Here is a 72089-nt window from a genome sequence, read left to right on the forward strand (position 1 = left end):
CATCGTTCAAATTCTTTTCGTAAACACAGACTCCGATGAACATGGGGGCAATCTACCCGTTCCTTTACCGCAGGAAGGAAGTTCGTCAAGGTCATACCCGGCTGTTTATTCGGTCCCACCTCCGAGCAACCTAGTCGTTTCCTTCGATTGGAATCTACTAGGCAGACCCCATTTACTGGAGAGTGTACCATTCCGAATCATTGTTCAAACCTACAGAATTGTCATGGTCGGTACCATCATAGATGAGGGTGCTTCTATGAGTATCCTTTCCTCAACTACTTGGAAAGAGCTTGGTTCGCCATCGCTTCTGCCTAAGATGCAGAATCTAACAGGCTTTGATAAAGGAACCAGTAAACCATTAGGGATCCTTCCAAGTTTGCCTATAACCTTGAGAAGGAAAACCGTGTATCTAAACGTAATGGTAGTCCAAGGACCTTTAGATTATAATCTGCTCCTTGGGCGCGACTATATTTATAGCATGGGAGCCATTGTCTCCTCACTCTATTGAGTAATGTGTTTTCTGCATGAAGGTCGAGTGGTCCAGCTCGTAGACCAGCTTTCGTTCCCCGTCTCACACATAGCTAATAGTCAAATTCCATCCCTAAATGGTAATTTTACGCAAGGAATGTCTCATCAATCTCCAGTCCGTCCACCTGAAGAATGCGAGTAATTCGGGGATCAGGACTGAAACCCATGGGGCATGCACCCTGGTCTCGTACTAATTCCCTATTCATTGATGGATGAGGAACATAAAAACCTACGTCCACGCCATTTATCTATTGACCAAGAGACTAGAACAGAAAAGAACAGTTACAAACTAGTTGATGGTCAAAGAGAGGTTGATTCCGCCTCAGGAATCCCTCAAAAAGGAGATATATATAGTAAATAAATTATAAATTTCCATACCATAACAACATAATGAGTCCATATTGGCACTGAGAAAAAAATATCCAAGTGGAGGATCTATCATGTCAACCTTGCTTGTTGGTTCAAAAACACATCTGAAATTTTCTTTTCAGTCATTACCACCCCTTCCAAAATCATTTTCAATAGTTGTGTATCTCCACTTGAACCTTAGGAGGGTGTATCTTACAAGATATTTCTTTAGAAACAAATTATGCTCTTAACAAGTTATCAACAACATCTAGGAGGCTCTTAGTAAAGCTCTGTATTTCATACTCTTTTGTTCTTTCTACCTTATGTCATACCCTATCCATGGAATTATCTACATCTGCATAACTCAAAGAAACTTCTCTTGCATCACCTTAATATCATTGTGCTTTTTCTTTAATAAATCCTCTTTCTCCTAAACAAGTTGAATTAAATCCTTTGTTGAATTTTTTTTCTCTTCATCTAACAATATTTCCAATTCTTAGTTTGACTCTTTTATTTTTGTCGTCTTCTTAAGCTTCTCTTGATTTTGACTAATGGGCTTAACAATTTCCTCACCTTTACTATCAATTGTAACCTCCATATATCAAAATGGATTTGATTCCTTCTATGTTTGTGTAGTCTTCTTAGGCTCCTCCCAATTTTGAATGATAGGCTCAACAATTTCCTTGCCTTTACTAGCCATTGTGGCATCTTCGCAAGACCAAAAGAGCAGTGGGGACTATAGAACCCCTATATTGAACAAAACATTTTTGTAAAAACCTCGTTATAGCTATGGAAATTTTCGTGCCACCAAAGTTATATTCTTAAAGAAAGTAAAAGGATTAGTTTCCTCGGTATGAAGCCTTTTGTCGCAACTATAGAACCCTAAATTGCTCCAAGTTTTCCTATTGTTAATTGTACAACTATTATGGAAATTTAGAATTAATGCATCTAGCCTAAGAGTCGAACCACAAAATTATACTATAGGCTTTCAAGTTATTTTATACATACAATGAATTGAAAATATTGGAACACACAACGAAATCCCAGTGTTGATGAAAATCACAGTTCCGCCTAGTGTTTCGAGAGTGCAATCCAAGGGCTCACTAAATTCCGCCATATATATGTAGGGCCTCCCCCTCCTCTCATTGATGTCACAGGGGGGAGACCCCACTAAAATCCCAACTATTAACACGAAACCACCCATCTCATGTTCCTGATCATGGCGGGACCTCCCTAGCATAATCTAACGAGGCAGAGGAGTTGCCCAAAAAATTATGGAAATTCTGGTCATATTTAGAGAAAATCCGGCAAGGATTTTTCTAAATCCAAGTTATAGTTGTTAAACTTCAAAATTTTAGGTGTCTTAGATGTCATAGAAATTTTTGGTCACTGCAACCCCAATCATATATGTCCATAAACCAAGGGCTTTTGAGTCCCTAAAAGTTTTGTTTCATGCCCTAAAGGAACAAGGTCAGCTGATTACATCATCTCCCAAAAGTTCTCCAAAGAAAACTGCTCAGAACTAGTCAAAACTAGACCATATAGGTTGCTCAGTGCTAAGGGTGCGATGCATCTCACCTGCCCAGTGTAAAAGGTGTGATGCATACTGGAAATCCCTTCTGTAGTGTGCGATGGGCGGGAATGGACAAATGGCAGAGACAGTTTGCAAGGTGCATGATCATGGAATCTTCCAGAAACTTCTCCTGTGACACTTACCTCTCTGAATTCACCCAGGGATGAGTGAGAGATCATTAATCTCCAAGTAGAATCAAGAAATATCATAGAGAAGACACTAATCAAAATCCCAGAAGCTGACTCACCTCCCTGCAATCATCTATATATGGATCCCTCATCCCAGAGATCTAGAGGCTGGAATTTTGTATCTTGTAAGGAAGTGTTGTTGGTTCCCTGGTGGAATATCATAGTGTTGGGTGATCTAAGCTTTTCATGAGGTGAAGAAGGGCTTTCATGCTGAGAGGATGATGCTGGGTCAGATCAATGGGTTGTAATCCTCTCTTCTAATCTTCAAATCAATAAATCTATTCAAGTTTTCCTCCACATTCTTGTATGTCTGATAGTATATGCATTTGTGTGGTCAATATATATCTGGTCCTATATTGCTTATGATTGTAGATCTCTGCACTTTGAAGGTATTATGCTGCTTTGACTTTACAGGTACTCTTTGAAGCGGAGTGGTCAAGGGAGAAGCGGCAAAGACCTGTCGGTGAGGAGAAGGAACAAGCAAAGAACCGAGCGAAAGATTGAGGTTGGTATTCTTTGATCCTCTCCTATCTACTTCTCATAAAGGAAAACGAAAATAACTTTAATCTGTTTGTTTCTAAGATAGCTACCCATCTTAGTGGGACTAGCAGCTCTGCATAGACACTAGATTTCCCGATAACAAAATGGAAACTCCGTTGGGGAGCGAATAGATTGTTTGCTTGTCTATACTTATTTTTTTTATAAACTTACAGATGGAGCCTGAAGTTAAGCCAGCTAGCATTCGAACTACATTTGCTATGCAAGTGCAAAGTAGATCAACATTGCTTCAGTCTATCTCCGGGTTTTGTTTATTAACTGAACAATCGATTTGCAAACATCCTAGTTGCCCTAGTGGTGGCTCTAGTAACCTCATTAGATCGGCCCCTATGATTTCTATTTACTGACTATCATTAGCTCGGCCTAAATCCCTGAACTAAGTTGCAAACTGTGACCAAGAACCAAGTTGAAGTCTCGTCCCTAGACCATCACACTTTTTCCTCTTGGGAATCTAGATGCATCGCACCTTCCGTTTGCAGTAGGTGCGCTGCATCGCACTTTCCCTGTGTTGCAGGTGCGCTGATCAGATAAGACCTCTTCAGCTTCCAGATTTTGGTTTATTTGTTCACTCTCTTCGGCTTTATTCAGGAGTTTTGCTATCTGTGATCAGTATACCACTGTGGAAACTCCCTTCCTTTGCATGATTCTGCCTCCATCGTACAAAGAATTGTGAATGTTTTTATGTATTGTGCGCCATTTACAGTTCTCTTTTACAAAAAAGTAGCGTAATCAAACTGTCGTCTTTTGATTTGGAAGTGTTGCAAGTGTCGTTTTCAGTCAAAGAAAAGAATCCTATCATTATTGATGTTCGATTATATAGTTACTCTTGTATTTGATTTGAATTAGTATTTTTTCAAGTGTCGAAAGCAGTTTTCAATTCAAAGTCGCAAAGTGTCGTCATTATCTCCCTTTCATTTTTGAAGAGAAATTTGTTAGTACTGTCGCTTTGAAAAGATAATTCAGATTTGTACTTAGCATTCTTTATGTCATTCACACATTAAGAAAGTGGAAAACAAATACATGCATGTGCATTTGCATTTAGACTGCTTGTTGGTTTGATTTAGGACAGTGCATCTAGTGTGTGCTATCTGCTCTATGTTGAAAGAATATCATATCTCTTTCTTTAGTAGCTAGGATTTTCATTGCAAAAAGAAGATTAAACGATTGTTTATCATCTTAGATTGAATTTTAGGAATTATATATCTACATCACACGGTGAACCTGAAAGGCAAATTTCTTAAGAAAGATCAACTGTGAAATAAATTCAATGAACATAAAAACGCTTTGGAACCTAACGCACAACATTTAGAAGTCTAGGCTAGAGAAGTATTCCGATGTCGTAAAGCCTGGTAACTATCGCTTTCGTCGTAGGTTGGGTGATTCCTCCTCTTTGAGATGACAAGTGCCAATACGGACTTGTGCTCACATGTACCATCGAATATATATTGGGAGACCACAATAGGCTATATCCTTTATCCATAGGAAGTCGTGTCTGCCGCCCTATCGATCGCAATGCACTAAACACAGCATTCGGGAAGATTGACTACCATACCGTAAAAAGTATTCTGCAGTTTTGCAATTGGTTTGGTAATCCCTCTATCTAGATTTCCAGAGTAGTCTCTTTCGTTCCTTTTCAAACTCCTTAAAGGAAAAGGTCCATCTAAGCACTTGTCACTTCAGGCTCATTAAAAATCGAAGACGACTAGAGTCATCTTTTTTTTTTCTCGACTCTTAAAAATTGAAAAAGCAGGTTGTGTCAAAGTGTCTAAAATTTATTTTAATTGAAATAACGTCATTTTTCCCTCGTTGGTATTAGGTTGAGAAAATGGATTCCACCAACCAAGGATTTCCCCTTGGAGGAAATCCTGGTCCTTTCTCCTCTTGGGGAGATGTTGGTGCACCTCATATGGCCACATTGTCACTTCCAGGATTGCGATTGGCTTGCCAATATGGCTCTTCTCGACCTCCGTCTTTCATAATACCGTGATTCCTGAACAATCAAGTCAGCAACTAGATGAAACTAGAGTTACCCCCAACCTTCTTCTTCGTCTGTTTCTCCCTCTCCTCCTTCCTCTTCGCTTGATGAAGCTAGTAAAGCAAAAAATCAAGTAACTAAGAAGGGGAAGGAGAAGAAGGAAAAGAAGAAGAAGGAGCCAAAGGAAAAAAGGGGTAACCATGCATCATCTAGCGAAAATCCACACACGGCACCATCCAGACCTAAATCTCCATGTGTCATTTGCAAAGGGGACCACTATCATCGAGATTGTCCTTGTATCCCCCGGATCTTAAGGGACTGGTCTCCTCATTTGCACAATCCGGTGTCATCAACCTCTGACGATCATGTTGAAAGCACACCATCAACTAGTGAAAATGAAGTCTCTGGACAGAAAGGAAGATGTAAATTTCCTTGCAAACTATGTGAAGGAAATCATGTCGTCCACCGTTGTCCCTTCCTGGATGAAGCTAAAAGAGTCTTGGATAACCATCCCGCTTCACCGCTGCGGCTTCCTCCTGGATACAAGAAACTCTTGTCGAGTCCATCGCTAGTTGAAAATCCGACCGACACAACTTTGTGGTCAATCGAAGCATCTATCATTGAAGATAAACCCGCTAAATCCATACCAGATGAAAGTCAAAAGGTTGAGGTGGCAGTCGACCCGGTCTTGTCCTCGAAAGGTCCATCTTCAGATGATACAATCACTGAAGAGAATGAGAACGACACCCTTCAAATTCTTTTCGTAAACACAGACTCCAATGAACATGGGGGCAATCTACCCGTTCCTTTACCGCAGGAAGGAAGTTTGTCAAAGTCATACCCGGCTGTTTATTCGGTCCCACCTCCGAGCAACCTAGTCATTTCCTTCGATTGGAATCTACTAGGCAGACCCCATTTACTGGAGAGTGTACCATTCTGAATCATTGTTCAAACCTACAGAATGGTCATGGTTGGTACCATCATAGATGAGGGTGCTTCTATGAGTATCCTTTCCTCAACTACTTGGAAAGATCTTGGTTCGCCATCGCTTCTGCCTAAGATGCAGAATCTAACAGGCTTTGATAAAGGAACCAGTAAACCGTTAGGGATCCTTCCAAGTTTTCCTATAACCTTGAGAAGGAAAACCGTGTATCTGAACGTAATGGTAGTCCAAGGACCTTTAGATTATAATCTACTCCTTGGGCGCGACTATCTGTATAGCATGGGATCCATTTTCTCCTCACTCTATTTAGTAATGTGTTTTCTGCATGAAGGTCGAGTGGTCCGGCTCGTAGACCAGCTTTCGTTCCCCAGCTCACACATAGATAATAGTCAAATTCCATCCCTAAATGGTATTTTTACGCAAGGAATGTCTCATCAATCTCCAGTCCGTCCACCTAAAGAATGCGAGTAATTCGGAGGTCAGGACTGAAACCCATGGGGCATGCACCCTAGTCTCGTACTAATTCCCTATTCATTGATGGATGAGGAACATAAAAACCTACGTCCACGCCATTTATCTATTGACCAAGAGACTAGAACAGAAAATAACAGTTACAAACTAGTGGATGGTCAAAGAGAGGTTGATTCCACCTCAGGAATCCCTCAAAAAGGAGATATATATAGTAAATAAATTATAAATTTCCATACCATAACAACATAATGAGTCCATATTGGCACTGAGAAAAAAATATCCAAGTGGAGGATCTATCATGTGAACCTTGCTTGTTGGTTCAAAAACACATCTGAAATTTTCTTTTTAGTCATTACCACCCCTTCCAAAAGCATTTTCAATAGTTGTGTATCTCCACTTGAACCTTAGGAGGGTGTATCTTACAAGATATTTCTTTAGCAACAAATTATGCTCTTAACAAGTTATCAACAAAATCTAGGAGGCTCTTAGTAAAGCTCTGTATTTCATACTCTTTTGTTCTTTCTACCTTATGTCATACCCTATCCATGGAATTCTCTACATCTGCATAACTCAAAGAACCTTCTTTTGCATCACCTTAATATCATTGTGCTTTTTCTTTAATAAATCCTCTTTCTCCTAAACAAGTTGAATTAAATCCTTTGTTGAATTTTTTTTCTCTTCATCTAACAATATTTCCAATTCTTAGTTTGACTCTTTTATTTTTGTCGTCTTCTTAAGCTTCTCTTGATTTTGACTAATGGGCTTAACAATTTTCTCACCTTTACTATCAATTGTAACCTCCATATATCAAAATGGATTTGATTCCTTCTATGTTTGTGTAGTCTTCTTAGGCTCCTCCCAATTTTGAATGATAGGCTCAACAATTTCCTTGCCTTTACTAGCCATTGTACCCTCCACAAGTGAAGCCAAATTTTAATCCTTCTATGATACTTCAAATGATGCAACAGAGGAGAAAAGAGATGACTTGGGAGTTTAAAATATAGAACCAGGTTGAGAAAATAATTGCATTTTTTTTACTCACACTCCACTTCTGTGGTGACAAAATGATATCATGTACTCTTTGGCATATTCGCAAGACCAAAAGAGCAGTGGGGACTATAGAACCCCTATATTGAACAAAACATTTTTGTAAAAACCTCGTTATAGCTATGGAAATTTTCCTGCCACCAAAGTTATATTCTTAAAGAAAGTAAAAGGATTAGTTTCCTCGGTATGAAGCCTTTTGTCGCAACTATAGAACCCTAAATTGCTCCTTTTCCTATTGTTAATTGTACAGCTATTATGGAAATTTAGAATTAATGCATCTAGCCTAAGAGTCGAACCACAAACTTATACTATAGGCTTTCAAGTTATTTTATACATACAATGAATCGAAACTATTGGAACACACAACGAAATCCCAGTGTTGATGAAAATCACAGTTCCACCTAGTGTTTTGAGAGTGCAATCCAAGGGCTCACTAAATTCCGCCATATATATGTAGGGCCTCCCCCTCCTCCCATTGATGTCACACGGGGGAGACCCCAGTAAAATCCCAACTATTAACACGACACCACCCATCTGATGGTCTTGATCATGGCGGGACCTCCCTAGCATAATCTAACGAGGCAGAGGAGTTTCCCATAAAATTATGGAAATTCTGGTCATATTTAGAGAAAATCCGGCAAGGATTTTTCGAAATCCAAGTTATAGTTGTTAAACTTCAAAATTTTAGGTGTCTTAGATGTCATAGACATTTTTGGGCATTGCAACCCCAATCATATATGTCCATAAACCAAGGGATTCTGAGTCCCTAAAAGTTTTGTTTCATGCCCTAAAGGAACAAGGTCAGCTGATTACATCATCTCCCAAAAGTTCTCCACAGAAAACTGCTCAGAACTAGTCAAAACTAGACCATATAGGTTGCTCAGTTCTAAGAGTGTGATGCATCTCACCTGCCCAGTGTAAAAGGTTTGATGCATACTGGAAAGCCCTTCTGTAGTGTGCAATGGGTGGGAATGGACAAATGGCAGAGACAGTTTGCGAGGTGGATGATCATGGAATCTTCCAAAAACCTCTCCTGTGACACTTACCTCTCTGAATTCACCCAGGGATGAGTGAGAGATCATTAATCTCCAAGTAGAATCAAGAAATATCAGAGATAAGACACTAATCAAAATCCCAGAAGCTGACTCACCTCCCTGCAATCATCTATATATGGATCCCTCATCCCAGAGATCTAGAGGCTGGAATTTTGTATCTTGCAAGGAAGTGTTGTTGGTTTCCTGGTGGAATATCATAGTGTTGGGTGATCTAAGCTTTTCATGAGGTGAAGAAGGGCTTTCATGCTGAGAGGATGACGCTGGGTCAGATCAATGGGTTGTAATCCTCTCTTCTAATCTTCACATCAATAAATCTATTCAAGTTTTCCTCCACATTCTTGTATGTCTGATAGTATATGCATTTGTGTGGTCAATATATATCTGGTCCTATATTGCTTATGATTGTATATCTCTGCACTTTGAAGGTATTATGTTGCTTTGACTTTACAAGTACTCTTTGAAGCGAAGTGGTCAAGGGAGAAGCGACAAAGACCTGTCGGTGAAGAGAAGGAACAAGCAAATAACCGAGCGAAAGATCGAGGTTGGTATTCTTTGATCCTCTCCTATCTACTTCTCATAAAGGAAAACGAAAGTAACTTTAATCTGTTTGTTTCTAAGATAGCTACCCATCTTAGTGGGACTAGCAGCTCTGCATAGACACTAGATTTCCCGATAACAAAATGGAAACTCCGTTGGGGAGCGAATAGATTGTTTTCTTGTCTATACTTATTTTCTTTATAAACTTACAGATGGAGCCTGAAGTTAAGCCAGCTAGCCTTCGTACTACATTTGCTATGCAAGTGCAAAGTAGATCAACGTTGCTTCAGTCTATCTCCGGGTTTTTTTTATTAACTGAAAAATCAATTTGCAAACATCCTAATTGCCCTAGTGGTGGCTCTAGTAACCTCATTAGATCGGCCCCTGTGATTTCTATTTACTGACTATCATTAGCTCGGCTTAAATCCCTGAACTAGTTGCAAACTATGACCAAGAACCAAGTTGAAGTCTCGTCCCTAGACCATCGCACTTTTTCCTCTTGGGAATCTAGATGCATTGCACCTCCCGTGTGCAGTAGGTGCGCTGCATCGCACTTTCCCTGTGTTGTAGGTGTGTTGATCAGATAAGACCTCTTCAGCTTCCAGATTTTGGTTTATTTGTATACTCTCTTCGGCTTTATTTAGGAGTTTTGTTGTCTGTGATCAGTATACCACTGTGGAAACTCCCTTCCTTTGCATGATTCCTCCTCCATCGTACAAAGAATTGTGAATGTTTTTATGTATTGTGCGCCATTTACAGTTCTCTTTTACAAAAAAGTAGCGTAATCAAACTGTCGTCTTTTGATTTGGAAGTGTTGCAAGTGTCGTTTTCAGTCAAAGAAAAGAATCCTATCATTATTGATGGTCGATTATATAGTTACTCTTGTATTTGATTTGAATTAGTATTTTTTCAAGTTTCGAATGCAGTTTTCAATTCAAAGTCGCAAAGTGTCGTCATTATCTCCCTTTCATTTTTGAAGAGAAATTTGTTAGTACTGTCACTTTGAAAAGATAATTCAGATTTGTACTTAGCATTCTTTATGTCATTCACACATTAAGAAAGCGGAAACAAATACATTCATGTGCATTTGCATTTAGACTGCTTGTTGGTTTGATTTAGGACAGTGCATCTAGTGTGTGCTCTCTGCTCTATGTTGAAAGAATATCATATCTCTTTCTTTAGTAGCTAGGATTTTCATTGCAAAAAGAAGATTAAACGATTGTTTATCATCTTAGATTGCATTTTAGGAATTATATATCTACATCACATGGTGAACCTGAAAGGAGAATTTCTTAAGAAAGATCAACTGTAAAATAAATTCAATGAACATAAAAACGCTTTGGAACCTAACGCACAACATTTAGAAGTCTAGGCTAGAGACGTATTTCGGTGTCGTAAAGCCTGGTAACTATCGCTTTCATCGTAGGTTGGGTGATTCCTCCTCTTTGAGATGACAAGTGCCAATACGGACTTGTGCTCCCATGTACCGTCGAGTATATATTGGGAGACCACAATAGGCTATATCCTTTATCCATAGGAAGCCGTGTCTGCCGCCCTATCGATCGCAATGCACTAAACACAACATTCGGGAAGATTGACTACCATACCGTAAAAAGTATTCTGCAGTTTTGCAATTGGTTTGGTAATCCCTCTGTCTAGATTTCCAGAGTAGTCTCTTTCGTTCCTTTTCATACTCCTTAAAGGAAAAGGTCCATCTAAGCACTTGTGACTTCAGGCTCATTAAAAATCGAAGACGACTAGAGTCATCTTTTTTTTTTTCTCGACTCTTAAAAATTGAAAAAGCAGGTTGTGTCAAAGTGTCTAAAATTTATTTTAATTGAAATAACGTCATTGTTCCCTCGTTGGTATTAGGTTGAGAAAATGGATTCCACCAACCAAGGATTTCCCCTTGGAGGAAATCCTGGTCCTTTCTCCTCTTGGGGAGATGTTGGTGCACCTCATATGGCCACATTGTCACTTCCAGGATTGACGATTGGCTTGCCAATATGGCTCTTCTTGACCTCCGTCGTTCATAATACCGTGATTCCTGAACAATCAAGTCAGCAACTAGATGATACTAGAGTTACCCCCCAACCTTCTACTTCGTCTGTTTCTCCCTCTCCTCCTTCCTCTTTGCTTGATGAAGCTAGTAAAGCAAAAAATCAAGTAACTAAGAAGGGGAAGGAGAAGAAGGAAAAGAAGAAGAAGGAGCCAAAGGCAAAAAAGGGTAACCATGCATCATCTAGCGAAAATCCACACATGGCACCGTCCAAACCTAAATCTCCATGTGTCATTTGCAAAGGGGACCACTATCATCGAGATTGTCCTTGTATCCCCTGGATCTTAAGGGACTGGTCTCTTCATTTGCACAATCCGGTGTCATCAACCTCTGACGATCATGTTGAAATCACACCATCAACTAGTGAAAATGAAGTCTCTGGACAGAAAGGAAGATGTAAATTTCCTTGCAAACTATGTGAAGGCAATCATTTCGTCCACCGTTGTCCCTTCCTGGACGAAGCTAAAAGGGTCTTGGATAACCATCCCGCTTCACCGCTGCGGCTTCCTCCTGGATACAAGAATCTCTTGTCGAGTCCATCGCTAGTTGAAAATCCGACTGACACAACTTTGTGGTCAATCGAAGCATCTATCATTGAAGATAAACCCGCTAAATCCATACCAGACGAAAGTCAAAAGGTTGAGGCGGCAATCGACCCGGTCTTGTCTTCGGAAGGTCCATCTTCAGATGATACAATCACTGAAGAGAATGATAACGACACCGTTCAAATTCTTTTCGTAAACACAGACTCCGATGAACATGGGGGCAATCTACCCGTTCCTTTACCGTAGGAAGGAAGTTCGTCAAAGTCATACATGGCCGTTTATTCGGTCCCACCTCCGAGCAACCTAGTCGTTTCCTTCGATTGGAATCTACTAGGCGGACCCCATTTACCGGAGAGTGTACCATTCCGAATCATTGTTCAAACCTACAGAATGGTCATGGTCGGTACCATCATAGATGAGGGTTCTTCTATGAGTATCCTTTCCTCAACTGCTTGGAAAGAGCTTGGTTCGCCATCGCTTCTGCCTAAGATGCAGAATCTAATAGGCTTTGATAAAGGAACCAGTCAACCGTTAGGGATCCTTCCAAGTTTACCTATAACCTTGAGAAGGAAAACCATGTATCTGAACGTAATGGTAGTCCAAGGACCTTTAGATTATAATCTGCTCCTTGGGCACGACTATATTTATAGCATGGGAGCCATTGTCTCCTCACTCTATCGAGTAATGTGTTTTCTGCAAGAAGGCCGAGTGGTCCAGCTCATAGACCAGCTTTCGTTCCCCGACTCACACATAGCTAATAGTCAAATGCCATCCCTAAATGGTATTTTTACGCAAGGAATGTCTCATCAATCTCCAGTCCGTCCACCTGAAGAACGCGAGTAATTCAGAGGTCAGGACTGAAACCCATGGGGCATGCACCCTGGTCTGCTTCGGCAGGAAAACTCTGGGTATAGAGTAGGTTTCTGCGAAGGATATGTGACTGGTCCGATGCCCATCCATATAGGAAGAGGGTATTATACTAGAATAAGATACCTCCGTCAGAAGGTAGGCCTTTCCTGATAGAACAAATTTTTTGTCTGCACATTGAAGGGTAATCTAGAAACTCTACTTCACTATACCTGGGGGCATGCAAACCTTTTTGCGTGCAAGTGAAGAATGACCATTTATTTTCTTAGTTTTTAGATTCTCAAACCCTTTAAACTTGTAGGATTGGTCGTTCCTAACTTGCATAATGAAAGGATACGGAGCAAAGCTTCGAAAGGTGCAAGCTCCATAAAAATGGAATCTACCGATGAGATGTCCTTATCATATGACTAGCACGAGTAGTTTTTATGTGAAGTTCAAGCTCGTTAAAAATTAAACCTAATCAATGAGCAAATGTCCCCCCCCAGAGTTTAAGCTCATTAAAAAATGAACCAACCTCTGGTAAATAACCATTGCGAATGCATTATCATCAGCTTTTTGAGCCTTGGTCAAGTTCTTACCATCACCTCCACTCTGTTTTAGACGATGATTTGCCTCCATTTGATTGTTTACCCATTTTGAGGAACAACTGCGAAGAGTGATTCTGTTAGCCATCCTTTTGACACTGCCATGATTAGAAAATTCCAAACCTTACCTAGAATCAGCTGCTACCTGAAAATATCACTTGTTCCTCAAGAAGTGAGTCTATTGGGTGTGGAGCCTGATTATCTTCTATATTCAAAGGTATTGCCAGCCCCCCCCCCTGGCGGGGGGTTTCGGGGGCAGCGCCCCTGAAGCTAAAAACAGTTGTAAAATTGCCTTGTAAAAGTATAGTAATTTCTAGTCAATCTGGGTCGTTCATTAGGCAGATGATTTGACGGAAGAACTTATGTTTAGTTTAGGGTTTTTTGCCCTAGAAGGCAACCCCTCTCTTTGTATGAGGGCATTGTATTTGAGGCTGTGTAATATATGTGTATTCCATGAGCGAGAAACAGAGAGGTGAGACTATGAGAGAAAACAAAGGATATTACAGCAGATTTGTTGTAGGTTGTGTCTCTTCATTTTGCTAGATAATAGAAAGGAAGGGCTGGCTATTCAGGGTGGACGTAGTCCAAACTGGGCGAACCACGTATATCTATGTCTCTCTTGTTTTGTGCATTTTCTATGTTTATATTTCTGCAATATTTTATGTGTTCCATTGCTCCATAATATATAATTCTCTAACAGAGTCTCCTTTAATCTCTTTTCGTCTGACTCGTAAAATTTGAAAATATTGCTGAGCAGTTGGCCTCTCCAACTCGTTAAAGATATCAGGAGTGCTATCCCTCTCTAGACTTTAATCTTTTTGGACCTGAGGGATTATTACACAAAAAGATCGAGCGCTTGTCTTGTTCGGCTCGTTAAAACTATTGAAAATTCATCCCTTTCGTATTATTTTATACTTTTTCGGACTTAAGGGATTACATGACAAAAAAGGATCACTGGAGTTTCCTTTCCATCCCTTTTCAGACTCTCTAAAATCGAAAAAGGACCAAGTTGTCTTTGTCATCAAACGCGTTAAAACCAATAGCGACAAACTTGTCCATGCAGACAAGAACGAGTTTCACTGTCGCTAGGCTCGTTAAAACACAGCGACGGGTTTGCCCAAAGGGAAAATTATAGAACAAGCATATGTTATTATCCTCAAGCTTGATAAAAATAAAGAGGTACTGGTCATCAATGACTGGTGAATAATTAGGAAGAAAACTTGAAGAAACTTTATTAGTAGCGAGTCGCTCTTGAACATGACACTTTCGCTCCATCACCATGATTGAGTCGGGTTGGGTTATTCCGTTCACCGGTCATATTACCATTGGTCCATTGTACCATCCATCTTTGGGGTTAACGCTACCAATCCATTTCAGTGTTGCCGATATGTTCAAGAGAAGTCGATCAGAGAATTCACCAAGCCATCTTGTGTCTCATCCACTGCAATACCTTTACGCTTCATTCTTTCATGACTACCACCCTGAACCCTGTATCATCAGATCATTTTCACCTCCAAAAGTCATTTGCTCTGTTCCGTGTCATAGATGTGGGATTCTTTAAGGCCCTCCTATGATGAGTCACTTCTTGTCGACATCAGCTCATTATCCAAGAAGTTTATCTAGGAACAACCCTTTCAGTACTTTGAAGCTTGCATGCCTCAATGGCAAGTTTCTCACTTTCGACGATAGGTTTACATCAATGGCCTTCGACCAACACCAAGTCCCATTTTCACACCACACGAATTGTATTGTCGTACCTTGAGGGTCATCATCATTATCGTTGGTTCCTCTCGCACCTGTTAATAGCTTACATCATTGGCTGGTAATCAGGCGATGTCTTTCCATGTTCGACTCCAGAACATTTTTCACATGGATCGACTTGTACTTCGGGCAAAGATTGGACGAGTCTGAAGACCCCAGATCTAGTTTCATCCATCTGGGCTGCGATATATTCGGGAAAATAAAGACATCAAATGTACATCATTGTTGCACAGATGATCATCCGAAGCAAAGGATGATGGCTCTATCAGAATCATCAGTCTGCCACACAGACAGTTGTCTGTCCTATGTACATGAAAATGAATTTATAAAGTTGAGCATGGGAATGCCCAACTCAACTAGATCATGAAAATTTTATGAAGATAATGTATTTTATTGTATCTTATTATAGGTCGCCTTCCAGTTCGAAAAACCTCGGATCCTCATGATAAAGCATTTCCCCCGACATCAAAAGATTAACGACCTCATGCTTTAGGGGGCAACTGTTATAGACATTTTTGGACACTGCAACCCCAATCATATATGTTCATAAACCAAGGGCTTCTGAGTCTCTAAAAGTGTTGTTTCATGCCCTAAAGGAACAAGGTCAGCTGATTACATCATCTCCCAGAAGTTCTCCACAAAAGACTGCTCGGAACTGGTCAAAACTGGACCATACAGGTTGCTCAGTGCTAAGGGTGCGATGCATCTCACCTGCCCAATGTAAAATGTGCAATGCATACTGGAAATCCCTTCCATAGGGTGCAATGGGCGAGAATGGACAAATGGCAGAGACAGTTTGCGAGGTGGATGATCATGGAATCTTCCAGAAACTTCTCCTGTGACACTTGCCTCTCTAAATTCGCCCAGGGATGAGTAAGAGATCATCAATATCCAAGTGGAATCAAGAACTATTAGAGAGAAGACACTAATCAAATTCCCAAAAGCTGACTCACCTCCCTGCAATCATCTATATATGGATCCCTCATCCCAGAGATCTAGAGGCTGGAATTTTGTATCTTGTAAGGAAGTGCTATTGGTTTCCTAGTGGAATATCATAGTGTTGGGTGATCTAAGCTTTTCATGAGGTGAATAAGGGCTTTCATGCTGAGAGGATGACACTGGGTCAAATCAATGGGTTGTAATCCTCTCTTCTAATCTTCACATCAATAAAGTTATTCAAGTTTTCCTCCACATTCTTGTATGTCTGATAGTATATGAATTTGTTTGGTCAATATATATCTGGTCCTCTATTGCTTATGATTGTAGATCTCTACACTTTGAAGGTATTATGATGCTTTGACTTTACAGGTACTCTTTGAAGCGGAGTGGTCAAGGGAGAAGTGGCAAAGACCTGTCGGTGAGGAGAAGGAACAAACAAAGAACCGAGCAAAAGATCAAGGATGGTATTCTTTGATCCTCTCCTATCTACTTCTCATAAAGGAAAATGAAAGTAACTTTAATCTATTTGTTTCTAAGATAGCTACCCATCTTAGTGGGACTAGAAGCTCTGCATAGACACTAGATTTCCTGATAACATTAGACGTTTTTGATGGTGCTCAATCCATTTCCATCATCAAAAACATGATTTAAGCACTCCCTCTACAAGATTTTTTGAATTTTTTTTTCCCGAATTCCGGCCATTTTTAGCCATCCGGGCAATTCCTCTGCCTCGTTAGACGAGTTGGACCTCCCTCTGCTGACGTCACAAGGGGGAAGGCCCCACGATGCCTTCAGTCGTTGATTTCACCAAAGCATATCCACCGTCCATTATCCTAAGTTGCAACCCTCAATTACATGCATGGTTATGTGGGAATTAATTGGATTCCATGCCTTGCTACAACATGGCCATAACAGATGACGTTGTGATGGAAATGGCCTTAGATGTTCATGAAGGTCTTGGTATTTTCAGAAAAAAAAAATATAATATTTTAACTTCTACTATGTTTCAAAACATGGATAGAAGGCATATTCAGAGACCAATTCAATGGTTATATGCAAAAAGAAAATTGCATAGGAGGTCATTTCATAATTATAAGAAAAAATGAAATGGGTTTTTAATATTTAGTAATAAATATTAAATGTTAGTTTTGCTTCCCATTGGCTTGACACTACTTTTATATCAAATGTTGCAACTTCTTCCCTTTGGATTTGGGATTTTTCCTTCCATTTTGACTTCCCTTTAGCTCAACGCTGCTTTTATGGAAAACTCTGCAACTTCTTCCCTTCGACTTTAGGATTTTTCTTTCAAGTTTGGCTTCTCGCTGGCTTGATATCGCTTTATGGAAAACTCCGCAATTTCTCAAATAAAAAGAAGCAGAATCAACATATGTTTTTCTTTGAAAGCAACATTCTTGAAGAAGTAAATGAATACACGTATCTCGGGATTGATTTCAACAACAAGCTTAATTAGGAGGACTACAGAAAGAAGAGAATTTTAGGATGCTAGAAAGCATTATATGCTCTTCAAAGAAGATGTAGAGATGCAGAGTTATGGGATTGGGAAATGAGTAAAGTGCTTTTTGGGCTCCTAGTTTGTCCAATGATATTATATGAGTGTGCATTGTGGGCTAGCAACATCTTTGTTTCAAATTGGAAGCAAATTGAGAAAATCCAAAAACGTTTGACATTAGCAAGTTTAAAATGAAAAGTTGATTCCTTATGAGATAATATTGAGTGAAATGGGAGCAACTCTCATTGAAGCAATTGCTATGATGCATCTCATAAGGTACCTACAAAGAATTGAGAAAATGGGAGAAGGTAGATAGCTTAAAGTTATCTTCAATGAAGGAATGACTGAAATAAATAAATCATGGATAAGACAAAACAACAAATGGATGAAAAAATTGAATATTTACCTCAATGCATGTCGCACAAATAGCAAGGCTTTAAAGAGTTTTGTTATGGAGAAGTTTTGTAAGCTTATATGGGGAAAAGAGTTGGGTAGAAAGAAGTACTATGTTTAGGAATTCAACCCCACTTGTGATCTCCAATAAAAAGAGTACATTGGATCTAGCATTCCATGGAGAGCATGATAGCAAAAATATGATTCTTTAATACTGAATTAAAACTTAAAGAAATCTTAAAGAATGTAAAAAAAAACTTGATGCCCAAGAAAAATACCTCCCGTGATTGATGTACTTTTGCTACAAACCAAACTTTCCTCCTTCTCAGCTTCAACAATTGTAATATGTTCTTCCTGCTTAAGTAATAGCCTAATTCAAAGATTGGAGCATGCAAAACTGAAAACGAAGCTTAACATTACTATTAAGAATGGCCTGAAACGCTTTCTCATAGCAAGGAATTGAGATTCAATGGAAGATTGTTGGATTAGATTCAGACACATTGTAGTTACAGTAAGAGCTTAAAGAAACTGATTGCGGATTGAAAGCTCGGCAACAACATCTCAGAAAATAAAACAAAGCAATATGAAAAACTTTGAATGTCGATCGATGATCTTGCTCTGTTCAACCACAGACCAACATCAAAAACCATATACAGGCTCACTCCTTAGATCTGAGAAAATAATTGAACGAAGCTCACTTGAGAAGAGGCAAATTGTCACGGGGGCTTACATTATTATATAGTGCCAGGAAGATTGTTCCCAAAACCTGTTTGGCACTTCCAAGCTCTGCTCACTCAACTTGATGGTGTAAGACTGAAGGAGATTGAGTTAGTGATCTTGGGGACTAAACAGAAGTATATATAGCCAAGCTTCCATCAAGCTTCTGTTGGCTATGTGCCAAGTGTTCCACATATCATGGTAGAGAATCACAGAGGGAGTAATGGACCACTCTAGAAGCTCCCAACAAGAAATTAATTAACTGCAGTTGATTTCCATAAGTTAAGGAAATTACTGCAGTTGGTTTCCATAAATTAAGGAAATGATTGCAGTTTACTTCTGTAATTGTAGGAAGCAATTGGGAAAATGTAAAGGAGCTTAACATTCTCCCACTTGGTCCATACTTCCAATCTTAATGTCTCATCTTAAAACCCATTGATAATATGTATTAAGTAATAGCACTACAACAAAACCAGCGATTAGCGTCCCTTTTTACTTCTTTTTTTGCATCTAGATCCCATTTTTGGTGCTATTTGCATCCATTTATCAAATATGGTGCAAAACTTGACACAAAATTTGCATCAAGTTTTGCACCAAATCTTACACCAAGTTTAGCACCAGGTATTGCAATAGGTTTTGCACCACATTTTGCACCAAATTTTATGCCAAGTTTTGTGTCATCCTTTACACCAGGTTTTGTTCCAGGTTTTGCATCAAGTTTGGCACCTAATTTCGTTTGACATACTTTTGCATCCTCATTTGCATCCACTTTTTGCACCTACACTTGCATCAACTTTTGCATCGACTTTTGCATCCTTTTTTGCATCCTTTTTTAAATCATTTTTTGCATCCATTTTTTCATCCATTTGTGCATCCCTTTTGCGCCAAGTTTTACATTGAGTTTTGTGTCTAGTTTTGCATAAAATTTTGCATCTACTTTTGTTGCATCCACTTTTCCCTCTTGTTTGGCATCCATATTTACATCCTCTTTTGCATCTATTATTGTACCCACTATTGCATCTAATATTTTTGTGCCACAATTAGCGCCTAGTTTGGCACCTCCTTTTGCACCCACTTTTGATTATAATTTTGCATCCACGTTTGCATCCTCATTTGCGTCTAGGTTTTCATCAACTACTACATCTATTTTTGCATCCCTTTTTGTATCCAATTTTGGACTGGGATTTGCATCGGGTTTTGTGTCTCGTTTTGCATCTACTTTTGCATCGACTTCTATTGCATCCACTTTTGCACACAATTTTGCATCCACTGTTGCACTCATTTTAAATTTCACTTTTTGCATCCCTTTTTACATCTTCATTTGCATCATACTTTGATTCTTTTTTTGCATCTATCATTACATCCACTTTTGTTATGCCACAATTTGCACCATGTTTTGCACTCACTGTTGTATCCACGTTTGCTTCCAATGTTGCAACCATGTTCACATCCTCTTTTGCATCAAATATTGCATCTATTTTTGCATCCACTTTTATGTCAGGTTTATGCATTGGGTTTTTCATCTCGTTTTGTATCTACTTTTGCATCTACTTACATTATATCCATTTTTTGCATCCAATTTTGTTTTTCCTGTTGCATCAATGTTTGCTTCCACTTTTACATCCATTTTTGCATCTTATTTTGCATATTTTTTGTCTATTGTTACATCCACTTTTGTTGCACCATATCTTGCGCCTACCATTTCAACCACATTTGCTTCCTCGTTTGCATCCCCTATTGCATCCACTTTTGTTTCATCCATTTTTGCATATACTTTTGTTTCCGTTGTTGCATCCGCATTTGTTTCACCACAATTTGTGCCAAGTTTTACACCTACCATTGGACCCATGTTTGCTTCCACTTTTGCCTTCATGTTTGCATCCAAGTTTGCATTGACAACTGCATCTACTTTTGCATCCACTTTTGTGTCAGGTTTTTCAAGTTGTTGTGCATCTACTTATGTTGTATCCACTTTTCATCCAATTTTACTTCTATTGTTGCCCCCATTTCTATGTTTGCTTTTGCATCCCTTTTCCAACACTCATCATATTTTCTGCATTGATGATATTCCTTATGGGATTGACAATTATGAACAATTGATGACAATGTCAATAATATTGACAATGATGAAAATGAAGATGATGGCGATGACATGAATTGTGATTATGATGATAAAGACGATAGTGGTTACAATGACAATGATGATGATGGCAATGATTATGATGATGACGATGCTAATGACGTTGGCGAATCTTCCCAATTTTAGATGTTGTCATTGTCATAATCATAAGCATTATCTTTGGTGTCATGATCATCATTTTCATCTAGGTCATCATCAAAAACAATAATGGCATGAATGATGATGATGCATGATTACAACAATGTCGATAGAAATTACATTAATGATGATGATGGGGATGATAAAAATGACAATGACGATGATAATGGTGGTGATGATGATCATCATCGATCATCTGTCAAAAATAGAGTTGTTATTTCTCTTACGTATATCAATGTGTCCTAAACAACCCTTTTCTAGCACTGATCACATTTTTTGGGTTGATGATATTTCTTACAACATCTACAATTATGAACAATTGCAAACAATGTCCATAATGATGATGATGATGGCATGAATAGTGATTATGATGATAATGTAATGATGGCAATAACAACGACAAGGATGATGGTGATGATGATGACAATGATTATGATAATGAGAATGACCTTACAATCTTATGGATTCGTGAACAATTACTAGTTTCAATACCATCTTCTAGATACGTATTGCTATCATACTTTTAAAATTTTCTGTCTCTCTTGAGGTATCTTACTATAATGGTGTTGTCAACACTAGAAAGATATCTTGTTGTAATGGTGGTTCTAATGTTAGCACTAGCAAAGTTTTTGTTAAATTTTTGTTAAAAAAAACCGATTTATGCAATTATTTTGACAATCTATGTAAAAAAGTAAATAACATCCAATTATTTTGACTGTAGTCCCATTGATTATCATGAATTCACCAGTCTGAAGACCATCTTCTACATACATATTATTATTAAATTTTTTGCATTATATCCCTCTTATATCTTGTGGTAATGGCAATATTAGCACTAGAAAAATATCTTGTTGTAATGGTGATGTTAGTATTAGCACTAAAAAAATCACTAAATTTTGGTAAAAAAAGTTTATCATTTATTTATTTTTAATTTGGGAAATTTTTGTTTTTATATCTTTTGTTTTTAATTCTATTTTTATGAAGTAACATTTTTTTTGGTTGAATTTTGGTAGTAACTAGTTTTTGGTCTAATCATATGTATTAACCATGTTCTTTATGCTACAAGTATAATTGTTGGGACAAAATTGCTCTTTCAAATAAGTTGCAAAAAGCATATAAATGGAAGAATAGCGATGACAACTATTTTCATTGTCCAACTGTTCAGTATATCATGTATGAAAATATTCAACATTTTTATAAACAATGGATTAGAGGTGAGTCTGTAATTGTACATAATGTTTGGATGATACATAAAAACAAAGTTTGTTTCATTGATGTGGTTAGGATCTACTTTGGATACGAAACCCTAGGTTTGGAAGTATGCAAATAATGAATTTGGTTTACCTTTGATAACAAATGAAATTTTATTTCTTTTTCCTCGTAAAACCAAGGAAGATATGGCAATAATTCTCGTTAGAAAACTACTTCTTGTTGAAGGTTTATAATTGGTTGCAAAAGTTCAACAACTGGGTATAGAAGTTTTTAGTTACTATTAAGGAAACAATGTGATTATAGGTTTTAGCAGACATAGATCATTCTTGGTATTTGATTCACTTTGACGATGGCCTCTTCTGACTAATATATGAGATTGTGAATTTGTTGATATTTTTTAGATTACCAAGTAGATATAGTTGTTTATAGGAATAGATATAGTTGTTTATAGGAATTTTGTAAAACCTGAAGTATTGACAAATGGTTTTTCACTGTTAAGCAAATTTAAGTCAAATTGGGTTGCAAAACTTAAGGAGAAAGCAAAAACAATTGTTAGTAGTTGTGAATTGATATAGTCATTAAATAATTCCCAACCATTTTCTTTGTGCTACAAGTCTAATTTTCAAGACAAAATTAATAATTTTGTTCAGTTACAAAGAGCATATAAGTAGAATAATATCAACCGTACTGGAAACTATTTGTAGTGTCCATTAACTATTCAGTATATCATGCGTGAAAATATTTAACATTTTAAAAAACAATGAAAATGACAAGTGAACTTGTAAATATACAGAATGCTTGGATGATACATCCAAGACAAAGTTGCATTCATCAATGTGTTCAAGATCTACCTTGGAATAGAAACCATATGTTTTGGAAGTGTGCAAAAAAATAATTTGATCTACCTTTAAAGATAGTCTAGTATGGTAACCTTTTATGATCAATGATTTTTTTTTTTTCTCATCATCATCATATACATATATATATTAGAAACCAACGAAGATATGATGATAATCGTCATCAAAAATGACCTATGATAGTGGTGGCGATGGTGAATATGATGACGATGACAATGGCAATGAGGATGATGATTAAATGATGATACCGATGACAACAATACAATGATAGGGACCCTATGCCATTAGGGATTCCCTATATGGGGAAAATATTACCTGCATGTGGGAAAGTTATTATTGATCACAAAAATGAATAAACTCAGTAGAAAATTTGAATCACCTTCATTACCCATCCAAATATCCTTAATAATTCGAATTTTTATTGTAGTGTAGTTTAATATATTTGTGTTAATTAATTCCATAAATTCAACTTAACAAGTTATATTTGTGTGTTAAGCTATATTTGTCTATATTCACAATATGTGACAATTTATACACACATAAATTATTTTCATTTTGTCTCAGCCATAACTTCATATTATTTCTAACCATTTTCAACTAATAGATGAAACTAACCATAGTAACTCTTATCTAACTAACTGAGCTTGTTATTTCCAACCAACAAACCATATTAACTAACATACATTTTAATGACATTAATTGCATCAAGTAATGAGTATACCTATAAGAATATTCAAAACACCAATTTAGATTATGAGTTCTAAACATGGTAATTAAATGACTATTACAACCAAATAACAATGAATCATTTCAAAATGGGACATAATAATTGTCCTTATTTAAACATGAATGACATACCCTGTAAATTATCTAGAAGTCTTCATTTATGTTATCATCTGCATCTATGTCTTCCAATGCTTCCTTGTCAATGTTCATATGTTCTTGCAAGAAATTAATATTACTCTTCCTAAACCATTCTGCTAAAGTCATATTGTGATCATCCTCATCTTCACCTTCGTCATATTCTGTATCAATAAACGTTGTTTCGTCATCAAAAATATCAGTGTTACCAGATCTATTAATTTGATCTTCATATTGTATATCATTAATATTGCCTTCTTCTATAAGATCATTTGCCTTTGGAAATTGTTGGTTGTCATGGTGAATTGCCTCATCTAATTTATCATTTTGTGAAAATACACCTCTAGCCTTGCTTGTCCATACTGCTAAAGGAATGTTGTCACCATCATCTAGTTCATAGTCCTCTGGTTGAACATCATCATTGATGCCAATTTGTTCTATGTTCCCCGATTCTTGAACTATATTTGGTTGGTCATCATTACTTTTCTCTGTATTGATTGAGGCATCTTCGAATATATGCCTTAATCTTGGATCATAATGAATGACAAATATCCATTTTGGATCCAAAATATCTTCATAGAAAAAAACCTGCATGTGAAGAAGATAAATATATTAGATCTCCAGTGGTATCAAATTTTATTATCAATGAGAATGTATATATCCACAATAAAAAATGAATTACAAAATTACATACAACCGTTATTTCTTATATTTCTTATATTGTTTTAGTGAAAAAAATACCTGCTCACAATGAATTGGTAGAACATAGGGCTCCTTATCCAGTGGTAGGTATTTTGATGAATCTATAGAAAACAATCCACTATGGATATCATGTCTCCGTGTCCTGTCAAATGCTTCATACCATTTACATTTAAAAATACTACATTTGAAAGAGCGGTAATCTAACTCAATAATTTCTTGTATTTTTCCAACGTATTGAAGATTCCCTTCAATAACATTTTTATCTTTTGAACTTGCTCGACTTAATTGCTTGAAATCAACCATGACCCCACAATCGAAGGATCGTCTTTTTGCATCTACTCTTTCTACACGATAATGATGACCGTATGCCCACATTGCAGGATACTTCCTCACCTGTGACAAGCCATTTACTTGAGTGAAATTAAATATGATTGTGCATAGTTAAATAGTTAACAATGTGATTAATGTATTCAAGCAACATTTTGTAATAATTCAAAATTTACCTTTTTTTCACATCCTCTGCACATGTTGATCTCATCTTCTATTATGTTTGCATCTATTCCTTCCTCATCTATTTGGTTTTGAATTTGTTTAGAAACCCATTCTATTGTGCATTCTTTTCCCCATTGACCGGAAATATTAGTGGGAAGTGGGGTATTCCTTGGGTTTGATATCTGAAATTGTTTCCTTGCTTCTAACACTTCTTTCCTTTTTATATCATACATATCAATCCATTTATTCATGAATTCCATTTGGTAGAGGACAAATTTGTTGAGCACAACACTTTCATCAACACCTATTAAAAATCAACATGTATAATTCAAACTTAAAATATTATTCTTTCAATTCGGGAAGCCCAAAATGATATAGTAAATGATTCTAAAATAACTATAATAATGAATATTTTACATACCAATTACTTCTTGAACACCATTAGTTTGAGGCTTTTCTCCATCTATAATATCAGATGCACGTTCTTGATCCCAAAATTGTGCACCATCTTCAAAATATTTACCAAGGAATTCACATAGGAAGAAAAATGCTTCATTTAGTAGATACCCTTCAGCCATGCAACCCTCTGGATGTGCCTTCTGTCGGACATATCTTTTTAGGGTTTTCATGTATCTCTCAAAGAAAAACATCCATCTTGTTGAAATGATACCTGCCATTTCAATGTCATCAACTAGATGTATAAGTAAATGGACCTGTAGGTCCATGAAACTTGTAGGGAGCTCCTTTTCAAATACACATACAATTTCTGTGATTTCTTTCTTCCATCTTGGCACTTCAGACTCATGGATCTCTTTAGAGGTCACCCACCTAATTAGATATTGTCATTAAGTTAGTATGAATTTTTAGTGACATTTAGAATGAGATATAATATATCATTGTATCATATAGAGGAACATTTCATACCATGTAAAACCTTGTAAATATCAAGCGACCACATACCTCGTAAAGGCTGACAATCGACATATGGCATTCCTTAAGTCAGTTGTAAGGCATGAATCCCCTCTTATTGCTAGTGGCATGATATGCTATCAAACCAAATTATTATAGTTCATTAGTATTGATTTATCATAATATATCAAAATAAGTTTTAGTAAGTAAATGATAAGAATAACAATTAATTGATGTTAATACCTTCATAAAATTGTGATAATCATGTGTTTTGAATCCTGTGATATGTCCCTCTACTGTAAAAGCTTTATTCAATGATGATCCATATCCAGTGGGTGTTCTTATTGAACGAATCACATTTTTTAGTTGATCTAACTCTTTCCTTTTTAGTATCCATGGAGCTTCTGCATATGATTCATTTTCCTTACTTGGCCACAAATGTCTTCTATCAAATTTAGTACGTGAAAGAGCAATATCCCTCCTTGATGACAAAGTGTCTTTATCTTTGATAGATATATGTCGAAAAATAGAATCAGGGACATTTTTGAAAACATGCATAGGATCTATTAAATGAGATATTAATAGATCCTTCCAGTAAGGGAGATCATAAAATATGGATTTCCTTTTCATTCCTTTTGGCATTTCAACCATAACTTGTTCTGGTTCCTCAATTGAATGATCATGATGAAAAAAATGGTTCCAAGCTTTTGATTCAGCATCTCCATACATTTTAAGCCAATCAGCTGGACCCATAACCTTGGGAGGAGGTTTATTTTCAATTTTTCCATCAAATTGATTCTTTAGGCGGCTTCTGAACTTATGGTCAGGTGGTAGAAAAACCCTATTGTTTGCATATATAACTTTGTGTAGATCTTTAGAATATCGCCCCTCAAATTGTTCTGCACATCTTAGACATGCAAAAATCCCTTTTGTTTGTAGCCCTATAATCAATAACTAGCTTACATAAGAAAACAATAATAATGTAATACTTATATACAACTTGAATTGAAAATAAATTATGATGTACTACGAATATGCAAATTATTTGATCTCTTACCAGAACAAACACCAAGTCCTGGGAAATCATGAATTGTCCAACATAGTATGCCATAAAACATGAAGGACCTATTTGATGGAGGACGTGATATGTCATACATTCTTATGCCTTTCCATAACAATTGCATCTCATCAATAAAAGGTGCAATGTAAACATCCATTTTTTTCACTTGATGTTTTCCTGGAACGATGAGAGTTAGCATAAGGTGTTCCTTTCTAACACTCATCCATGGGGGAATATTGTATACTATCAGTCCAACTGGCCAAGCACTATAATTTGAGCTTAGGAAAGAGAAAGGGCACACTCCATCCATTGCAAGTCCTAACCTAATACTGCGAGGTTCATCCTTGAATTTTCTTGGCCATTTTTCCTCTATATGTTTCATTGCTTTGGAGTCCATAGGAATTCGCATGAATCCATCTTTACTCCTATTCTTTGCATGCCAATCCATCAATTGTGCAAGAGATTTACAACGAAACATCCGTTGTAGTCTAGGAATAATTGGCATGTGTCCTAAAACCTTATTTGGAACTGTAGAACCTTGTACATCCGTACGATATCTTTTCTCTTTGCAAACAGGGCATTCTTCATTGTCTTTATATTAATCTCTATATAAGATGCAATCATTTTTACATGCATGAATTTGCTTATATTCAATCCCCAACTTGACTAACAATTGACGCGCTTCTCTACAAGTTGATGGCAACACATTATCTTCAGGGAATATTTTATCCTTTAGAGCCCTGCAAGTTTTTTTTTCAAACCTACACGTTAAAAATGTCATTTATAACGTTGTTTATATACCATAATGTAAAATCCACCTCAAATTAAATTAAATGAAGTTAGTACTTATATTCTAATTGAGGACACAAATTGACAGTGCAAAACTAGAAAAATAATTCAAATAATTACTTTAGTAAGGTAGTGAAGCTCTTGTCTGACCAACCAAATAATGACTTGATTTCCAATAATATTAATGTGCATGAAAGCTTGGATGTTCTACTTGCACCCAATTTTAACACCACTGTCTTTGCTGCTTGCTTAATTGATGCATTGATGTTGATATCATCATAATTATGTTGGTGGTAGTTTCCCTCTATATCAGCATCATCATTATTATGCATAGGATCATCACCCTCATCATTGTTTCCATCCCCAAAGAAACTTGTGAGCATTTCATTCAATCCTTCTTCATGCATTACATTTCCATCGACATCTCTACTCTGAGTAGTGGATGGCATGTCATCAATGTATGCTAATTTCATCAATTCCTCAAATTTTTCACATGGTAGTGCTCTCTTCAATGCTTCTCTTCTTCTCCTAATATGGTTTAAAGGATGAATTGGATCATCTCGTTGAATTCTTAATGGTCTAGTTGGATCTTGATCATTAATAGGTGTATCATCAACATCGTTTACCTATAATTAAATGCAACCATTATTTAATGTTAGATAGCAATTACTATATAGAACATGGATCCATTTCAAAGATATACGCAATAAATTACTCAACAAAACAACATTATACATGTATACAATAAATTAAAAATATTATTTTTGAACACATTATTTTAAAAACAAGCCACATTAATTTCATATTCTTAGATTTTCTCCCTTAGGAACATCCAAAAACAACAATTGTCTCAAATTATTCATCTATGCATGTAGTATCATCATGACCAACCTCTTGTTCATTGTGTTGATTTTCTATTTCATTTACAAACTCCATTGTCATATCCTCTTCCACCCATTTCTTTTTGCGTGATTTAATTGTACGGCGTAGGCCACGTCCATATGCAGGTATTTGTATTGGTCTATCAAAATGATTAAACTCCTCATTTGTTCTGATTCCATTGCCAACCTAAAATAATTGATACATGCATTATTTTTTCCAAGGTTAGAGATTAGACTATATGATGTACTTATATCGTCCATTAATTTATAACTGAACTTATTTATAACACCCACAAAGTATAACAATTGTATCAAAGTATTCATTCCATGTATTATCATCATGACTAACCTCTTGTTCATTGCCACCAATTTCTATTGTATTTGTAGAGTCAATTGTCATATCTTCTTCCACCCAGTTTCTCATGCGATGTGCTTTAACAGTATGGTGTCCACCCTTGTGTACATATTTTGGTTGTTTTACAGTAAAAGGGTTCAACTTTGTATTTGTTGAAAACACATTTTCCACCTAAAAGAATCAACGACATGCATTATTTTTTTTCAAGTTTGAATAATAAACTATATAAATTACTAGGTTTAGGAAAACAAGGATCAGGAACTAAATTTCATTTTATTATATTTCATAAATTAATGTAATATTCAAGTACCTGATGCCCTAAATCATGTTGTGTGTCTTCATTGGAAATAAATTCATTTGTTTCCATGGCCTCTCCTAGCACCTGCAATACACAACAATGATAGCAATTTTTATTAAAGACATCTATGGAATTGTTATAGTCTTATTTCTTATTCCATTGTTTCAACCATTCTATTTTTCATGTTAGCTATTTGCATTTTCAATTATGAAATTCTCCACCATTGTTGTGACACTCTTATGATAATGATTGAACCCGAGTTGAAGTCTTAACTTTTCATGCAGATCTACACTTCTGATTATTAGGGTCATATCTATTGAATTTTGGATATATATACTAGTTTTTAACATGGATATCAAGTTGCCTATCTAGTTTGAATGTACATTAGGAACATAGCGTTGTTTGAATCCTATGGAGATTTCAATATTTAGCGAACATTAGATGTTGAACATATTATACTACCATGTCATACATGTGAAGCATATTTAATATATGTTAGATGATCTAAATTACACCTTTGCATTAATATTAATACACAAATAATATTTTTTTCTTATTGGAAAAAAAACACTATGGCATTTCCAACCTAAGTCAATAATGACTAAAAGAATTATTGCATAAATAAATAAATCCTAAAATGATGCCTAAGTGATCTATTCCTCCCAAAGAGACAGGAGTAAAGTATAAATGGTACAACTATGGGCACTACAATGTAAACAACACATGTTCAAACCTTTACAGGGGTAGAGCCTCTATGCACTGTGCATGAGGGAAGGTGTTTGATATCTTATAGTTGGTTTCCCTTCATCACCAAAGTGGATTAGGTTATGAGTGGATTGGCAAAGCAACCCTTATTTGTTCCTTTTAGTTTTTGAGAAATCTCAAGTTCAACTAGTGCTAGTAAATCTTTTGTTCTCCTAAGATATAGGCTTCCCAGATCAAAGTACTGGTTCCCGGGGGTTGTGGGTTTCTCTATTGAAGGCATTGAACCTTGCCAATAGAGCCAAAAAGAATAGACAGAATAGGATGTCTTATATACGTATTAACAACTGAATCGGAATTGGGAGGATGAAATAAGAAAGAAAAGAGTAGACAAAAACAATATATATATATATATATATATATATATATATATATATATTGTTTATACGTATTATTAACAAATGAACTTTAGAAAGAGTTCTTTCTGAGGCGGCCATAGCAAGAGGCTTGGATGCGTGAGAGAGTTAACCACTCTTACCTGGATGCTCGGATGCTGGTAGTAGTGCATCGATACCATATCTTTATGTGTGTGTGAAATCTCCCTCTTCTTAATTAGTGGGCGGATCATTTGGTTACTCAACTGCAATAGGATAGGGGTTGGATGGTGTAGTTTCACTGGCCTCAACTGCTTCTTCATTAGCTGGTAATCGTGCTCCAGGAAACCCCGATCCGCCCCTCATTTCCATGTTCAATGGCCTGACCAGAGCGTTCACTCCAGAAAACCCCGATCCACCCCTCATTTCCTTGTTCAATGGGCTGACCAGACCGTTCACTCTAGAAAACCCCGATCCGCTCCAGGAAACCCCGATTTCGAATAGGATAGAAAGCGGAAGGAGGGGAATTGGGAGGATAACCCGAAAAAGAGGCGGCGGGAATGAAAAAAAAGCCAGTGCTGGAACCTATGGATCTCACTCCCATGTTTGATGTGCTGATCATAGATCATTCGCACACGAAAACCCCGATTCGCTCCAGAAAACTTCGTAGATCATTCGCGGCAGGAAACTCCGATTCGCTCCAGAAAACCTCAATTTCGAACAGGAAAAAAGGTGGAAGGAGGGGAATTGGGAGGATAACCAGAAAAAACGCGGTGGGAACGAAAAAGGGCCAGCACTGGAACCTATGGATCTCCTCCATCTTCAATATGCTGACCATAGAACATTCGCTCTGGGAAAACCCTGATTTGGAATAGGAAAAAAAGTGGAAGGAGGGGACTTGGGAGGATTACCAAAAATAGAAAAGGATGCGATGGGAACGAAAAAGGGCCAGCAATACCAGATCATCGTTAGATTGAAGTTATTGAAGCTATTGGTGGCAGGAGAGAAGGAAAGTGCACGGGTCAGGGAGGCAATGGGATATGTTCCCTTGTTCAGGTATAACTGATTCTATTCTTGAAACAGAAGCAGACATTTCAATCGATTTTGTAGACTGCAATAATGTGTTCTCTCATCAAGATATGTATGATTTTGTTCCAGATAAAAGATGGATTGTCTCAGTAATGATAGTATTGATGTGTTGTTCCCTCTGATGTAATGACTGGTTACAAAGTTTGTAGGTTTTTTTACATGACTCTCGCCACAGGAAGTCTCTCGCTCTAAATCTTTATTGTTCTTAAGGGACCTTGTTATTGCTCTCAGTTACAGTCTCCCATCTCTTGTATACTACATTGTACACTGTTCATCCATTCATCAATGGTCACATTGACATAGAGACATTGTTCCTTTGCGACATAGTAGGCTTCACTGCACATATGTGTCTCACTATCCTCTGTATATATATAGATGTGTCTTTGGCTCTACACATAGATGTTCCAACATGCAAAAGTGCACCTTGTGATCTTCCTATCAACTTCTTTTCCTTCACTGTACCACATGGCATCCTTTATGCCATTTGACTACTGTTCCTACCTTGCTACTTAGACAATCAGAGGTACTTGTTGAATGGTGGGTCCTCCTTCTAGGGGATGCATTCTCCTTGAGTTGCTTTGTCTGCAATTTCGGCTTGGCTTGTGTTTCTTATATAAGGCATCCTGTTCAGCATGTTGAGTGTATTAGGGTGGAGCTAGACTCCATGACCACTCATGCAAAAAGTGGGCCCTTATGGGAGTGAAAGACTCTTGGCAAAACTTATCACTTTGTGACAATTAAATTCGTGTGTTCTTCCCTTGGCCTGAGAGTCAATTTGGTGGTATGGTGACAAAAGAGGATAATTACTTTGAACAATGGGGATTTAATGACTTGGCTAGCACTTTGAGATGAAGATGTAATCATTTCAATGCTGGAAATCATTGGAAAGTAACCATCAACTGCTGTTGCACTCATAAACTTGTTGGCTGCGCTGATAAACCTACTAGATGCACTCACTACCTTACTGGTTGCATTTTATGTTCTACATCTGGAGAACAACATTTCATGTTTTACATGGCTTTTGTATCTGTGTTATTTTGGTTACCATTGCCTGTTCTACAACTGGAGGACAACTTTTTACGTTCTACATGGCTTTTTTGTCAGTGTTATTTTGGTTGCCATTGTTTAGGTGTTCAGGTTTTCTTCCCTCTTTTGTAAATTAGTGATAGGAGTTGCTTTTTCGTAATAGTAATCAGAGTTGCTTTCTCATATTAGTAATGTAAATGCCTAATAAATTTGAAGTTACAAATTTAGTGGAAGTAATTCATTTTTCTACTCCTAAAAGCTTGTGTTAAGAGTAAGAGGGCTATTAATGGGACATGCCACTGTAGCAATAAGAATTGCAGTGATTGTGGATATGGATATCACAAAGATAATTGAGAATAGAGACTAAGAATGTCTATATGGATAACCCCCAGTCTCCCAATTTGCATTTATCTGTTCATCAACCATTCGTACAACTTAGGATTCATAAGAGGCGATGCATCATCTGCAAGGTACATCGCCCTAAACCAGTCTTATGGCCTGGCGAGAGAATATTGGTTAGGCCCTTGGGGTATTGTCCTTAGCAGAGAACATTTTCCTACTAGCTTAAAATATAAAAAATTTCCATAAACTTTGTCTTCCAGTATTCAGCTGTCAAGTTTGGTCTTTCAGTAAAAAAGCTTCGGCATTTTTGATCATCAGCAAATAAAATTTAAAAAACAGGGTTCAACAGGGTTTTAGTGTTTCCATTCAATTTGTTTTATAATCTTTGACTTAATCCTCATTATTTGAATTAAGTTTGTTTACTATCAATCTTTGTTCCCTCCATTGGTCTTTGCCCGCTAGCAATTGAGAATAAATTAGCCATCCATATTCTCTCTTACGGCTAATGGCTGCATGCATGGAATTCACTATTACTGTGTTTTTAACCAACATACAATGTGATGACTCTATCACATTGTATTTATTTTTCATATCACGTTTGGGCCATTGCTACGTTAGCTGGTAAAGATAATTGTATCCATAGTTACCAGACTCAGCTGAGTTAACTTGGCTAGACTGACTCTGCTGGGATCTAAATATGAGCAGATCAGATGGAGTTGAAGCTTAACTTGGTCAGAACTCAGGGTCTAACTCAGACTCAAACAAAACTTGAGAGTTATCTTAGGATCTGACTTGGGCTTGGCAAGAATCAGGTAAAACTTGACAACTAGAAAATAAAAGTTTTTTCCAAGTTATTTTCTTTTGCCCAACTTTCCTGAATTAAGTCTTAAGTCTTGCCTGATTTTAAGTCAAACCTTGTTTCTTTGTCCATGCTGAGTTGCACATAATGCTTTATAGAAACAGTTTCCTTAATGCTATTTTATAGACATATAATTGAGTTCAGGATCAGCTGATGCTTCCTTCACTTTTTTTAATGAGGTTTGTATTTCCAGAATCTCTTTTGTACCAAATCTCTTTTAGGAAGTAGCTATTCCCTGAATATGAAGTTATGCATTATTTCTCAGTTCTCAGTTTTCTGTTTTGTTATGGATAAAAGATGTAGTTAGCATGCTATGCCAAGTTTAGTCATAGAGATTAGTAATGAAAATCCAAATACAACATATAAAAGATAAGGTTGACAGTGGATGGTTGATTGGCTCCCAAGATACGATAATTATATTTTCCTTTCCAGTGATCACTTTGTTGGTGGATTTTTTGGTATTTTTCACTTGTTCATGCTTCAGTCTTGTGTTTCAAGCTTTGGAATATAATTTCCTTCATTCCATTGTTGCTCAAGTTCATCGGCTTTATTGCATCTAAGCTTCACTCACTTACACACAAACATAGGAAATGCATAGGAATTCATTTCATTCAGAAACGGAACTAGAATAAAGAACAAAGGAAGAAAACATCTTTATTTATCAAAACTGTGCTGATTATTATTGCTAAGGCTTAATACCATCAAGAATAAATGGTGAATAGGACTACAACAAGAGAATGGAAAGCAAAATTTGGGAATTTTACTTCCATGAGGAATGACTTATGCATAAAACAAAATTTGGTCGTTCTCATTATTTACTACTTACAATCACAGTATTCCCTTTCTCCCCATCTCGATGCTATATTTAATGGAATTTGATATTGTTTTTATGTTGATCTTGAACAACACCATAGGTTGACTGATTCGGATTTGGAAAAAAGTATGAAAGGTATAGCCAAAATTATGCTAGCAAATCTAGGTCCAACATCTATAGTGTTCTGGGATATAAAAGCGAACACGAATTCATTCTTTTATTTTTTAAACAAGAACAATATATGTTTATATTACGAAAGATAGTTTACATACTGTGAAGTCTCGTTTAGAGGCAAAACATACTTAGAGTGACACTTAGCTACATAAACAGCTGCATTGAAACCGACTTCCTGAGACAGTCATCCTTATAGTTTGTAATTTCTCAATACTGCTTTGCTGTGTTTGACAAAACTATTCACCACTTGTTAATATGTCGAAGTATATCTTTGTTTGCCTTACAGGAACCCCCAACAGGGTATCCTCCAGAGGAGTGTCATTTGGAGTAGAGTAAGAAGTGCTTGAATCAAAGCCTTCGCTCCACTATGATGGGAGGTACTTCCTTGAAAGCTGACCATAGATTCTATCATATTGGGATAAGAAAACAGAGTTATTCGATGGAACTTTTCTATTGCATAATCTCTGTACAGAGGCCTCTTGAAGCTGGGATTTCGTCTCTTGAAGTTGAGAGCCTTTTGAAGCTAGGATTTGGTCTCTTGAAGTTGAGAGCCTTTTGAATCTGGGATTTGGTCTTGTGAAGTTGCTTTGTAGGGAGTGAGAACTTCAATAGTTGTTGGTCTCACTTGCAAGGAATTAATGCTGGAAGCCAATCCTTCACAGAGAGTTGAGAACAGAGGAAGCACGGAGAGAAGGAAAGCGTTCCCAATATAGCCTGCTAGCTGAGTCATAATGTCATATGTTTAAGCAAGGACACCACACCTCTTCCAGCTCCTTGTTTTTTGTGTTTCATTTTCATGGAAAATTCGGACATGTTTGTATTTTTTTCCAATACAAGGTGCTTTCCCTCCCAAACGTGGAATTTCCTTAGAGTCTCTCTAAATCTGTTTATGTTTCTTTCTATCTCGACATTCAAAGAACTTGAAATTCCCATTTATGAAGCTACTACTACTTGTCAGTCTCTAAGTACTGTTAGATCTTCTGAGGTGTTCTTTTGTAAGTTTTAATATAAGTATTCCTTTTGAGTGATGCCAAGGATTCTACATAGTTGTTGGTTGCTACTCCAATGTCCCAAGTTAAATTTTCAAATAATCTTCCTTTTGTTGTTAAGATTATACATGCCATGAACGAATGGCTTGGATCTCCTTTTGATGTTCATCAAAGAGCATTGTTAAAATCTTCGCATCCAATCATTAATATAATCAAATTTGCAGGAGATTACTTAAATGGGATTACATTCATGTACTTTTTTCGGTGCTAGTTTCCCTCCCTTTCTCTTCCCAATTTGCCAAATCATAACTATTCTTCCAACCTTTTTCTTGTTGGCTTAATTCACTCTGCCTAATTTTTGAATTTTTCTAATCAAGTTGGCATTGATTCTTTAGACGTATTGGGAATATACCTATTTTCATTGAATATCTTGTCATTTTGATCAGCTGTATCTTCGAAAGAGAATAATATTCCAAATTACCTTTATAATTGGCTTGTTTTTGAATCCTTCAAGCAATAAAAGAAACCAGTTACTGAACAGTTCTTCTTTAGAAGATGCTGTAATAGAGGAGGGGAGACTCATTTCTATAACAGAAGAACGTAGGAAAGGGGGTTTCGTTGTTTACAAAACAATAGTCACATCTTGAAGGATCATTGATTCCTTGTTTCACCAGGTTCTCCTCTGTTAAAAGTGTCTCATTTGGCCAGACATTAAAAGTCAAGTTTGGAGATGGAATAGCTCAATTCGATCTTGTTTTATTTGATTTCTAGAGAGAGGAAGGATCCGCTCCTTCCAAGAAGTTTGAGGTATCCTTCTTTAATAATCTATTTTCTTGATTAGGTGCCCTGTTTTACTTATTCCTTTCTTATTGGAGCTTTCCCATCTGGGACTTGGGTCGAAGTTTGAGGTATCCTTCTTTAACAATCTATTTTCTTGATTGGGTGCCCTGTTTTACTTATTCCTTTCTTATTGGAGCTTTCCCATCCAGGACTTGGGTCAGAAAGGTCCAAAGGGTGTTCAGAGTATTAAGAAGGGAAATGGGATAGATCCACTTCGTTTAAAGGGGAAGAATGTGAATCAGCCTAGGAGGATATATGTGCCAAAAATGAAGGATTGTTAACTTTAGACCATCTTCTAAATGGAGAGAATTCCAGATTTGATATTTGAAGGGTTTCCAAGGACACGGTTTTCGAAATCTTTCCACAAGAGGCATCCTTTGGCTGTAAAGTTAGATAGTTGTATATTTATAATTTATTTCAAGCTCATGGCCTAGCTAGACACTAAAATGATGTATGAGACCCACTTGTTTGTGAGACAAAAAACCCTCTCCACATAACATTTGCATTATTTAATTTATAATAGTGTATATCTAGACTAACTCTGGTTGTGCCGTTTTCATTGTTTAATTTACAGTGGTATACATACCGTAGCTTTCTAGAATAACTCCTATTGTACTTTTATTTATGTTTGCTAATGGTGTCCCATGCAAAGCTTTCTAGAATATCTCCTATTGTACTTGTATTTATGTTTGGTAATGGTGTCCCATGCAAATCTCCTGTTACATTTTAGTAAAAACAATGTTCACATATTTGTGTGGAGATGATGCTAGGTACCAATTCTGACTTCTTAATCAAAGGGATACTTTCATACTTCCTAAATGCTTCCAACACATTATATTATCATGCAAAGTTGTTGTTTATTGTTGACAACTATTTGTGCAATGCATTTCCATTTAAAAAAACAACAAAACAGAACTCACAAAACCTTCATTGAATTCACATGCATATGATGGGCGTAGAGCCGCCACATGCATTTCATAACATATAGTTTGAGTGGGATGTACTAATTATAAGTAGCGTCTTTTATCTTGTAATCCAAACAATAAAGTTTCATAATGTAATGACATATCAACCTTCAACTTACTGGCTGCCATTATAACACCAATGGTATATCCAACAATGCAAAAACTGGATATACCAATAATTTATGACTTAGCAAGGGTTGAGATGTCCTTTGTAGTGAGGGTGCCTAACCTTCTAGCCTTATCACAACAGGCGAAACATGCCCCTTGGAATTGAACCTGGGTGGATAGGAGAACAAACTATGCTCCCAACCACTTGAGCTACTAAGACAAGACAATAACCTTTGTGGTTATTGATTGGCACAGATGGACATGACAAAAGGTTGATAGCTAAAAATAGTTAGTTTATAGGTACCCTTGTTGATGGCAAGGTGCACCATGGACATGTCTATTGCCCTTTTTCAAACTCGGCACGTTGCAAATTTGTGTAGCTCCCATTAGTTAGGCCTACTAAGAGAAGCTCGGAAGGGAACTTGGTGATTTGCAAGTATGACGCATGATGAACAAGATTGGCATAAAGAACTTGATTAGATTTTATAGACTTGTGATCCTAGGATACATGTAGATTCCAAGAGTTGGGGATTTGCTATTTTAGGGTTGCAATGGATGGGTAGAAGTGCCCTAAGGCGTAAGCATCCGAGAGTACAATTGTACAATGCACTAGTTGGGTTCACATTCATTTGGCACACATCCACTAGATGAACTTCTTATGTGCACCATTGCTAAGCACACTTGGGTGTGATGGGCACATTTGTTGGGTGTGTGGCATCTCGGGCCCAACGTGATAAAGATGTTTGATAGTTGATGGAACAAGAATGAAGTGGGAAAATGCACCATTGGCCACACATTCGTCAGGCACACATCAACTGGACACACTTGTTGGGTGTACCTTTGTTGGTTGTGCTTGGGCACCTTCAGCACAGCAGCATTGGATGTCAGATAGTGGATGGACAAGAAGGGGCAGAGACTAATAGGCACACATATGTTAGACATGCTTACTGGGTGCACCCTTAGGCACCATTGGCTACACATTCGTCAGGCACACATCAACTAGACACACTTGTTGGGTGTACCTTTGTTGGTTGTGCTTGGGCACCTTCTACACAACACCATTGGATGTCAGATAGTGGATGGACAAGAAGGGGTAGAGACTAATAGGCACACATATGTTAGACATGCTTACTGGGTGCACCCTTGCCATGTGTGCTTGGGTGCCTTGGGCACACTTGTTAGGTGTGTTGTGACTTAAGCACAACACCATTAGATGTTGGACAATTTGAAATCAAGTAATGAAGGGGGTTAAATGCATCATTGATTATAGAAGTTGGTGATGTGGACACTTGAGTCCACTTAAGCATAGAGAGGTTTGTAATATGCCAAAGAAGGATGCAAGTGTGAGACAAGTCTTGTATAAGTAGTGGATACCTCAAAGTTGCTAAGGCATCATCCATTGATCATTCACCAAGAGTGTAAATGAGCTCGATTATCGTGCTAAGTTCAAGGTTGGCATGGTAGGGTGAAACTGCACTAACTGAGTGAGAAGAAAAAGAAGACAAGAATTACAAGAGGCAATCTTTCAATTTTTTAAAGGGTTTGGATTGTGAAAGTCTATTGGGTAGTAGTTAAGGCAATACTTTCTTTGACTCATTGTATATCTAGAATAAAGTTGCAATTATGTTGTTATATATCTGTGACATTTTTTATATGATAACAATAAGGCACTTGCCTTGGATGCTACCTCTACTTTGTGTGTTGTTATAATATGTTTACTTGAATGAATGTTATGTTCCTTGCAATGTATTTTGTTGGTTAAGTGTTAAGTATTGTTGGGATGTTTTAAAGGTTGTGGTGGGACATGTGCCTATTGTTTAATGAATTTGATTAAGTTGGATTCATTTGCATTTGATACATTGTAGCTTATAGTAGAGTTATGAGTAGACCTCAAGTTAAAGTGTGTAGTGTGGTTGTTGTAGGTGTATGTTGGCCAACCGACTGTGGTTGAGTAAAACTAGTGTCACACAACCTCAAGAGTCAAAACAGGCTTGGGGAAACTTAGGTTCTTGTAGAAAAATTCTAGCAAACTATAGGTTCATGACAAATCGTATCAAAGCAGTGCAAATGTTCATTATGTTTGACCAAACTTGAGGCAAATTAGTAGGTTTGGGGACAAAATCAACCACAAGAGTGACTTAAAGGTTGGAACAAAAACTTTGTTCCTTTTTTAATCAAGCAATCAAGACTACATTTTTGCACAAAAGTTGAATACTTCAACCTCTCTTAACCATGACTTAGAAGGGCGCTTCAAGCTTCGGTGGCAAGTTAAGCAGGTTGACAAAAGTAGGCTGAGGTAGTAAAGTAGATTGAGTCTTTGAGACTTCGGGTAGATTCTTTGCCCATACCTATATGCAGATGGATGGTGCAAAAGAAGAGTATGTGATGACAATGAAGCAATTGAAATTGCCCAAATCTAGTGTTAAGAATGTTGTTTGTTTCCTTTATTATCAGAATCATTTTGCTATTGATTTTCCTTTGAAGAAGATGTTGGAAGACTTGGAAGTACTCCAAGTGCAAAAAATTTAGAAGATAAAAACAACAGTGTTGGGAGGAGCCCAAGTGTACCAAACTTCAAAGGCATAGGTTCTTGATAGGCAAATTTAGGGTAGTAGTTTGGTAGGCAAGTGTACCAAACTTTTGCATGTATTTTAATATATTTGTGTTAATTAATTCCATAAATTCAACTTAACAAGTTATATTTGTGTTGATGGGTTGAATTTGTTGTTTGGATGGACTCTATGGTATGTAATCTTAGTTGGATTTCCAATATACTTTTAAACCATATTTTCATTTTATTTTTTAGTATATTAGATATTATATCTTACCTCATTTTATGGTTAACATTGTATAACAAAAACATGCGTTGTGTTATGTAATTAATACTAACATGTAATATTGATTTTTTTTGTCAGAATGCTATAGGTAATGATTGCCAAGACGATGATCCAAATTATGTTCAACATATATCAAGAGATGATGAGGATGAGGATGAGGATGATGGTGGTGAAGGAGGAGATGATGATGATAGTTGCGGTGTTGGTGATGATGTGGATCAGAGTAATGAGGATGGTCAAGATGATTATGAGGATGATCTTGGTGGTGGTAGCTAGGCATGCACATGCATTGTTTTTTATGAAGAAATTATTGTGTAGAATGACATTGTTATGTTTAGATGGGTGTTGTGAATTTACCCTATATCAATGAGACATTTTGATTTTGTAATCATACGATGAGTTTGATTTATGTATGTTGTTAATTTATCGTAGAATAACGATATTCATGAAATATTTTGATTTTTTAATCATATTTGAATTTTAGTTGTTTTGATTAAAAATAATACTGATTTTATTAGTATTATGTTGCTATTTTATACATGTTTGAAAATTGTTAATGGCACATTGTTATTTTTTTGGATGGATGTTGTCAATTTCTCTTAAATTTCTTTACAAATGATTTTGAATTGTGATATCTGCTTTAATGATATTTAGAAACTATCATATATTTCACTATGAATCTATAAAGGGGGTCATATATGTAAAGAAAAATATACTCTATATAAGAAGTCAAATGCGGATGTAACCATGGATGCAAAATTGAAAGTAAAATTGGATGTTAAACTAGGAATTAATACAAAATGCAAACAATTGACATACAAAGTGTTTTAAATTAGAAGTGAAAAATTGTGCAATAGTTGACACAAAGAAGGGAACAAAACATGGCATACAAAAGGATATCAAATTGGGCAAAAACAAGGACACATAAATGGGCACCAAATTAGATGCAAAAAAAGACAACAACTAGATGTAAAATAAGATGCAAAGTTGAGCGTTAAAAAGAAGCAAAAGACGTTACAAATTAATATGCCAAATGATGACGCAAATAATGGTATAAATTTGGGATGCAAACTTGGGTGCAAAAAAGGAAAAAAAAAAAAGATGTAAGAAAAGACATAAAACAAGATGCAAAATGGGGCTGAAAAAAGGTGAAACCAAGGATGCCATATTGGATGTAAAAAATGATTCCTAATCACATGCAAATTTAGGCTCGAACTCAGACACAAAATTATATGCAAATGTGGACACAAAATGAGGCAAAAAAAGATGCAAATTTGGATGGTGAAAACGATGTAAAACTAGACACCAAAGAAATGCAAAATTGGATGAAAAAGTCGGTGTAAATAATGGTGCAACATTGGACACAAGTAGACAAAAAATGGTGCAAAAAGGGGCATAAAATAGCTTAAAATTGGATGCAAAACTTGGTGCAAAAACAAATACAAAATTAGACGTAAAAAATGGCTCTACATTGAATGTACCATTAGACACAAAATAAGATGCAAAGGTGGACACAACACATGACTCAACATAAGATGCAAATATAAATGCAAATTTGGATGCTCAATTTGATGTAACATTAGATGCAAGAGATGGTGTTAAAAATGATGCAAAATTGGATGAAACAAATGACGCAAAATATGGTGCAAAATGAGATGGGAAAAATGGAGACAAATCAAACGTAAATGTGGATGTAAAAAATGGTCCAAAAAAAGATGCAAAATTTGGTGCTAAATCAAATTCAACACATGGTGCAAAGATAGGCACCAAAGCTGGTGCAAAAATAGAAGCAAAAACTAGTGTAAGACTAGATACAAAACCTGGCGTAAGATTAGATGCAAAAACTGACACAAAATGGATGCATAAAAAGACGTTAAATTGGATTCAAAATACAGTGTAAACTTGATGCAAATGATGGTGCAAAAATGGAAGCAAAGAATGACACAAAATAGGAAGCAAAAGAGAATGAAAAATAGATGCAAAAAATGACACAAAACTAGAAGCAAAACCTGTCATAAAATAAGATGCAAATCTTGGTTCAAAATTTGACGCAATAAATGATGCATAGTTTGGTGTAAAAAATGATGCAAAATCTAGCGTGAAAAAGGATGCAAAATCAGGTGCAAAAAAGGACGCTTTAAAAATTGTACAATAGAGCCAGATTTAGCGCCAGGTTGCTCATCACAATTACAAAAAAAATGCACTAAAATCTGGCGCAAATCGCTAGTTTTGTTGTAGTGTAGATACATGAATCATGGCGATAAGTCCTCTAATGATGAGTATTATCTTCCATGTATTACTATGTATTTATTCTTATTATAATTTATGTGGCAACATTTTCTTAATTAATAAACCTTATGTTTATTCTTGGTCCTACACATATGAATTTTCTCAAATCAAATTAAGGTGCACATAAATATGAGAAAAACATCACAATAATTAAGAATTTCATTAAAATAACAATGTCCATACAATGAGAAACTACATAATGGAACCAAGTCCCATATTCATTACATGATCCTTGAATTTAAACGATGGCATGCCCTTAGTCAAAGGATCAACGATCATCAACTCAGTGCTGACATGCTCAATTACCACTTTCTTTTCTTTAACACGTTCCCTTATAGCTAAATACTTAATGTCGATGTGTTTATTTCTACTCCAAATTTTGTTGCTTTTAGCCATAAAAACAGCAGCTGAATTGTTGCAATATATTCTCAATGGCTTAGAGATATAATCCATAATTCTAAGCCCAAAAATGAAAATCTTAAGCCATACACCATGTAAAGTAGCCTCAAAACAGGAGATGAACTCAGCTTCCATAATGGAAGTGGTATTCAAGGTCTGCTTGGCACTCCTCCATGATACAGCTCCATCGGCCATCATAAAAATGTATCGTGATGTTGATTTGCATGAATCAACACATCTAGCAAAGTCAGAATCTGAGTAGCCAATTACTTCCAAATTGTCCGTCCGTCTATACATAAGCATGTAGTTTTTTGGTTCCGTGAAGGTACCTCATTACTTTCTTTGTAGCTCTCTAGTGGTCTATGTAGGTTTTAACCCCATATATAAATTACTTGCATACGAATTCTAAAGCACAAAAAATAAATAATGCGAGAGCAGAACACATAAAACACATATACATAGAGATTTTCCCCTAGATCCCAAAACCAGGACTACCAGCTTTATTTTTCATTATGTTCCTTTCAATGTTATAATACATATTTATACATGCCGAAGCATCCAATACCATGGACCGAAAACCATCGCGTCTAATACCATGGATCGAAAACCATCGCGTCCAAAAAACATGTGTGAAAATCATGCACAAAACCATAGGTGGGTCCGCCCAACCTAACATAGGGTCCAAAACCAAAATTTTCCGGGACACTGCCCCGGACCCTATAAAGTGGGGTTACGAGTGCCCCTCAAACCCCCTGTTAACTACGTGGAAAGAATATAACACAACCCAACATTCTCCCACTTGTTGTTTTCTTTCCACAAGGGACCACAAGAGAGCTTAGTCATTTTTCCAGCCCTGAAATGTCCATTGTCTCTCTACACCAAAAGAACTTCTCAGAGTTCACGGATTTTGTCAATGCATCTGCAGTATTCTTCAAAGTGTCCACCTTTACTAGAAACACCTTTTTGTCTTCTATCATATCCCTCACAAAGTGATACTGAACATCAATGTGCTTTGTCTTTGAATGATATGCAAGGTTCTTTTCCAAGAAAATTGTACTTTGGCTGTCACAGTCTATCCTTATAGCTTCTTGTACTAACCCCATACTTGAACACAATCTCTGCAACCAAACTGCTTCCTTGCTTGCATGAGTGGCTGCCATGTATTCTGCCTCTATAGTTGACAGTGCCACTACAAATTGTTTCTTACTCATCCAACTGATTGTACCTCCAAATAGGTTAAACACATACCCACTTGTAGATCTTCTCTGATCCAAATCCCCGTGAAGAAATGTTGTCTTCACATCCATTTGTTCTACCTCAAAATGAAAAGCAACAGCAATAGATAAAAGTAGTCTAATAGAAGTTACCTTGGCAACAGGAGAAAAAATATCACCAAAACCAATTCCCGGCGCCTGGGAATAACCTTTTTCTACCAACCGAGCTTTGTATTTCTCCACTTTTTTGTATGCATTTGTCTTCTTTTTGAACACCCATTTGTTGCCAATGGGTTTCCTTCTAGCCGGCAACTCCACCAGATCTCAAGCCTCATTTTTGTGCAAAGATGTCATTTCATCAACCATGGCCTCTTTCCAGAGTTTTCCATCCTCTGAATCCACTGCTTCCTTCACATTTTTGGGATCATCATCAGTAACAGACAAAGCAAAATTTGAACAGAAAGTAGATGGAATATACCTTTCTGGCTGCCTTCTTTCTCGAACTAATCTTCTCACAGCCGGAGTTTGTGGATCTTCATCTTCTGATTCCTCCTCTGTTGTAGAGTCTGATTCTTCCTCCTTTAGCTCAAACTCTATCTTCTCAGGTTCCTTTGGTTGGACTTCATGTTTAATAACATTTCTCACCTCTCTAAATACCACATCTCGGTTGTACATAACCTTCCTTGTTACTGGGTTCCAAAGCTTATAACCCTTTAAACCATCCTTATACCCAATAAAGATACACTTTTCAGATTTACTATCCAACTTTGTTCTTTTCTCCTTTGGAACATGTACATATGCATCACATCCAAATACCCTCAGTTGTGAAAGAGAGGGTTTCTTACCAATCCATACCTCTTGTGGAGTCTTATCCTCCAATGCTGATGAAGGTGACCTGTTGACTAGGTAACACGTAGTATCAACCACCTCTGCCCAGAATTCCTGTCCTAACTCGGCACCACTGAAAATGCTTCTTGCCCTTTCCATCAACATCTTGTTCATTCTTTCTGCAAGTCCATTTTGCTGAGGTGTATATGGAGCAGTCTTCTGCCGTGATATACCACACTTCTTGTAGAATTCTTCAAATTCCTTACTGCAAAACTCTCCACCATTATCTATCCTCAGCACCTTTATCTTCTTCTTTGTTTGGTTTTCCACTAGAGCCTTAAATTGTTTAAACCTATCAAAGACTTCAGATTTCTTCTTAAGGAAATATATCCATGTATTCCTTGAGAAGTCATCTATAAATGATACATAGTACACAGACTTACCCAGTGATGGAACCTTCACAGGTCCAAACACATCACTGTGCACAAGCTCTAATGTATGTTTCGCCCTCTTACCACCAAAGGAGAAACTCACCCGATTCAACTTCCCTTATACACAATTTTCACAGAAATCAAAATCCAAAGAGCTATTACTCATACCTTCTACCATACCTTTACCATGAAGTTTTACGAAGGCCCTTCTCTCCAATATTTCCAAGCCTTTGATGCCACAGCATGGTCTTTTCTCCAGAGACCACTAGATTTTTTTTCTCCACTTTTAGGAACCACAGAACTGTTGCACCCATCAACAACAGTGCTACCTTGCAGCTTGTACAAAGTTCCAATCCAAACTCCCCGCATCAATACCAATGCTCCCCGAACCATCTTGCAGGTATCCTTCTCGAACACTGTTTTTACACCTGCATCATCCAGCTTACTAACAGAAATCAGATTTATGGCTAATGCAGGAATATGCAGAACACCCGGAAGTGTTCTAACCCTTCCACCTTGCAGCTTCAACTTTACTTTTCCACGACCAATGATTCTAGCCTTCCTATCATCCCCCAAGAAGACATCACCACCATCATATTTCTCATACTCACAGAACCACTCTCTATGGGGAGTGAAGTGAAAGGATGCACCTAAGTCAATCAACCATGCCTCATGATCTACATGTGTACTTGAAGAAGCCAAGTACACATCCCCACCTTCATCTGAGGTGGTTTTCACCTCTGCAAAAGGAGCCTCATCAGATCCCTTTCCTTTGTCATGAGCTTTAGATTTACAATCCCTTTTGAAGTGGCCTTCCTTTTCGCATTTCCAGCACACCACCTTTACAGGTTTTCCTGGAGATTTAGATCTCCCTCTAGATTTAGATCTCCCACTCAATGACTTATTTTTGTTCCTGTTCTGGGACCGTCCTCGTACAGACAAGGCATCACCATTTTGGCTCTCCATATTTTTCTGTCTCATCTCCTCCGTCAGCAAGGCTGAGACTATTTCATCAAATTGCAAGGCAGTTGCATTGATACCTATTGCAATAACTAGACTATCCCACAAATCTGGTAGAGAAAACAACAAACTGATGCTTTAATATCAATAGATGATAACTGACTTACCACAATATTAAATGTGTTCAGATGCTCTGTCACCGAGTCTCCATCTTTCATCCTCAGGTTATACAGCTTTTTCCACAGGAACAGTTTATTCACCAAAGACTTAGATTGGTACAAAGTCCCTAACTTGTTCCACAAAGCCTTTGTTGTAGCTTCCCCTGATACATTCAGCAATACTGAATCTGAGACACACAATCATATTGTGCTCTTTGCCTTCCAATCCAACTTCTTCCATTCTTCATCGAACACTCCCGTTGGTTTAGTACCCATATCTACCATGATCCACTAATCTTTATCCACCAACAAATCCTCCATCTTGAGTTTCCACAATTCAAAACTCTGACCATTAAATTTCTCGATCTCTATCTTTCCACTGCTCACCATATTCTTTCACCACCAAAATCAATCTCATAGATCTCCCACTGAACAGGGTCTACCACAGGCCCGAGCGAAACCCCTCAGCAACAAAGGCATCCCCTTGAAGCCAAATCTGCTCTAATACCAAATTTAGGTTTTAACCCCATACAGCAATTACTTGCATACGAATTCTAAAACACAGAAATAAATAATGTGAGAGCAGAACACATAAAACACATATACACAGAGATTTTCCCCTGGATCCCAAAACCAGGACTACCAGCTTTATTTTTCATTATGTTCCTTTCAATGTTATAATACATATTTATACATGTCGAAGCATCCAATACCATGGACCGAAAACCATCGCGTCCAATACCATGGACCGAAAACCATCGCATCCAAAAAACATGTGTGAAAATCATGCACAAAACCATAGGTGGGTCCGCCCAAACTAAAATAGGGTCCAAAACCAAAATTTTCTAGGGCGTTGCCCCGGACCCCATAAAGTGGGGTTACGGGTGCCCCTCAAACCCCCTATTAACTACGTGGAAAGAATATAACACAAACCAACAGTCTAAACCTAGATCACTCTAATATCGTCCCAACATTCCCACAACAGATGCAATGTCAGGTCTTGTGCAGACCTGAGCATACATTAGGCTTCCGACAGTAGAAGTATATGGAATTTTCTTCATTTATTCCCTTTCAAAGTTGTTCTTCGAGCATTGGTTCAAATTGAACCTATCACCCTTCACAATGGGAGCTACACTTGGTGAACAATCTTTCATCCAAAATCTCTCTAAAATTTTATAAATATAGGTTTCCTGTGACAGACCCAAGATGCCTCGAAATCTATCTCTATGGATCTTAATGCCAATGACATAAGATTCCTCACCCATATCCTTCATATTGAAATTTTTAGAGAGGAATTGTTTCACCTCATGTAGCAAACCCTTATCATTGGTTGCTAGCAAAATGTCATCCACATATAAAGCAAGAAAACGGATTTTACTCCCACTGACTTTCAGGTATATACATTGATCCATAATGTTTTCTACAAAACCGAAAGAAGAAATTACATTATGGAATTTCAAATACCATTGGCGGGATGCTTGTTTTAAACCGTATAAGGATTTCTTGAGCTTGCAAACCAATTGCTCACCATCACTAGAGGGGAATCCTTCAGGTTGTTTCATGTAAACCTCCTCCTCTAGATCTCCATTGAGAAATGCCATTTTCACATCCATTTGTTGCAACTCCAAGTCAAAATGGGCTACTAATGCCATAATAACGTGCAAGGAACCTTTCTTAGATACAGGAGAGAAAGTCTCAGTGTAATCGTTTCCTTCTTTCTGAGTGAATCCCCTAGCAACAAGTCTTGCCTTGTATCTCTCAATGTTGCCCAATGAGTCTTTCTTTGTCTTAAAGACCCATTTACATCCAATGGCTTTTGCACCATTAGGCAACTCAACAAGATCCCAGACTTCGTTACTCTTTATAGAATTCATCTCTTCCTTCATGGAATCGTACCATAATTCTGATTCTTTGCAACTCATGGCTTGTGAAAAGGACTCTGGATCATTTTCGGCTCCAATGTTGTAGTCATATTCTTGCAGATACACAACATAATCATCAGGAATTGCTGATCTCTTTGGTCTAGTAGATCCTTATTAATGTCGTACCATCATCTTCCTGAGAAGTATGTGGTTCAACTCGTTGTTCAAAAGTTCTTGGCAACTCTTGAACTCCCTGATCTATTGGAATGTCGTCGGCAGCTTGTGGAACTTCAACAATTGGTTGTTCAACACCAGTTTGTACTTGAGGGGTGCTGTGAACAATAACTAATCTATCACTTGAGGTGGAAGGTTGAGATTCTGAATGATCCTTCTAAGAAACTATGTTCCTGGTTTGATCGCTACCATTGATCAGGTCATTTTCAAGAAACTTTGCATTTCTTGATTCCACAATCCTAGTGCTGTGATATGGAAAATATAATCTATAACCTTTAGACCTTTCAGCATATCCAATGAAATACCCACTAATGGTCCTTGGGTCTAGTTTATTCTCTTGTGGATTATATATTCTCACTTTAGACGGACATCCCCAACCACGCATATGTCGCAAACTCGGTTTCCAACCTTTCCATAATTCAAATGGTGTTTTAGGAACAACCTTGGTTGGAACTCGGTTTAATATATACACTGATGTCTTAAGTGCTTCAGTCCACAAGGATTTAGGAAGATTTGAGCTACTAAGCATACTCCGCACCATGTCCAATAATGTTTGATTTCTTCTTTCTGCTACACCATTCTGGTCGAGTGAACTAGGCATGGTGTATTGGGCAACAATCCCATGCTCTTGAAGAAATTTTGTAAATGGCCCAAGTGCTTGTCCATCTTCTGTGTATCTACCATAATATTCTCCACCTCTATCTGATCTCAGAATCTTAATTTGCTTGCCGCATTGTTTCTCTACTTCAACCTTAAAGATCTTAAAGGCATCTAATGCTTCACTCTTTTTATGAAGCATGTAGAGATATATATATTGTGAGTAATCATTTATAAAAGAGATGAAGTATCTCTGACCATGTGAGTCCATGTCTAGACTACGTATATCAGTACGTATGATCTCTAATATGTCTGAACTCCTATTGGCACCTTTCTTTGACTTGTTAGTCTGCTTTCCCTCTATGCAGTCCACACAAGTCTCAAAATCAGTAAAATCTAGAGTATTAAGTATCCCTTCATTTACCAATCTTTTAATTCTTTCTATGGAGATATGACCTAGTCTCCGGTGCCATAATTTAGAGGATTCTTCATTAATAACACATCTTTTAGTGCCAGTGTGAACATGCATTGAATCATAAGTGACATTGTTTTGTAAATTAATGCAGTAAAGACCATTAGACAAAATATGATTCCCAACACAATCAGATTTATAAAATAAACTAAAGGACGTTTCTGAAAAGTTAAAGGAATATCCAAATGGTACAAGTCTTGAAACTGAAATCAAGTTTCTAGAAAAACTTGGAACATAAAAGGTCTTTTCTAATTCTAAAACAAAGCCACTACTTAAAGTTAAATAACATGTTCCTATAGCTTCCACATGCGAGCCCATCTTGTTTCCTGATAAGATGCTTTGCTCACTTCCCACTGGCTTCCTTAGGTTTTGTTAACCCTGCAAGGAATTCGAAATGTGAATTGTTGATCCAGAATCAATCCACCAGGTGTTAATATTGACATTAACCATATTAGATTCATAACAAACAAACGAGATTTCATTACCTTTGTCCGCAAGCCATTTCTTAAATTTGGTGCATTCCTTCTTCATGTGTCCCTTCTTTTTACAGAAGAAACACTTGGAATCCTTCTTGATATCGGCTTGGGGAGGTACTTTACCTTTCCCTTTCTTATTGGCTTGAAATTTGTCCTTTCCACGCGTTACCAGCATTGCACTTTCTCCCAGTTCCATCACCAGTCTCTCTTCCTCTTGAACACACATGGTCATGAGTTCATTAATTGACCATTTATCCTTATGTGTGTTGTATGAGATTTTGAAGGGTTCGTATTAGTGCGAAAGGGTGTTCAGAATGTAGTGCACCAGCAAAGACTCCGATATGTTAACCTCGAGTTTCTTCATTTGAGCCATAGTGTCACTCATTTGCATGATGTGCTCACGCACACCTTTCACACTGGTGAGCCTTAGGGATGAGAACTTCATGTTTAGGGTGCTTGCTAGTGCCTTGTCTGAAGTGACAAATTGATCATCAATGGCTTTCAGCAAGTCTCGGACCTTTTCATGCTGATCAACGGAACCACGAATACCAGCTGAAATTTTAGTCTTAATGAACATCATGCTTAAGCGATTGGATCGCTCCCATCGTCCATAAAGCATGATGTCCGCTGCAGTGCTGGTATTAGTGAGTGTCAATGGTTCATCTTTCCTAATAGTATAGTCTATATCCATCCACCACAAATGAAGGAGAACCCTCTCCTTCCAGACCTTATAGTTATCTCCCTTAAGTTCAAGGATATCACAACAAATTTCAGAGAAATTTTCAAGTTATACAACTACATAAAATTGAAGATCACATGCTTATGTTATGTTTGAGGCTTAAAAAAAATTTCATGCTTTACCAATGTAAGTCATGCTTAAAATTGAATCTAATGACATAAAAATTGTATGTGGACTAAATTTTTAATTCAAGCAGATTCAATTATTCTTTATGATAGAATTTATAAAATTATTCACTTAATTCATAATTCTTAAGGTTATATTATGATTATAATTTGATATAAATTCTATCTTAGATTTGAACTCTATGATAAAACCATTAATTCATAATTCATGTGGGTAAGTTATGAATAATTTAATATTTTATCCTAATTAATTATACAAATATAATAAAAATTCCAGTGGGATAAAATTTATTATATTTAGTATAAATAATTACAATTAATGTCTAAATATTCTTTATGTTATCCTAATCAATCATAATATATAATTTTATTTAGTTAGAGATGTTGTGGCTATTCTCTAATCAATTAAAAATTATATATATCATTCAGACATTATTTATTATAAATTGCATAAACAAAAATATACACAGTACTTCACATTTCATGCTACGTGAAATGGCGTATACACAGTTTAATATGAAGCAATTAAAAATATGGAAAGTGGAAACAATCACCGCACTGACGAAACACTTAAAATTTACTTATAAGATTATAAACATTTCTTTAACCAGAGTCAAAAACAATGTTTCGTGAAAGGAATAAGTCAAAATGACATTTTAAATAAACTCCATATAACCGTTTCTTGTAAAAACCACCATAAATATCAACATTACTGTAAACGACGGTAATAATTCCTCACAAGATAAATAAAATTAAAATTAAAATTAAAATTAAAGCATTGCTTCACGCAAATTAAATATGAGCACAGTTATAAATTTACACACACCAAGGCAGAGATAAAACTGGGCTCTGATACCAAATGATAGTAAAAACACGATCCTTTAATACTGAATTAAAACTTAAAGAAATCGTAAAGAATGTAAAAAAAAAAACTTGATGCCCAAGAAAAATACCTCTCGCCATTGATGTACTTTTGCTGCAAACCAAACTTTCCTCCTTCTCGACTTCAACAATTGTAATATATTCTTCCTGCTTAAGTAACAGCCTAATTCAAAGATTGGAGCATGCAAAAATGAAAACGAAGCTTAACATTACTATTAAGAATGGCCTAAAATGCTTGCTCATAGCAAGGAATATAGATTCAACGGAAGATTGTTGGATTAGATTCAGACACGTTGTAGTTACAGTAAGAGCTTAAAGAAACCGATTGCGAATTGAAAGCTCAGCAACAAACACTCAGAAAATAAAACAAAGCAATATGAAAAACTTTGAATGTCGATTGGTGATCCTGCTCTGTTCAACTGCAGACCAACGACAAAAACCATATACAGGCTCACTCCTTAGATCTGAGAAAATAAAGAGCCAAGAAGATCGTTCCCAAAACCTGTTTGGCACTTCCAAGCTCTGCGCACTCAACTTGATGGTGTAAGACTGAAGGGGATTGAGTTAGTGAGCTTGGGGACCAAACAGAAGTATATATAGCCAAGCTTCCATCAAGCTTCTGTTGGATATGTGTCAAGTGGTCCACAGATCATGGTAGAGAACTGCAGAGGGAGTAATGGACCACTCCATAAGCTCCCAACAAGAAATTAATTAACTGCAGTTGATTTATGTAATTTAAGGAAATTACTACAGTTAGTTTCCAGAAATTAAGGAAATGATTGCAGTTTACTTCCGTAATTGTAGGCAGCAGTTGGGAAAACGTAAAGGAGCTTAACAGAGCAAAGATTCTTATTGCTCAAATAAGAGCTAACTCGTATCAACTACGGTGCGAAAAGGGTTGGTGGAAAAGACCTAAAGAAGCTTGGGAAGAACGGATGTGTACTTTTTGCACTTCTGGGGCGGTGCAATCAAAAAACATTTCATTTTGGAATGTGATGCTTTTAGAGACATCAGAGACATTTATAGCAGTATGTTAACATCGTTTCTTTAGCATTATCTTTTCAATGAGGATATTGTTAAAAGGTTGGGTCAACTCATTATTAATTTGAGTATTAAAAGAATTGAATTGCAAAAAATAAAAAACAGAGACGCTGATAGTCCCATAAACTATTTCTAGTCTCTTAGACGTTAAAATTACATTCATTCATTCCCTTCAACGTTAGATTTCTCCTTCAAATTTGGATTTCCCACGTGCTCAACACTAGTTTTATGGAAAATCCTACAACTTCTTCCCTTTAGCTTTGGGATTTTTCCTTAAGTTTAGCAATCCTACTAGGTCAAGAGGGTCAACACCACTTTTATGGAAAACACTAATTTAGGGAAGACATTAGTATATATAAGACATTCCATAGGGTTTCAAGTCCATTGGATCATGGTCTGTGATTGAAAATGGAAATATTTGTGTGATCCATACAGTTGTGTGAATGATTTTATTTTGCAACCCTCTTGGTTAATAGATGAGGGTTTTTAATTAAATGTTGTACATGATATGTTTTTGACCTCTTCTTAATGTCAAACAATGCATTTATTAATAGAATCCAACTATTGGGTTGAAATTAAAATATATATATATATATATATATATATAATCAATCTTGTTCATGCTTTTAATGCTCTGATTTAACATAAAACAAATGATTAAATGTGTTTTTAATGCTATGATTAAAAACATTAACATAAAACAAACGATTAAATGTTGTTATTAATTAAACGTTGTACTGATTAAAAACATTAACATAAAACGAATGATTAAATGCTGTACGTGTGTTTTGACCCCTTTTTTAGGTCAAACAGTGCATTTATTAATAGAATCAAACTATTGGGTTGAGACTTCAAAAAAAAATACGTGTTCATGATTTTAATGCTATGATTAAAAAATACGTGTTGATGATTTTAATGCTATGATTAAAAGCATTAACCTAAAACACATGATTAGAAGTTCTAATGTTATTTTATGCTCTCAAGTGCACTTCCATTATGCATTTTATGGTTTAATTCATTTTGTTATGTTATGTTTACCATGACACTTAACTTCTAAGTATTGCATTTACATCATATTTTATTTATTCCAATTAGGATTAGTTAGTAACGTACTATTTGGCTTACTTAATAGTATGTTTAGGCGCATTTGACATTTTGTTTATTTGTGTGAATTAGTTTAGTATGATTAATAATGGGAATCTTGATTTTACAGTTATATTGTATTTATTTATGTAAATAGATTTATGTTTGATTTTATAGTTATATTGTATTTATTTATGTAAATAGATTTATGTTTGATGTATTGTGAGAAATTTTTTTATAGTTAGTTGTTGTGTATTTTTTTATTATGTTTTGTGGTTGATATTGATCCAAAATGGATCGGATCTTTTAAATACATATATAGAACAAATTTAGATATTATATATGTGTGGATCTATTATATATATCTATACACAATTTAGAACCTATCAAAGAACTTTGGGTAAAATTTTGAAAACCATAGTAATCTATAAGAATTAAAATCTTCAATTTGAAACCTTAAATTAGTTGTTCAATGACTTGGACCTCTAAGATAGTATCTTGGAGGTTCTTAGTGCATTACATACGTTGAGAGCTTTCTAATGATGTGTTGTTTTTTTTCTAAATGGTGTTTAATTATGCAAAAGTCACGCCTTTAATATGGTAACCATAATTAGTCCACTAGTGAGGAAGGAGGTTTGGACAAGGAATCTGTCCAAGCGAGCTGCTATATGGCTGGGACCTAGTCTTTTATTAGACCAAGTGTATTTCCCAGAAGAAGGTTTTATGTCCTCCAAATCCCAATCGATCATGATGTCTTCTACCCATTCTCTGGCAGGGTCCCTTACAGGTGAACCACCTTTTTTCTCTTCAGTAGCTAGAGTAACGTTCAGATCCCCTGCAATAATGATATTTCCTGGATTGTGCAAAACAAGAAAGGACTGGAGCGAGTCCCAACAAATTTTTTTCTCTGATGGCAAGACTGGAGCGTAAAGGTTAAATAAACTTACTTGTTGACCAGAGTCTTTGTGAAGGAGCTGAGTGAAAATCCAGTGCTGGCCACTTTCTTCTTGAATCAAGTCGTATTTGGAGCTGTCCCAGAAGGAGGCGATCCCACCAGAAGCACCTCTAGCACTGACAGCTCTACCAGGGCCTTTGCGCCAGAATGTTTTGCAGGATTGGAGGAGAAGAGAGTCCTCCATCTTTGTCTCCTGGATGAGAAGGATTTCAGGCATATGCAACCTTACAATATCTTTCAGGGCCTCTTCTTTCAGCCTGCTACCTAATCCTCTGCAATTCTAGGAGACGTATTTCATTATTTACTGGAGGGGGGGGAGTGGCCCCTTTTGGAGCCTTGTTGTTCTTGTGCCCAGATCTGGTATTCATCATTCCCTTGAGGGTTTTCTGGGAACCTTGGAGAACATCCATGTAGGTTTTCTCCTCTCTTTGTTTCTTCTTGGATTTTCGGCCCCTGGTTGTTTTGATAGGGGAGATTTGAGAGCTGTCTGATTCAGATTCTCTTTCTTCTGATTCTTCTCCTGATTCGGTGGCAAGACTAATATGCTCGTCATCGCCTGCTTTTCCCCCTTGATCTGCCTTGGTTAGTTGGGGATTTGATTCTTCTTCGGATTCTTTCCTTTCCTTCGGCTGACCTTCAGTTTCTTCATGTTTCTCTGAGGCCTCCCCCTTTTCAGCTATGGATGGGCCTCCATTTGAGACTGTTTTGGTTTTGTCATTGGTCTGGGGGTTTCCCTTTGGCTCTGTCTGCTTCTTCTCGTTTGGTTTTGAGACTACCTTTCCTTTTTTTATTTCCTTCCATCCTTCTTCTTCCTCTTTGTCCCCTGATGGGGCTTTAGGGCAGTTTCGTTGAAAGTGGCCGTGTTCATGGCAGATCCTGCATTTAAATGGAAGTTGTTCGTAGTCCAACTTCTGGTAGTGGTGCCAGTCTCCCACTGTCAGCTTGATAGCTTCCGGTAGCCCAGCTTCGAGATCCACTTCCACGCATATTCTGGCACAGGTGTATTGGCCCTTGTTATCAGCTTTGTCGATGAATCTTCCCAGTCCATTTCCTATCTTTTGCAGTGCTTGATAGCTCCAACAGTGTATTGGCAGATTGGGGAGCCGAACCCAAACAGGGACTTCCTTTGGGACATCGACTGAGGGGTCAAAGTCGGGTGTCCATTTATTCAGAAAGAGGCCTTGGTTTCCCATGAAATATGGGCCGTTTCTGAACACCAGATCTCGGTCTTCTTTGGTAGTAAATTCAAATATGAAGAAGCCCCTTCCAACCGCATAGCTGATCACATTGTTTGGAAGCAGGGGTCTCCAATTTCTTTGCACCCATTCATCAGTCGATTTGGTTGTTGGCCATCGACCCATAAATTGCCCTACTAAACCTCTGTCAGCTAGGGCAAGGGCGATTTTGATTGTCTGATCTTCTGGCAGAGCAATTTCTGGAATTTCTTCTAATTTTTTGATAAACTTCGGGGCTTCAGGCTGCATTCGTTTTTTCCCTCTTTGTGTAAGAATCCTCCTGAAGGCTTCTGTAGGCGAGATCGGAGGGGTGGGAGAGGACTCCGCACCCCCTGGAGCAGCCATGGCGGCGGCAGCTAGTCGCAAACCTAGCAGCGGGCATTACCAATCGCGCATGCGTTCCATGTAGCTGCTGAATTACACAAATTCTTATTATGTTAAAAGAAAGTTTTAGATATTTCTAGTGAGCTAAGCATTAGAACCATCCAATGAAGTTTATTGATCAATAAGAAGCCAAATTAATTTACACATGAGATGTTAAATTAATAAATGGAAGAAATTTTTAGTTAAATGAAGATGGTGCTCATTATCAAATATGTGAGGGAAGATTGGTATTGTGACCACAACCCCACATAAATTTTTATAAAAGATATGGGGATCCTCCATGTAAATTTTGGGTTATATCACTCTTTAAAGTTTTAATTTTATTAATTTTGTGACTTTCACTTTTCTCAGTTTTCTGCTTTGATGCTCCATTGTGTGCAGTTTCTTGCCAGCTTCCCAATGACTCAAATTTTGGTAAATTTGGACTTATAGTTTGAAAATGGTGCTTGTTCAAAATTCGGTAAATTTAGACTTATAATTTGAAAATAGTGCTTGTTCAAAATTTGGTTTAATTTTACTGCCTAAAATTAAAATTTATAAAGTTATAAATAATTATTTTTTTTTAAATTATAAATAAATTTAAATTTAATTAATTTAATTCTAATCAATTAAGCTATGGAAATTAATTTGGTTAATTTAATATAATTAATTGCCAATACAATTAACTTTAATGTAATTTAATTTTAATTTATTAAATTGATTTAAATTAATTAATTAAATATAATTAATGTGTAAATATTTAATGATTTGATTCATTTAATTAATTAAAATTAATTAATTTAATTATAAATAAATTATTTATTAATAAAAACATTACAAAAAAGGTAAATTGAAAAGCACGTGACTCCCCGGAAGTTTCTTCCCATATCTTTTCTCCCGGGAGTCCAATCCGAGTTAACTATTCGAAAGTGACATAAAACTTCATATTAATCCATTCCTCGAAGTCTTCATATTAATAAGGAGGGCATGAATGTTGAGAAGGAGGTCCCACTCCCATCCTCCCGAGTCAGCTCCATCACTTAAAACTTTAGGAGTCGTCTATTGAGGTGGAGAAATTATCTGGACGGTCAAAAGTGGTTGGAATCCCGGCAAAAAATTTCAAAAGATCATGTAGAGACAGTTTTTGAATCGTATTTTTGATGGTGGAAATGGATTCAGCACCATCAAAAACGTTTATGACACCTAAAATTTTGAAGTTTAACAACTATAACTTGAATTTACAAAAATCATCGCTGGATTTTCTCTAATATGACTAGAATTTCCATAGCTTTCTGAACAATTCCTCCAGCTAGTTAAACTACGGCAAAACGTTATGTGACTTTTAAAAGAAAGCCCTTGATATTGGTTAAGTTTTGTTTTATAAATTTTATTTATTTACTATTTTATTTAATTTAATTTAAATTTATTTTTTTGTTTAAAGTTTTGTTTTATAAATTTTGTTTATTTACTATTTTTATTTTATTTTATTTAAATTGATTTTAATGTTTTTAAACTTTAGGTTGTATTAAATTTTATTTCATATTTTTTAAGATTGGTAACATTAATAAAATTAATGAAAATAAAAGTTTATAATAAATTGTTTATATTTTTGTTCATGATTGTGCATTTTCTAGTAAACAATTAGTTGTGGAATTTGGATTTTGGAAGAACATAATTTGAGATTTTTTTGGTCAAATGAGGCCTATGACGACTCATTTGAAAGCTAAAATCATGGAGAATATTTTGGGAGTAGTTATATGACCCGATTTGCTAATTAGCTATACCTTATCAGAAGTAAAGGCTATGAAATTGCAACAAAAAAACAATTTTGGAATTTGTTTTGAAGCATTTTGATTTGCCAAAAGTCTAATTGTTGCAAATTGGTTCGAAGACTGTTTTCTTGGGCCGAAGAAGTTTTGACAGAGATCAATGGGAGATGCTAATTTCTTTTTATTTAATTTATTTAATCAAATTTTATTTTTGAAAATTTGTTTTCCCAATTTTATAATTTCAATTTTAATGTGCATTTTTAATTGGTATTTAATCATAATTTTTGATGATTTTTTGCAAATATCATTAGAGAAGATGAGGCCCAAGGGATTTGGAGCAACTGGATTATAACAACAATGAAGGAAAAGGAAAATTAACAACCCAAAATATCAGAGAGAGAATCTCATTTTCAACAACTCTCACTTTTTAGGGATTTTTGTAAATTATAAATATGAGTTTTGAGAATGAGAAGTTGGTTCCAATTCTTTGCAAAAAGAGCGATTTTCACACTATTGTAGGAAACTAAATTTTGTGGAGTTAGATATACTTTGGACTAGATTTTAAAGAGATGTATTTCAACTCCGAAAATTTCATGCTATCATGAAATTTTCTAAGAATTTCATGTACTTACAGAGCTTTGATCAGATCTGTATGCTATCATCAAGGTTAAAGGTTGTTTTATAGCCTTATTTTAATTCAATTTGATTCGATTCTTGATCCATGTGAGTGTCTAATTTATGGGTTATGCACAATTATGAATTTATTTAATTATATGCTTATTTAATCGATGAAAGCCTATATTTTCTTGTTGGATCTAATTGATATCAAGTTGATAAATGAATTCGAATATATGAACGTTGTTATTGTCATTAACTATTTAGCATATTAATGGCAAGTTCGTCTTTATTTTAATCATGATTGTTTTATGAGAACTATTTCCTTAATGCAGTCATGCCATTGATTTTGAATTCATTCTATTTGAGTTTAGATGTATGTGCAACAGAGATCTAATGATTATTCATCAGATAATTGAATGTATATGCTTGCTTGAATTAGTAGTGGGTTTTAGAACTATTTCCTTGACTTATTGACTTCATTTTTATTCTAAATTCAAGGTCGGTCCAAACTTTGTTATCTTGCTCTCGATTGTGACCGGATCTATATCTTCCCAATTGAGATAGATTTAGAATTTATTTTGTGTTTCTTGCATCCTAGAATATATTTTCATTTAGAATTAGTACATTGCATTTTAGAAGTCTCCTTGCACAGGAGAAAACTTCAGTGTGGCTTGTTTTAGCCCTAGTTTCATATTAAGGACTGCTTTCTTGCAAGCATGTAACAAGAGGGTAAGTCAGATTTACTCTTTTGTTGATAAGTAATTAGAGACATCAAAAGTCAACGGGAAGGGGGAGGGGGTAACTGGGCCCAATAGAGCCAGTCAGAACCACCAATCCAAATGGAAAGAGTCTAATTTGGGGCTTTGATCAGGGGGTCTCCTAAATGTTGATTTTGGTCATTTTTGGCCATCAACAAGTGAGTATGCCACATTTTGATTGCGTAAAGAGAGTTGTTAATGTTTAAGAAGAGATAAATTGACTTATAATTAATAAATTTACTTAAGGATAAATTGTTGTAGTGATGCATTGACATGGGAATTACAAGTAAAGGGACTAGTACTTTCTAATATAGTGGAAGAAGGATCTTGCAAGTAAAGAGACCTTGAAGAAAAGTTTTGGATATGGTCTCCTCAAATATAGGCAAGTGGAAAGTGTAATCGAGAAGCACATTTTCCTTTCCTATGTTTGGTGGACTCCACTCAACCATCTTGCACTATAAGGAAATAAAAATAACCGGCACTAATAGTCTATATAATGATTTCCTCATCCCACACCTAGTGATTGTATTAAAGATGAATTGAAATTAATGTGATGAGTATGAAGAGAGGTCCATTTATAGGAATAAATGGCATTGAAATGTTATGAGTTGTGAGAAAATTAAAGGGGATATCAATCCTTGATATAATCTTTGAGATCCCACTCGCCTTATAACAACCTTTAAAATATATAAACCATATGGGAGCTAAACTCCTTTCACTCTTAAGAAAATGAGTATTTAATATCTCACCATGGTGAAAGGGGGAAACAATTTAATCTTGCTATTGAGTCAAATTGAATCCAACAACCTAAACATCCATGGAAAGAGTGTGAGATTGTGTGCAGTGTTTCCTTGAATGAAAATGTGTGATTAGGCATTGTGTTTATGTAAATGCACATGGTAGTTAGTGTGAAATTCCACCTTCCACACTTATAAGAGCAAGATGATTAAATACAACTTTTTAGGAGAGTGAGATACCCCATTCCATAGTGATTTGAACCTTGTGAACATCTAAACAATCTCTTTTCTTGTACACTAAGAGAGATGGAAGCTTATGCGAGGTTGCAAGTAAGAATAGATTGGCAATGTTGGAACTACTAGAGTTGTGAAAATGGGGTTGGAGAGTTTGAATAAATTGAAAAAGACTTGTTTGTAAAACTAGGACATTAAGAATGCGTGTTGCACTTACATAATATCCTAGTTTTAACCTTTTGATTTTTTTCAATTGAATCGTAAATAAGTGGATATAATGATGGGAGGTAAATGAAAGAGAACAAATCAACTAAAAACATATAAACGCATACCTCATACATTTAACATTTTGATATTATTAATATTCTTCTTCATCCAACTCAACATCTGTATCAATTGGTTTAGAATTGATGTTGAAAGGATTGGCCATATCAACATCACCATCATCAGTGTCATCATTTCCAATCATATCATCGTCTATATCATCATCAGGAACATTCTCTCCTGCATTTAATTCAAGTTCCTCAAGTTCTTCATATGACACGTTGTCATTATAATATTAATCCAAAACAATGTCTCAGATATCTCCTTGAACTTCTTCGATGCCTTCATCTGACACATGAATTAAATGCTCCTCTACATAATCTTATTCTTCAATATCATCTTCTTTTGATACATTATATTTTACCAACCTTTCTCTTGGATAATATCTAACAACATATGACCAACCCTCTCTACTTGGAACCTTTTAGTAAAATACTAGTTCACATTGGCTTGGAAGAACATAAGGCTCTAATCCTAGCTCAACATTCCTTGTATTAACCATGGTAAATTCGGCAGCGTGTTCATTAACATTTCTATCAGGATCACGTTATTCATTCATATCCTATACCATTTGACGTCGAAAATAACTAATTTGAAGGATTTAAACTCACACAAGTATATCTTCCAAATACCCATAGTATCAATTTTTAGAGACTTCTGGATGTTTGTCACTTCTAGAGGAAACATTAATAACCTAAAATATTATCCCATTATCATAAAATTTCATCTTTTCATCCAAATTTTTGATGCAAAATTTCCAACCATTGTACCACATAGTCTTGTGGTATTTCAATTGTAATGTACCAGAAATATAAAAATGAATTGCTAATTGTTAAACATATTTATACTTGTAAATTATGCAAAATAAGAAGAAAAAAAAAACATGCCATATACATCAATATAATATTCAAAAGAACTAAATAGTATGGGTGAATATGCTTGCCTTTTTATCTTTTAAACCATATGCTAAATCAATTTCCCTCTGTGTAAGATTGGTGTCTCCTTTATGTTCAACTTCTTTGGCCAATGTAGCCACACCATCCCATGATAACCTACCATTATTAGATTGTAAACATCATTCAATCCATACCTTCATCCAATCAATATTATTTGCAATGTATAAATGTATTTCATCCCACTCTCGAGCAACTATATTAAAATAAAAAATTCACATATAATTAGTTACCATGGTATACCTTCATAATAATGGATTATGTAAGAAGACTAAAAATTAAATAAGTACGATATACATAATAAAAAAATAAAAAAAATAGTCAAATGTGTTATAAATCTCCACCATTTACTTACCTTCCATTTTCCTCATTCTACCTTTCCCTAGTAGGTGCTTACCTTCAAATTTGTTGATGTAGTTGACATCCCAAATCGATCCACATTAATACTTGCAACTAGTTTAGGAAGATATTGAGTAATAGAAACTATGGTTTGATCTACCATAGAACCCTCAGGACATGCTCTTTGTCTAAAGAAATCATTCATTGATTTCAAGTTCCTCTCAACCATCCACATTGACCTTGTGTGTACAAGTCCACACTTTTCAATATCCTCAACTTGATGTATGAGGTAGTGTTCTTGTACATTTAGAAATGTCGGAGGTAGATACTTTTGCATTTGACACATTAGACAAGGAATTTGACTCCTCTAATACTTTATATATTCTTTATCAATTTATTTAGATGACAAGCATATACAAATGATGCAAGCAAATCACAAGTTTCAACAAAAAGGTATATAGTACATTACAACTAAAACACATGCAGCCAAATATAAGTTATATAATGAATTGAACAAATTACACTTTGCATATAAATCGCCACTTACATCATGTATTTGTCAAAATCATATATAACTTGTTTAACATTGTTGTCAAAGTTGTTTGGGAGAGATAGAGGTAGAACATACCATAACAAAAAAATTAATCATTATTTATTGTCAAATTAGTAGAACAAAAAACTAACAAGATGTTTCACCAATATACAAATATATACACCAAAATAATTACCTTAATCAAGGTATGTCAATCATGAGTTTTTACCCCACCTAATTCACCTTTCCTTGTTAGGATATTATTTATGTTTGATGAAACTCTAGTGGGTAATTTAATTTTTCAATAACCTCTTTTACATCCTTGCTTTTCTTCTTTGTCAATAACCATGGAAGGTCGCTTATATCTTGGTCTCCAACATTATTTGAATGAATCACACTTTGCATTGCATGATTAGCCTCCTTAATGTCATTAGAAATCTTGACAATTTTTTCTTTGTCATTCCTTCCATCTAATATTCACCATAACATTTTTGTTACATTCTTCCCTATGTGCATTATATCAAACAAATGAATAATTTCTAGGTGCTCATAGTACGAGAGCCTACTAAATTGTACGAGATATTAACTTTTCATTCCTCATGGAAGCACCCCATTATTAATGCCTTCATGTTGATGACCTTCAAGGTGAATCATAATTAAAGATATTACAACAATACTTGTCAATTAGTACAGTAAAAAAAATGCGAAAAAAAAAAAATATAAAATATTTTGAACATTTCATATATGATATACATAAATGATTTAATCCATACCTTGAGGATTTCTATTATATTCCAATTTCCATACTAATGATGTTTGATTCTCAATGGTTTTAATCCAATCTCTTCTTTCCCTTTGAAAATATTTTTTCCAGTATTTCGATACCTAAGGTTCTTAGACCTATACTCATGAAACACCTCCTTTCCTAAAGTTGTTGAACAAAGATATTTCATATTTAGACCATAAACTAGACATGAAAATTTACCCTTTGTTTGAAGACCTGCGAGAGATGGATTAAATTTCAAAACCAATTATTTGAATTAGTATATATAATGAAGGGATTATCTAAAAACATGCATGATTGAAACTTCATAAAATTAATTATTAAAGTGTAGTGTAATGTTATAGCATACCATAGAAATGCGTTAGCCCTGGGACATCATGAATTGTCCATACAAGCATTGCATGGAATTAAATTTCCCTTTTTCACACCTAAAGGTACAAATATATCATACATATTGATGCCATTCCATAACTCTACTAAATAGTCAATAAGAAGTTCAATATATACATTCATATCTTTAATGTGGTACTTACCTAATTGATTGAACACACAATACATAATTGAACATATATGACTAAACAAAAAAATAAAATACGTAATTACAGAACAAACAAGACAAATGAGATGTTACCGTGTTAAAAAAAAAGTACTCTAAACAAATACCTGGAACAATCATTGCCAACATTATGTGCTCCCTCTTTATTGACATCCATGGAGGAATGTTATTATTGATAAAAAGAACAAGCCATGCCAAGTAGATATGAGCTCTTCAAATGGACTGACACCATTAGCTACCTATGAAAGCCTAATATTTCAAGGTTTAGCGTTAAAATGTGGCCACATTTCCTCTATCTTCTGAAATGTAGATCCATCTACAAGAATTCGACGAACAATATATTTACTTATGTTCTTTACATGGTAATCCATAACTCATGCTATGCTTTTGCACTTGAACAATCATAGAAAATGTGGAATTATGGTGATATAACAAAGAACCTTGTGAGGCACATTTTTTGTTACTTAATCGGTTCTATATCTTCTAATTTGAAATTTCATCCATTCTTCTTTCGATGCATGTTCTCTATAATACAGAATATGAACATCTGGACATGCACGATTATCTTAATAATCCATTCCAATATATTTCATAATGGCATGTAAAGCTTGGTATGTGTGAGGTAAGACATTTGTCGATGGTAATATAAACTAACTTGACAATTTACAACATAATTAATAAAATAACACTCGTTAATGTAAAGAATTGATTATACATACTACATCCAAATTATACAAATTATCAACTAATAATAAAAATAGAGGAAAAAATAAAATCGTTATCATCGTGTGTTAAATGTGACAAAATATATTACATACCTTAGGAGATTTGTGACACAAATGTCTCACAAGCCATTCATAACCTTTAAGTTCACCAACAACAATATAGAAGAGAGAAGACATGTTTTGGAGCCTTCATAAATAGATTGTCTTGCCTTCTCAAGTACAAGTATATCAAAAACACCATCAAGATTGTTGTCATCATCATCCATTCTAGAATTATTAAATGTCTCCTGGATCAATATATTTGTCCCATCTTCTTCAATTGTGTTATTAGTATCATCAGCTTCTTCCACAAGATCATTAACTTGATCTTTGATATTTGCTAGATTTTACTGAACAAGCGCTTTTAGAACCACGTCTTCCTCCACAGGCAGTGCCCTAGGGGGCATTCCTTTATAATTACAAACAATAAAGTAATATTAGTGTATATAAAAAATATTAAAATGATACAAATATTTACAAATATAATATAGGAAAACAAAGACAACAAAGACAACAAAGACAATGACAAAAAGAGCTTAAGTGAGAGCAAGAAACAAAGACAACAAAGGACAAAACAGGGGTCTCACATTGAGAAAGGAATCTCATCTATTAGTGTGCACTTCTCCTTGGGTTTAAGATTAAAATATCTAATTTTAAACATTCATTTACTATCCCATCATTACAATTCCAAAACTTCCCATATAAATCATCCACATATTACATTGATTATTGTATTCAACAACATGAACACACACATAACATGTACACTATCATAGAATTATAATAACTATATATTAAGTATAAAAAATTGTCCACACTTATCCATCCATATGAATTCTCAACTTAACATTCATACATATGATACAACCATCCATATCGTCTTACACTTAAAAAAAAACATGCAAGGTTATAATGAGGGACAACATAGTTAGGAAGAAATGGACCAGCGTAATATAGTAACATAGGACCAAAGTCAAGGAAGATATATAAAGGAAAAATTCATGTTTGGAAAACAATATATATAATATGAAAAACATGCTTAGGTTCTCAATACTGTCATTAACATGATCATTAACACGCTAAATTTGTGGGACATTATTTCTATCCTCCTTATATAAGATATAAAACTTTGATGTGAATTAGGCTTCTATTTTGTTCAGCAATAGGCTACCAATTTTTTTTTTGTACATTACTAATGCCATCGATCAAGCCACAAATATATTGTTAACACTAATAAAATGCCATACTTTTTCCACATAATTTAAATGCCATTATATAGCTTCAATTCAATACATCAAAGATGGATACATTAGCTCATATTGTCAATGTCCTTCATTCATTAATTTCCCAACTTATCTTTCTAAAAACTACAATAAATAATTAGAACCATCAAGCTTTATCAAGTAAGCTTGTAGGTTGAAGCTACGTCCTCTTTGGATAACATTCATATTTATAAGCACAATAAATATTGTGTTTGAAAAATCTGCAGCTATACTTTATAATGCTTCAACCAATTATGAAAAATAGAATCTCATAGTTTATATTATATGAAACCATGATTTTACACAATGGTTAACATGCCCTACATCCTCATTTTGACAATTCAATCAAGCACCAAAAACATCTCCATCGTACATATGTAGGTGTGCATGTGCAAAGGATATCCCGTCAAGACTTACAACTTATAGCCCAAGCCGGGCCAAGTTTTGTCATGATTTAATTTTTACAAGAGTACTAAATTCATGGGTTCCATACTTCAAAGCCAAGGATAGTGTATTCATAGAAGTAAAACCTCGTAACCTCTCATTTTCTTTAGCAAGAAAAATAGGGTATGATATCAACAAATGGATGCCAATAATGTAAAAGATATGGGTGGATCAAATTACAAGCAAATATAAAATATGTTTTATTTTTTTTTACCCCAATTGGCATATCAATCAAATATTCTGATGCTCAAACATAGGAATACCCATACTTTCCCATCTATGGCGCATGAAAATATATGCGTTTTTTTCTTTTCACATATAATGAATAACTTACCAAGGTATGATATTCATTCCCGCTTTCAAGGTGTCCATACTCTATACAATGTTTTTTAGCTTTTTTTAATTAAAATTCTCCTCCTTTTATAGCCCCTGCATTTTTGACAAGGAAAATAACATTTTCAATCACCCAAAGCCTCCAATGTAACAACCCCTAGTGGCACCACATCAGCTTGTTGACGTTATCTTGTTGATGTGTCATGTTGAATTTGCAACTGTAGCAGGTGTCATTTATCAATATGTCCATGTCATCATCAAACAACATGTAGCTACTTGTTGTCACCCTATTGGCCCAGTAGTGTTGATTAAACATCGTACATATTTACCATCATTTGTTCATTGACCTGTTAGAAGTGTTGTTGATTCTCCAAAGAGATGCATGCCATTTAATAGCATTAAATAGCTTGCAACTTTGCACGCCCAAGGCCATTGATTACTCTACTCAATGGTGAATCTATTCCAAACACATGCACTAGTTAATGAATTTGATTTTTTGGTTTTTTTCCCTAAAGTTTTGGTCCCTTGATTTAATATTGAAATTTCAGTTAACCATAACTTCTCATCCGAGAGAATTTTTCTAAGAAATATATATCGTTGGAAATGTATTGATGATACCTACACAAACAAACTATTTGTAGGATATTTTGAACATCATAACTTCAGAAAAAAAAACCATAAATTTCAAACACCTTGTAAAAGATCAAACTGTCATATTACTTCATAAAGATTCCTACTGCTTCTTATGTCATCATAGGTGGTACTGTTGTTGCCTCATACATCCCCTTTGACATCAATGAAAACAGTAACTATAACATTAATGAACTATGATACCAATTGTTAATAACCAAGATAATATTGAGAGGGGGGTGAATCAGTATTATGTACTTTTTAAAAAATATTTGAAATTATTTTCATCACACTCAAGAATAACACCACGGTATCATAATTAAAACAATAGATACACACAAGACAAATATGTTTACAAAGGAAACCCATAAAAAAAGAAAATCATATATATTTATCTTGTTCTTAATGTAAGCTTCAATATGCTATTACATCAAATTTACGGGCACCGACTAGAAGGAAGCACCAACTCCTTGATTTGCAGGTACCCACTTGTAGGAGGCACCAACCTCCTTTATTTTCACAAGCCCCAACTTGCTAATAGATTTAATTCCACTTATTTACAAGTACCAACTTGCAAGAGGAACCAACCCGCTGTTCTTTATAGGCATGAACGTAAAAGACGATCCAACCCATTGATTTGCAAGAACCCACTTGAACAAAATTTTAGATCCCTCTTTCATCAACTTTCAACCTCATGATATGTAGTTATTTTGTTGAAATATTGTCGATACAATTTTTCAAATCACCAATGTCTCTCTGTGCTTGAAATTACATGTTTCCTCTTATTCTCAAATTTAATTGAATTAATTTATGGATATAGATTTTTGATTTGTTCTTAATAAGTTTATTTTCAGCAACTTGACTCTTAGATATTCAGATCTATTATCCATTCCTCTACAACTAACTATTATTTCTTCTATTCATTGACTCAATTAAATCTCAAGAATCTTTTTTCCTAGTTAATATTCCCTTAAGTTTTACGCTTCATGTTTGCACTTTTCAGTCTCATCCCCACTTTATAACTCATCAACATCTTCATTCTCTTCTTTTTAAAGTGGATTCTCACTTATGCAATTATGTTCATTATTTTAGGTTTGTCTCTTAACCACTTCTTTGATCTAGTTGTGTTATGTTCTCCTTATTCTCATTGAACTACAAAGCGTTCTAGAGTTTAGTACCTACCTTTTTAATATTCAACCCCCTTAGATCACGTCAGTGTTTATTATTGTATAGCTAATACGTTTCTCTAGTTAACTTCTAGATCCTTCTAGATCCATGATTGGAGGTTTTACTTGAGAACTTAACCTATTTGACTTCCACTTGGCATGAGTACCTATCACATCCTATTTTCCATCACTGAATGCCACATGTGAAGCCACGTCACAATTGTGACACTTCCATGAGTCATCATTGGAAATCACCAAATAATTGTTTAATCCACGTCACTGCTAGCTGATGCCATATGAGCTACTTGTGAGCATTGGAGTTTAGTGTTAGATGAATTTTACTCGTTAAAGATCAAACATGTAAAAATCTTGACGTTAATTTGATCCATCTGATCAAATCATGATGTCATATCACACCGTGTGTGGGTCTATGTCTTAAATTACGTGCTTATTCATATCTGATATCATGTCTAAAACGTTAAAATGAACTCATCTCCACCATTGGATCATATTGGGTTTCAAACTATTTCTTAACTTCTATGCATGTTAATGCCTGATATCAAATATGGAACATTGAAGAAACACCATATTAGCTGTCAAATTCTTTGCAGGTGAGATTTTGATATCGAACCTGGTTTGTTGATCTGAACCTTTCTCTACTGTAGGGTCACATCATTCTATGGGCTACGCATTAATATTCATGCTGGTTGGTGGTTGACATTTCTTCTCGGCCATCAGATCAAAGTGGTGTCCACCAATGGATATGATCGGGTGACTATCTACATGGTAACATGTGCACATATCATAAACCCAATACAGATTAGTACCATGGATGTGGCTCTTGGGTGTTGATATTCCTTCTCCATTAACTTTTCCAATTTCTTTGTGATCACATTGTGTTCAATTGGTAGCTTTCTGAAATGGACTATCTACGCTAATGTTATTTTCCGAGCGGTTTCTCGCGGTTTGATGAGAAACCCACAGTGCTCACATATTCCACACAATTCAATAAGATTAATTAAATCCTTCCACGTGTAAAACTACTCTTAAATTTAATTTTTTTCTTTAATTGGTTGGAATTAACTTAAATTCCATATATTGTTGGAATTGTCTCGGAGAAAACTATCCAACTGAACATGTATCTTTCACATTCAAACTGAGAAATTGGAATATAACTTTTTGCAGAGATATTACCTACATCCTTGAACATGGCTATTCAACAACACACATTAATATAACCATGATGACATATTAGCCAATCTCCTCTTGAACTCGACACAACCACAGTTCAACAACTTATTCCACCAAGCTGCCCCAAAACTAGATGTTTCTTGTCATCAATGACTTAACTTGAAATACAAGCTGCCCATGTTTCTTGTCATCAATGACTTAACTTAGAAATCAATGGAAATGACTACTCAACAAAGTATATTATAATATTATAATATATTATTATAATTAAAAAAAGGGAAGGGGAATTTTTTTTATAAAAAATTGTTTTCCTTTTTCAATGGATCATCAACAAGTTATAGGTGTTTTTGAGTGAGAGCTTGGAAGTGTACTTGGAAAAACCATGAGGGAAGTGGAACTCTTGGAGATGTAGGACTAGTAGGTTTGGTACCTTGGTGTTATCACGTTTGGCACGAGGCGTGTACCTAGCTCAAGAAGTCGATGTTGAGTGTAGTTACAACCCTAGCTCGAGGGTGGCCAGTTGCTGAGAAAATTAGAGTAGCACGGTCAATGGATGGGAGGAATGTCGAAGTTCTGCAACTAGCCAGTAAAGTCATCATATAAGTAATTGAAATATGCTATGTATTTTTGCACATATTTTCATGGAATGTATTTCATGGTGTTGTTATATGTTTTATTGTTAATATGGAGTTATTGCACACACAATTATATGTTCTAGTTAAATTATGTATATGTATTTGGTTGTCTTGGTATTTATGAGATTGGCACTACCGTAGGAGGAAGGTTGGGTTGTTACATTCTCTGCCATCAAATCATTGGGGGTAAATACTCAAAGTGGATTGTTATCCTTTAATATTTGATTTTGAGTTTTTTGTTTCCAAATCTAAGATGTCTTTAGCATTTAGAGAATTAATTTATAATCTTCCCCAAGCCTCTAAAGGAACCATGGTTGATGAATCATTCCCTGATGAGTCATTATTCCTCATTAGCTCATGTTACCTTTGGTATGGAGATGTTTTACTGTATCTCCAAACTCAATGCTTTTGGTCTCAAATATCTCATGATGAACATCGACCTATATGTCATCATGATACCCAAAATGTTATTATTGACAATTCTATTTATCACCATGTAGTTGAATTGATATTGCGTCAATGTCTTACTAATGAGGAGGCTATATGAGTCTTAAACGCCTATCATGCTAGAGCTTGTGGCAATTATCTATCAAGGTTTTCTATTACACAAATATTTTTCTTGATGATGAACCACACTTGTTGGTTTGAAACGTGTCGGCCAAAAATTTCTCTTATGTGATTTCTACTAAAAGACTTTTCTTAATTCACTATGGATCACAGAAGCTTGAATACAGAAATATTTTTCTATTGTTAATTTTAGCCTTCAACCCATAAAATATTGTGTGTCAAATACTTTTGACCCTATTTCTTTAAGTATTGTATTACCATAGTCCAAAAGTGCCACCCTTGCCACATTTTTACTAAAAGGATGTGTGTTTAGTCTTGCTCCACTTCATCTTGTAGTTGTCATCAGACCCTTTGCTAAATGGGTCATTGAATTCATGGAGTGTAATCATGCCTTAGCCTATGGACGTTATATCATTATTGTTGCAGACTACTTCACTAACTCAGTTGAGGATATGATTTCCTTCTCTCACAATGACACCATTGTGACAATTTTCATATTTAACAATATCATCACCAAGTTTGGCATGCACAAGATGATTGTGATATACAATGGATCCCAATTTTGCAACAAAATGATGATGAAACTAGAATCTAAGCTGGTTTTTCTTCATGAACACTCAACAACCTATTACCCCCAATATAATGGGCAAGTAGAGGCTATTAATTATGCCTTGAAAATCATGATCCACTAGATGGTAGGTAATCACAAAACTAATTTGAATTTAATGTTATTTTTCAT

General features: G+C 35.8%; 1 pseudogene; it reads right to left on the reverse strand.

Moving 5' to 3' along the window:
• Positions 1 to 6880: 6880 nt before the first annotated feature.
• Positions 6881 to 30794, reverse strand: LOC149181290 (uncharacterized; annotated as a pseudogene).
• Positions 30795 to 72089: the final 41295 nt, after the last annotated feature.

The sequence above is a fragment of the Pinus tabuliformis genome, chromosome 3_2 (assembly GCF_031772625.1).
Source record: "Pinus tabuliformis cultivar Carrire ecotype Pingquan chromosome 3_2, CPIR1, whole genome shotgun sequence".
In the NCBI taxonomy this organism is placed as follows: domain Eukaryota; kingdom Viridiplantae; phylum Streptophyta; class Pinopsida; order Pinales; family Pinaceae; genus Pinus; species Pinus tabuliformis.